Source organism: Hemitrygon akajei, chromosome 10 (assembly GCF_048418815.1).
Source record: "Hemitrygon akajei chromosome 10, sHemAka1.3, whole genome shotgun sequence".
Lineage (NCBI taxonomy): Eukaryota > Metazoa > Chordata > Chondrichthyes > Myliobatiformes > Dasyatidae > Hemitrygon > Hemitrygon akajei.
The window spans coordinates 79211085-79283173 of record NC_133133.1 but is presented as its reverse complement, the minus strand read 5'-3'; the positions used below and the strand labels follow the sequence as shown (position 1 = coordinate 79283173).

At 41.8% G+C, this 72089-nt stretch overlaps 1 pseudogene; it reads right to left on the bottom strand.

The window, feature by feature from the left end:
- Positions 1-27424: 27424 nt before the first annotated feature.
- Positions 27425-48746, bottom strand: LOC140734090 (interferon-inducible GTPase 5-like; annotated as a pseudogene).
- Positions 48747-72089: the final 23343 nt, after the last annotated feature.

Below are 72089 nucleotides of genomic sequence, written 5' to 3'. Positions count from 1 at the left end.
AACGTTGTGTGCATCTCTTCTGGCTTCTGTACCTCCTCACTGATGGCAGCAATGAGGAGAGGGCATGTCCTGGGTGATGGGTGAGATAGATAGATGGACATGTCCTGGGTGATGGGTGTCCTAGATAGATAGATAGACGGACAGATCCCGAAATAAACTAGTGTCACAGTAACATTACAAGTGCACAGATACACAAATATACAAATACTACAAGAGAAGTATGAAGGAATAAAACAAAGTTACCTCGACCAATCTAACAGGAGGAGTCATCACTTCCCTGGCTTTAGGTTGACTCATCATAGAGCCTAATGACTGTCTGTTCAGTCAAGGTGACGTGCAGAGGCACATGTTAAGGCATTGCCCTTTGAAGATTCTTGTTTGCAACTCCATATTGGAGTTGGCTGGGTTTGCAACCCGCTCCAATTTGTTCTGATCCTGTGTAGTGGCTGCTCCAGACCAGACGGTGATGCAGTCAGTTAGAATGCTCACCATGGTGAATCTGTACAAAATGCAAGTGTCTTTGGTGACATACCAAATCTCAAATTCCTCGCGAAATATAGTCGCTGACGTGTCTTCTTTGTAATTGCATCACCATGTTGAGCCCAGGAATTTGAAACTGCTTGCCCCTTCCACTACTGTTCCCTCGGTTAGGACTGGTGTATGTTCCCTAGATTTCCCCTTCCCAAAGTCCACAATCAATTCCGCAGTCAATCAACTCGGTCAGAACAGAGGGCAGTCAAGGGTTAAAATCGTTGTTCCGAGACTGAAGCCACGGGTAGGATGGGGGTGGGGGTAGCACTCAGTCAGCCTGAGAAAGTTTTACTACATTCCACATTAACACACAAAATGCTGGAGGCACTAAGCAGGTGAGGGACGGCAACAGCAATTCCACACACCCCGTTATTGATTTTCATTGGTTTACTTTCCCAGTTTATTTCATCGTAAGAATTTAAGTTTGTGGTGAACTACATATACCTGTCTGGACATCCCCCCCGCTGACTGCTCCTGTGGCTCCTCCCACAGACCCCGGTATAAAGGTGATTGGAGCCTGAGCCCTGCCCTCAGTCTCCAGGATGTAGTGTGGTGGTCAATTGCTGCTTGTTTTTTCTTCCAGCCAATAAAAGCCTATATCTCACCTCACATCTCGGAGAGTTATTGATGGTGCATCAAAGTTCCAAATTGGACTTGAACCTTTCAAATTAAAAGCCCGGCCCTTCGGAGAGCAGTCAATAGCTTTTTGTCTGCGGCCCTGTTGACGTGGATTGGTTATTTGCACCTGCTGCCACACTGTTTACAGTCCCTCCTGGCGGAGCCACATCCGTACGGAGTTCAGTTCCCTGGACAAGCGGATCATTAACCGTCAACATATCAGAAAGGAAACCTCTCCTGGCGGGTCGACACTCGTCACAGGCTTCTCGTTCTCCGTTCTCTGTGCCCCTATTGTTCGGGAACTGTGAACCACACGCATTTGGACCGATCTCCCAAACTGCATTCAGTCAGAGAGCAAAGGGAATTTAACTTGTCACCGAATCAACCCACAGAACCGAAGCGGTCCGAACTGCGAGGCAGGAGCAGGAGCAGAGACACTCACCTTGTTATCTGGCAACTTCCCAGCTCACAGAATTCCATTCTGTTGGGGTTCCGAAAGGATTTGCACAGGGAATTCTTGTAATTAGGTGTTTTCCTGCCGGATTCATCGCTGCAGGAACGTCCAATGTTACAGCACAACTGAAAGTGAAAATGAAAATGAAAACATTTCAGAGAAGTGGGTGAGGATTGCCGTACACCTCGGGTGTGACTGCAACTGCTAGTTACACCTGTCCTCAAATATAGAAAATATATACAATCAAATATATAATATATAACCAAATATAACATAATACAAATACATAATCAAACAATCCCATGGCAGCAGCAGTAATTCAATGCATAGAGGTCAAGGTATGGTCGAAAGGCTTAGTTGTTGTTCAGACCAGACATCAAAATGGGGAAGAAATGTGATCTCAGTGACTTTAACCACAGAATGATTTTGGTGCCGGACAGGATGGTTTAAATATCTCAGAAACTGATGATCCCCTGGGATTTTCACCTACCAGTCTCTAGAGTTTGCAGAGAATGATGCAAGAAACAAAAATCATCCAGTCAGTGGCAGTTCTGTGGGCAGAAGTGCCTTGTTAATGAGAGAATCTGGGTGAGAGTCGCCAGACTGGTTGAAGTGGGTGGGAACACGACAGTAACTCAAACCACATGTTTCAACACTGATGTGTAAAGGAGCATCTCTGAACGCACAGCGTACTGAACCTCGAAGTGGATGGGCTACAGCAGCAGATGACCACACTGGGCTCCAGTACATACCTAATAAAGTGGCCACTGAGTGTACATCGATACAGGATACAGCAGGGACTGGAAGCCCTGAACACAGGAGTGACCCTAAGCTTCCTATGGCCCAGCAGTTTCAATCCTCATCCTGCCCCCTCTGTGACCTATCATTCTGTTGATGGAAGGAGGCCCAGTACAAACTTGATGAGTAGTATTTTGTCTTCTAGCCCTTTGGACTTAATATTGAATTCTTCAACTTCAGGTAATTCATTCTTTCTGTCTGTATTGAAACTTATTATTTCTGTCTGTCACCATTTGGGCTTCGTTTATCTCTTTCTATTAGTAAATTCTGGGCATGTTGCTCAGCATTTCTATTAGCAAAGCACAAGGAAGGCAAAGATCCATAACAGGCCTCCAACTTCCTCAATCAATTCACTTGATCTCAGCCTATCATTGACATTCCCTTGCAACACACAAGATGCTGGAGGTCAGCAGGCCAGGCAGCATCTATGGAAAGGAGTACACAGTCAATGTTTCAGGCCACGACCCTTCATCAGGACTGGAATGGAAGGGAAGAAATCAGAGTAAGAAGGTGGGAGGACGGGAGGAAGATGTACAAAGTGATAGGTGATAGGTGAAACTGGGAGAGGAGGAGGGGGTGAAGTAAAGAACTGGGAAGTTGATTGGTGAAAGAGATAAAGGACAGGTGGAGGGGTGAATTTGACATGTCTGAATAGGAATGCAAAGTGGAATTGAAGTGGGTGGCTACAGGGAGCTCCTGCTTTTTCTGGCGGGCAGAGCGCAGGTGCTTGGTGAAGTGGTCTCCCAATCTAGCTTGGGTTTTACCAGTATACAGGAGGCTACACTTGGAGCACCGGATATAGTAGTTGACCCCAACAGACTCACAGGTGAAGTGTTGCCTCACCAGAAAGGTCTGTTTGGGGCCCTGAATGGTAGTGAGGGAGGAGGTGTAAGGGCAGGAATGGCACTTGTTCCACTTGCAAGAATCCCATTTAGAGATTACAGAAACTACTGAGAACCATGTGCTGGTTCTTATCCAGTCAGGAGTGTCAGGAGCTGCTCACCGTATTCACCTGCTCTCATAGTCAAATTAACTGCAGTAAATCTCTGTACTCATCAGAAGGGGAGACAGCAATGTTAATGTCATTGAGTGAGAAAGGTGGGTAACTGAACTTTCACTGCTAGATGATATTTTTTCTCAGACACTTGCGTGATATAAAGGTTACCAAGCATCAATATATATTTATTGAACATTATTTTGGTCTTGCTGCAGGCAAACTGCAACATCAACTATTGCTGATAAATTTTGAAGGGCCTTGTGCAATCATCAGCAAATATCCCATACACCTGACTTCATGGTGGCTGGAGGATTGTTAATGAAACAATTGAAAAAGGTAGGGGGAAGCAAAGGTGCTATGCTGGAAAACTCCAACAGTGACATACTGGCTTAACTTCAATCAACCACACCAATCTTCTCAAGATATTTCCCCTTGAGGCCACGTGCACTCAAATTCTGCTTTTATATCTCCAATCTCCTGCATTCCGATACTTCTTTTGCAGTTTGCCTGATCTATGTAGCTCCAAAGACAAATGATGAATTCCAGAGTCACAGTGACAGCCACTGCACTTCGCACCAATTGAATTTGACCAAGCGACTTGGTAAAACAGAAGTCAATTGGACTCAGAGAATGGAATCTAGCTTTGGTCACTGCAGGACAATCACACCATCTCCATTACAGCTCTGTAAGATTGCTCGTGCACAACCTACCACACACAAAGCCATGCTGACTATCCCTAATCGATGCCTGTCTATCCAAATACTCAAAATCTGATCCCTTAGATTATTTTCTAATAACTTTCCCACTACCGTCAGCAGGCTCACCAGTTTATAATTTTCTGGTTTGTTTCTAGACCATTCTTAAACAGTGGAACAATGTTAGTTATTCCCCAATCCTCCAGGACCTCACCTGTCACTAAGGATGATTTAAATTACTCTACTAGGGCCCCTGCAGTTTCTGCACTTAGCTCCTATAGAGCCCAAGGGAACACCTTGTCAAGCACTGGGGATTTGTCTACCCTGATTTGCATCAAGACAGTAAACACCTTTTCCTTTGTAATCTCTACAGGGTCCATGACCTCGCTGCTGCTTTGCCTCACTTCCATAGACTCTGTGTCCATCTCCTGAGTAAATACCCAATGCAAAAAAGTCCATTTAAGATCTCGCCAAAAGGTTACCATTCTGATCTTCCAGAGGATCAATTTTGTATGTTGCAATCCTTTGTTCTCAACTTATCTCTAGAAGCCCTTATGATTCTCCTTCATCTTGTTTGCTAGAGCAACTGCATGCCTTCTTTTAGCCCTTCTGCTTTCTTTCTTAGGTGTTCTCTTGCAATTCATATACTCCTCAAGTACCTGCCTATACCTGCCATGCACCTCCTTTTTAACTTAACCAGGACTTCAATATCTGTTGAAAACCAAGGATCCCTAAATTTATTAGCCTTGCCTTTTATTCCGACAGGCACATACAAGCTTTGCACTCTTAAAATTTCACTTTTGATGGCCTCACACCAAATATATCTTTCCTAGAAAGCTGTCTGTCCCAATCCACACCTGCCAGAACTTTGCTGATACCATCAAAATTGGCCTTTCTCCAATTTAGAATCCCAATCCAAGGACTGGAACCATCCTTTACCATAATTACATGGATAGTAATGGAATTATGACCACTAGATGTAATGAGATTCCCGACACAAACTTCTGTCACCTGCGCTTTCTCATTCCCTAATAGCAGATCAAATATTGCACACTTACTTATTGGGAATTCTATAGATTAATGAAGGAAACTTTCCTGAACACATCTGACGAACTCTATCCCATCTAGTCCTTTTACAGTTTGGGAGTCCCAGTCAACATGTGGAAAGTTAAATTTGACTACAATCGCAACCTTATGTTTCTAGCAACAGTTTGTGATCTCTCTACAACCTTGTTCCTCTAAATCCTGCGGACTGTTGGGTAGCGTCTCATACAGCCACATTAATGTGGTCATACCTTTCTTATTCCTCAGTTCCACCCATAAAGCCTCATAGACAAGTTCTGTAGTCTGTCTTGACTGAGCACTGCCGTGGCATTTTCACTGACTAGCAAAGCCACCACTCCCCCTTTATATCCTCTCGCTTTATTGTGTCTAAAGTTAAGGAACGCCAGAATATTGAGCTGCCATTCCCGCAACTAAATCTAACTGACAGCTACAATGTCATAATTCCATGTATTGATCCATGCCCTGAGCTCATCCGCCTTTCTTACAATACTTCTTGCATTGAAATATACGGAGCTCAGAACATTAGTCCTACTGTGCTCAACCTTTTGATTTCAGACCTTGTCTGATGTCTTAACAACATCTGTTTCCACAACCTCTCCACTATCTGTTCTAGCACATTGATTTCCATCCCCCTGCAACTCTAGTTTAAACTGCTATACTACCTTCCCTCCCCCCACCCCACAGTGCACTACCAGCAAATCTTCCTGCTGGAGTATTAGTCCCCCTCCTGTTTAGGTGTAAACCATCTCTTCTGTACAGGCCCCATATTCCCTGGAAGAGAAACCAATTATCCAAAATCCTGACACCCTCCCTCCTACACCAACTCCTTAGCCATGTTTTAAAATGTATGATCTTTCTATTTCTGGCCTCATCCTCAAAGGCCAGGTTAAGGGACTGGAGAAGCATGAAGATGTACTCAGGATCATCCAGAAAGCTGAGGAAGTCATAGTTTGTCTGAGGTGGTCACACCAAAGATACAGACTTCAAAGTGATGGGTGGCCACTGGAGAAGCAAGGGCAGTTGTAGTTTATGCAATGTTGTCCTGTTGCCATTCTCCTCAACAACAGGGATACCTTTGTCAATACTGTGGAAGGGATAGGGCTAATAGGAGTAGTCAGATTCCAGACACTGTGATTGGCTCTGGGGCTGAGATGAAAGTGTAGGCAGACAAGGCAATAGCAATAGGGGATTAGATAGTGAGGGGTCAGACAGGAGATTCTGTGGCACAGAAGAGATGCTGGGATGTTCCTTCCCATATGCCAGGGTCCAGGATGTCTCTGAGTGACTGCAGCAAAATTCTTAAGGGGAAAGGAAAACATTCAGAGATTGAAGTTCACATTGGTACAAACGATATAGGTAGAATGAGGAACGAGGTCCCATCGAATGAGTACAGGAATTAGGTAGAAAATTAAAATGCAAGACCTCGAGGGTAGTGAGGATAGTATCATTCCTGGTGCCATGTTTTGGTGAGTCCAGGAATAGAAAGATGGCCCAGATAAATGTGCAATTGAGGGATGAGTGCAGAGGGAGGGATTCATGTTCTTGGATCAATGGGATCTCTTCTGGAGTAGAGAACACCTGTACAAGAGGATGCTAATATCCTAGCAGATAAATTTGCTTTCCTCATCATAGAGAGATTAATTTAGATTGGCAGTGGTGGTATTCGAGAGGGCAAAGTCAGTAAGATGACACGGGTATGTGCAGTAACCAAAGTGTGAAAGCGTAGTTCTGAGGATGGCTGTGTTTACAGTAAAAGACAGATGGGACCACTGCATAAAATGCATCTATTTCAATACATTTAACTTAACAGGAAACGTGGATGAACTGAGGGTCTGGATTGCCTGTAGAGACTGGGATATTGTGGCCATCACAGAAACATGGCTCAGAGAAAGGACAGGATTAACAACTCCAAGTTCTGGGATACCGATGGTTGAAACATGACAGAGCAACAGGTAGGAGTGGAGGAAACATAGAAAACCTACAGCACAATACAGGCCCTTCAGCCCACAATGCTGTGCTGAACATGTACTTACTTTAGAAATTACCTCGTGTTACCCAGAGCCCTCTATTTTTCTCGGCTCCATGTACCTATCCAGGAGTATCTTAAAGACCCCATTGTATCTGACTCCACTACTATCGCTGGCAGCTCATTCCACGCACTCACCAATCGCAGCATAAAAAATGTACCCCTGACATCTCCTCTGTACCTACTTCCAAACATCTTAAAACTGTGTCCTCTCATGTTAGCCATTTCAGCCCTGGGAAAAAGCCGCTGACTATCCACATGATCAATGCCTCCCATCATCTTATATGCATCTATCAGGTCACCTTTCATCCTCCATTCCTCCAAGCAGAATAGGCTGAGTTCACTCAACCTGTTCTCATAAGGCATGCTCCCCAATCCAGGTAACATCTTTGTAAATATCCTCTGCACCCTTTCTATGGCTTCCACATCCTTCCTGTAGTGAGACGACCAGAACTGAGCACAGTACTCCAAGTGGGGTCTGACCAGGGTCCTATATAGCTGCAGCATTACCTCTCGGCTCCTAAACTCAATCCCACGATTGATGAAGGCCAAAGTACCGTATACCTTCAGCGCACAGTCAACCTATGCAGCAGCTGTGTGTCCCATGGCCTCAGATTCCAAGATCTTTCTGATCCTACACACTGCCAAAAGTCTTACCATTAACACTATATTCTGCCATATTTGACCTACCAAAATGACCACCTCACACTTATCTGGGTTGAAATCCATCTGCCACTTCTCAGCCCAGTTTGGCATTCTATCGATGTCCCGCTGTAACCTCTGACAGCCCTCCACACTAAACATAACACCCTTAACCTTTGTGTCATCACAAATTTACTAACCCATCCCTCCGCCTCTTCATCTGGGACATTTATAAAAATCATAAAGAGAAGGGGTCCCAAAACAGATCCCTGAGGCACACCACTGGTCACCGACCTCCATGCAGAATATCACCCATCTACAACCACACTTTGCTGTCTGTGAGCAAGCCAGTTCTGAATCCACAAAGCAATGTCCCCTTGGATCCCATGCCTCCTTACTTTCTCAATAAACCTTGCATGGGGTACCTTGTCAAATGCCTTGCTGAAATCCATATACATTACATGTGCTGCTCTACCTTCATCAATCTGTTCAGTCACACCTTCAAAAATTTCAATAAGACCCATAAGGCATGATCTCCCTTTGATAAGGCCATGCTCCATGCTGACTATTCCTAATGATATTATGCCTCTCCAAATGTTCATGAATCTTGCCTCTTGGGATCTTCTCCATCAACTTACCAACCACTGAAGTAAGACTTAATGGTCTATATTTTTCTGGACCATACCTACTCCCTTTCTTGAATAAGGGAACAACAACTGCAACCTTCCAATATTCTAGAACCTCTCCCATCCCCATTGATGATGCAAAGATCATCGCCAGAGTCTCCAGGACAACCCACATCAGAACACCGGCCTAACAGACATACTTCCTATTCCTTTTTGATAAAGGGGGCTTACAGCAGTTCTTAGAAAGAATATTCTAAAGATATATCTAACAAGGCCATTTGGGTAGTACTTAGAATTAAAAAGAGAATAGTCACCTCGGTGGGGCTATATTATAGACCCCCAATAGCCAGTGTAACCTTGAGCAGATGTGTCGAGAAATTGCATGTAGTTGTGAGAATAATAGGGTGGTGCCAGTGGGAGGTTCTGATTTTCTCCATATGGACTCGGCCTCCCAGAGTGCCAAGGGCCTGAATGGGGCAGAATTTGTGCTGTGACTCCAAGACATTTGTATCATGCAGTGTAAAAATGAAGCTATTTGGCAATTCTCAACCTCCTCTTATGGAATGAGATAAATAACCAGTGAGGCAGTTGGGGAGCACTTGGGGTTCAGTGACCACATTCCTATTCATTTTAAATTAGTTATGAAAAATATCGGAACAGGACAACAGATTAAAGTTCTGAACTGGACCAGGGCCAACTTTAGAGATCAACAGGTCAACTCTATGCAAATCAGTATTCAAAGTGAGTATTCAAAACAGTCAGCAAGTGGGAGGATGTTGAACGGGTCATATCAATGGCAGTATGTTCCTGTTATCATGAATCGTGGCTGATGTGAGATATTGATGTTATATCAATGTTTTTTTCAGGGGAAAAGAAGGAAGTGAACATCATTGTTTGGAATCTGGGTATGAATGAATCCCTTGTAAATATAAAAAGCTTTCGTGCAGCTTTCAGAGGAAATCAAGAGAGCAAAGAGGGTCTGAGATGGATCTGTCAGGCAGGGTTAAAGTTGTTCTTCAGTAAACTGGTAACTAGGGAGAGACTAGGTCCCCTTAAGCACCATCAGGGCAACCTACACTCAGTGCCACTTCATTAAGGACCTCGTGTAACTAACAAAGTGGCCACTGACTGTACTTCCCTGATCTTCTGCCACTTTAATCCATCCACTTTAAAGTTTGATGTGTGGTGCCTTCAGAGATGCTCTTCTGCACAGCACTGTTGTAACACCTGGTTATTTGAGTTACTTTCCTGTTAGCTTGAACCAGTCTGGCCATTCTCCTCTGACTTCTCTCATTAACAAGGCATTTTTGCCCACAAAACAGGCGCTCACTGGATCTTTTATTTTTTTAATTTTTCACATTATGCTCTGTTGTGTGTGTAAAAACTACAGGAGATCAGCAATTTCTGAGATACCCAAAGCACCCCAACTAGCACTAGCAATCTTTCCATGATCAAACTCATTTCTTCCCCATTCTGATGTTTGCTCTGAACATCAACTGAACCTCTTGACCATGTCTGCATGCTTTTATGTATTGAGTTATGGTCACATGATTGGCTAATTTGATACTTACATTAACTACCAGGTGTTCAGGTGTACCTAAAAAAAGTGGCCACTGAGTATATGTGTGGAGAGGAGATGTCTGAGGTCTATTTCACCTCAGAATACCCTGGATGCCAAAGAAATTAGAGTATTAAGTTGTAAAACCTTGGAACATATACATGTTATGCAGAAGGGGGTATTTGCAGCATGCAGTGTATTAAGATGATCAGATCCCCAGTGTCTGACTAACAGCACTCCCTGCACAATAATGGAGCCGAGGAAATTAACTCCAGAGTTCATTCTCTATATATTTGTTTCTCTACCAGCCTCTAACAAAATTCCAGAAGACAGTTGAGTGTCCAATGTGGTTCCATTCTTCAATAAGTGTAGCAAGGAACTACAGGCCTGACTTCAATTATAGGAAAGTTACTAGAGGGAACTCAGGATTGGCTTGATGTTGGGAAGCAGAGGTGACGGCTATAATTCAATACTCCAACAGGGTCCTGTCACCAGTGGTGTGTCCCAGGAGTTGTTATTAGGAACTCTGTTGCTCATTATTTATGTAAATAATGAATGCATTTGGGCATTTGAACAGTGGCCAATCAGAGATCAGGAGCAAGAGAAGAATTGGCTCACTCAGGTCAGTGAGTGTGCACTAAAAAGCAGTGCTTCATGGGAGTTTTAGCATTTGAACAACAGCCAATCAGAGTTTGGAATCCATTAGCAGGTGCAAAGTAAAATATGATAGCAGCAAGTGGTGTGGCCTTTGTTGGAGTGGGCAGTGTTAAAGTGGAATTTTTGAGGCTTTAGCTCTTCGAGGTTTCAGTGAGTAGAGGCTAGAGTGAGAGAAGGTGAAAAGCTGTAGGTGGATTTTGTTTAGTTTATTTATTGTTTCCTTCTGTATATTTGCACAGTTAGAGCAATAGGAATGCCAGGCAGAATAGTTTAATGAGCAAACACGAGGAAATCTGCAGATGCTGGAAATTCAAACAACACACACAAAATGCTGGTGGAACATAGCAGGATGCTGCCTGGCCTGCTGTGTTCCACCAGCATTTTGTGTGTGTTGTCAGAATAGTTTAATGCTCCTTTTGCGGGATGTGAGAAGGCAGGGAGATCGTCAGTGTCCCTGAAAACTACATAAGTGAGAAGTGCATCCAGCTGCAGCTTCTAACACTCTGCTTTAAGAAGCTGAAGCTGGAACTGGATGAACTCTGGGTTATTCAGGAGGCAGAGGAGGTAATAGACAGGAAAAATAGAGACATAGCTACACCCAAGGTGCAGGACACTGGAAACTAGGTGACAGTCAGGAAGGGGAAAAGGGGAACTGTAGCTGGATGCAAATACAGTCATCAGGGCTACACTGACTTCCCACATCTTGCAGGTGGAGCAATTCACTGCTGTAACTACCATCCTGACGACACTTCATCATAAGCTAAGGATCAACAACAAAATAATACTTTAACTATTCTCATCTGTGCCTTCTCAATGAAGCATCTTCAGCCATAACAGCAGATTACTACAATAATGGCCTTCTCCAACACTCCACAATGATAGGTCTGCATCATTCCAATTGTTTTTATTAACTGCACTTAGTCTGTGAAAAGAGCAAAACAACAATTAATTAACAATTACTAATTTGCCTCTGTTATTCTCCTGTTCAGTGAAACTCACCAGGGTGTCCTGAGACAAATCTCTTTTAAACTGTTGCACTTTTCGATCCAAGTGCAGTGCAAGAGAGAGGCAGACAGAGAGAGACAAACCTGGTCACTGTCAATGTGAGAACACACAGGAAATCAAAGAGCTTTATAGTCTTGTGAACAATCCCAGAGGACAGCACAAGCTGATCAGAATGATCTAGAAACAGAATTCCTGTGAAAGGAACAATCTGATCAATGTAAAGAGCATAAATAGCAAAGGTAATTAAATAACCGATGGTTGAGGTAATTGTGGAATAACCTCAGCAGGGATTTTGATGGAGTTACAGAAACACATTCTTGTATGGGTAAGGATGGGATTTACAGGCCCATAGTCAACTATAAAGATGATGCAGTGTCAGAAGTGTCATACAAAGAAATATGCAGATATTTCTGTAAGAACTACCTCCTGGGACATCAGTGACTACCAGGAAGAGTCTGGTTGACAGCCTGGAAAGACAGCAGGGTGGGTTAGCAGCCCTAACAGCAGCTTCTATAAAGGAGTACCCAAGAAGGCTATGGATCAAAGAATGGAAAGACACTCCCAGGGAAGACCGAGAGGGTGGACAGAAGAGCTGGGTTTACCAAGGAACATCAGCAGCATCGCTCTGTGGGGGAATAACTGCAAACTGAGGCTCCCCCTGAAATCCATCGAGGAGGAGTTCAAGGTTTTGCGAATAAGAGAGGTGCTGCAGTTCCGGGCATCTTTAGATCCAAAGGTTGCCGGAGCTAGAGTGGCAGTGAGAACTGGAAGGAAGTGGAAAGCAGAAGCTGAAGTGGAAGAAGCTGAGGCACGACTGCACCACAAAGTGCCGGTGGGGGCAGTCACCAAGGGAAGAGTTGGACTTGGAAGCCTTGAAGTCCCCCATTTTGACAAAGTACAAGGGAAAGAGCAATGAGAACTGGTCCAGAATGAAGTAAGGGCAGCTGTCAAGGAGGAGAGGACCAGCAGAGCAGTAGTAATGAAAGAGCAAGGATTCTGAACCAAATGGGAGCAGGTGATCGAGCGAAAGATCACGTGGAATGATCTCTGGAAGGTGGATCCACACCACATCAAGTTCCTTATCCAGACTGTTTATGACGTCCCTCCTAGCCCATCCAATCTGCACTGCTGGGGCTTTTGCAGAATGACCAGCTTGCCCCCTCTGTGAGAAGACCGGTACACTAGAGCGTATTCTGAGCTGCTGCCCCAGAGCTCTTGCCAATGGCCGTTATTGGTGGCGGCACGACCAGGTCCTCTGGACAATTGCTGAGACAATCTGCAGCACGCTTAACACCTGCCGGAAAACAAGTCCCGTCAAGAATACCATCTGCTTTGTCAAAGAGGGGGAAAGACCAACAGAACACCAGAAAGCAACTGGGTTGCTCTTCACTGCGCAGGACTGGAAGCTAAAAGCAGACCTGGGAAAGCAGCTGCAGTTCCCTCCCCACATCTCAGAGATTACTTTGCAGCCCGATATTGTGTTGTGGTCTGACTCATCGAAGCACGTTCTTATGCTTGAGCTTACCGTGTCGTGGAAAGAACGCATGGAGGAGGCCTACGAACAGAAAAGAGCCAGGTATGAGAATCTGAGGAACAACTGCCAAAGAAGAGGCTGGAGAGCAAAGTGTTGGCCCGTGGAGATCGGGTGTCGTGGCTTTGCAGGCCAGTCACTCTGCAAAGTATACACTGCACTTGGAATCACGGGAGAGAGAAGAAGAGCCATTTCTTCCACCACAGATGCAGCAAAGAAAGCATCAATATGGCTCTGGATAAAGAGGGCAGATTAATGGGTTGCTGCTAGGGCACAGGCCGGGGTCTGATCAACCCTGGGTGAAGGTGTATGATGTTGAAAGACCCAAAACACCTGACGACCCCAGGTAACATCACTGATGATGTGCCCTAGCTTAGCATCATGCAGATGTTTCTGTAAGAAGAATATACAAAAAGTGGCCTGAGAGATAACAAACAGCACCAACGACTGTGACCATTTGAGACACTGAGACAGGAACTCAGTGAAGAACTCACCAAGTCAAACCACAGGTGGGTTCACCAAGAGCAGGTAATATCTAAATGAGGAGTGAGTTTTTGAAGTTGTGAAAGGAGTTGATTAACTAAAGGGTTAATTAATTTAAATACAGTGTATTGCGAAACCAAGGAACTAAGCAATTATCTGAGCTATTTACTGAATCTTCAAGTTGTTTGAACTCATTGCATTTAATAAAAAAGTGCAGTTGTTAGGCAAAGCCAACAGAATCAAATTGACAACAGCTATTCAGTTTGTAATCCTGGTTCACTGAAGTTGGAGACTCCATGAGTAAAGCAACACTGGGATCAGCACTCTAAACATCTGAGTGAAATCTGTGACACACGTCCAATGCTGGAAGAACTTGATGGGGCAAACCTCCTATGTGGAAAAAGCTGTGGACAACATTAGGGTACTTTCAATCCTTTGGAACAATGCCAGCTTCCAGAGGAGCAATACTCTATCCATACCTCTCATCATTTTATACATTCTATCAGTTCCTCTCTCAGTTGCTCCAGAGAAAGCAACACTAGTTGCTGTGTTATGGTGGGGTCTGAAGTCCGCATTCCGGTTCTTGATCCGGTCCGCAGACTCTGGATCCTTCCGGGTCCTTCAACTGCCCCTCGTTTCACCTTGAACTCAAATAGTCACACCTGAGGATCACCTTAGCTTGGTTGGGCTCAAGGAGGCGCACCTGATGCCTATCGGTTGGATGTGAATATAAGGGGCTCTGGGATGGAGTACCACTGTTACTGACTAGTTCTGGAGTGAGTGATGGACTGGGCTGCTCCATAGCCCACCTGAGTCTTCCGGCCACAGTGAGTCTTGAAGTCACCCTGGACCAAGCTCCCTTCTTACCCCCTGCCTCTGTCAGGTAAGCCAGGCCAGATTGCCGTTGCCCAGCAGAGGGCTCTGCACCTTCCTATCCTCATCTCCGACCGGTTGTGCCCTGTGACCTACCCAGGAGACCCACGACCTGCCCAGGCCCCTGTGTCCTGCCTGGGAGGTCTGGGCCCTGCCCAGGAGTTCTGCAGCCTGCCTGGGGGGCTATCCTCCCAGCATTCCTAGTCCCAAGAACCCATCCTCAAGCCAAGACTCTAGACCTCAGCCTCTAGCCAAGCCACAAGACCTCAGCCTCAAGCAAGCCTGTAGCCAAGCCTCGAGACCCCAGCCTGCAGCCAAGACTCGAGAGCATCTCTGAACTCCAGGATCCACTCTGAACTCCAGGGTCATCTCTGAACGCCATGGTGTCCACAAACACCACGGTCTCCACACCTTGTCCTATCCTTTAGCTTGTCCCGTCCTGCCCCCAGTACTTCAGTGCCTGCGTCCTGCATTTGGGTCCAGTCTCACGTCCCCTTATGACATGCTGAGCCTCTCCTTTTAGTAGAAGCACTCTCAGCCTTTGGCTAAGATGTTGGTGTGCTGAGTTGTAGTGGCCTCTCTGGGTCCAACAAACACGTCTTCAACCACCTCCTCTGGCAGCTCATTCCATAAACAGACCATTCTCTGGGTGAAAATGATGCCCTCTGACTCCTATAAAACTCTCCACTCTCACCTTAAACATCGGCCCTCTAATTCTTGATTCACAATCCCAGGGATAGAACTGCACATTTTCCCTCATTTATGCACTTTTATAAGATTACCCCTCATTCTCCTACTCTGCTATAAATATTGACTGCTATGAATATGACTGTTCAGCCACTCTCTGAAACTGAGTTCCTTCCAAACCAGAAATACCCTCATCAATTTTTCCTGCCTACTGGCATTTTTCCAACAGCATGGTGACCAAAACTCACCAATGTCTTCTACAAGTGCAACATAACAACTCAACAAATGATTGCAGGTGTGCCAAAAGCCTTCTTCAACACTCTGCTTATCCACAATGCCACTTTCAGGAAACCATATACCTTCACTTCCATGTTCCTCTGTTCTACAATGCTCTCCAGGGCACTGTTGTTCTCTATGAAAGTTCTACCTCATTTGCTTTCCAAAAGTGCAAAATCTCACACTTATCTGAATTAATCCCCATTCAGTGCATTCATTCATTAGCTAATTAAGTTAATATTAAATACTTAGGAAATTAATTAATTAACTGAGTCATTAATTAACAAAAGGCATCAGGTAAAAGACCTGACGAAAGTTTTCAGTACCGGACAGCTCACTGTTCCTCCCACCAGCCTCCTGATACTGACAACAATCCTTATGGTAGCTAGTGAATGAATTTCCTTGATCTTCTTTCACTTTGGTGGAATAAGGGCAATGGTGTCTTACGAAGTGATTTTAGTGAGAATGAAATTTGTTAAGACATAACATGCCCCGCACAAAGCCATGTGGGCTCTCCCTAATTAGGCCGTGGGTTTCTAAATGCTAATATATAAGACCATAAGATATAGGAGCAGAATTAGGCCATTTGTCCTTTCGAGCCTGCTCCACCATTTCAACATGGCTGATCCACTGCCCTCTCCACCATCTCCCCGTATCCCTTCATGCCCTGACCAATCAAGAATCTATCAACCTCTGGATTAAACGTACATAAAGTCTTGGTTTCCACTGGCACTTGTGGCAATGAATTACACAGATTCGCCACTCCTTGGCTAAAGAGATTCCTCCTTATCTCTGTTCTAAAAGGAGGCCCCTCTATTCTGACACTCTGTCCTCTGGTCTTAGACCCTTCTACCATTGGAAACATCTTCTCCACATCTACTCTATCAAGGCCTTACAACGTTTGATAGGTTTCAATTAGATCACAACTCATTCTTCTTAGTTTTGGTGAATAAAGGCCCAGAGTCATTAAACGCTCTTCACATGACAAGCTGTTCATCCTGGAATCATTTTGTGAAACTCCTTTGAACCTTCTTCGGTGTCAGCACATCCTTTCTAAGACAATGGTTCCCAAAGCTGGTCACAATGCTCCAAGTGGGCCTCACCAGTGCTTTATAAAGCATCAAAATTATATCCATGCTTTTATATTCTAGTCCTCTTGAAATGAATGCTATCATCACATTTAGCTTCCTCACCAGTAACTCAACCTGTAAATTAATCTTTAGAAAATCCTGCACAAGAATTCCCAGGTCTATTTGCACCTCAGTTTTTTGAAATTTCTCTCCATTTAGAAAATAGTCTATCCTTTTATTTCATCAACCAAAGTGCATGAACATACGCAACCTGGCACTGTATTCCATCTGCCACTTCTTTGCCCATTCTCCTAATCTTTCTGTCCTTCCATAGCTGCTCTACTTCTTCAAAATTACTTGCCACTCCATCTATCTTTGTATCATCCACAAATTTTGCAGCAAAGCCATCCATTCCATCATCCAAGTCATTAACATATAATGTAAAAAGAAGCAATCAATTATTTTATGTCTTACATTTGTAATTAATTTAGATCACCTAGCAGAGATCTGTTTTCACTTTGACACGAAAGAGTATTTTCTGTGGATCAATGTCAAAAAAAGCCAAATTAAATCCACTGTAAAACAATAAAACATGAAAACTTCTGGGGGGTATATATTTTATAGGCACTGTATGTACTTGGATAATAAATATATTTTGAACTTTGTTGAGATTTCTTTTCCCGGATCCCGGCTCTGATCATTACAACATTCAGTCTTCATCCCACACTTCTGTTGTCACACATTTTACAAACATCCAGAACAAGGAGAGGGTTTTCTTGTCTTCAATGTCCATTTCACCAGCATCCACATTCAGATCACACCAATGCAAAGCAGCTCATGTGCAGGAATTGGTACTGTACTTTAAACAATTAAAAATAACAATATATTTTTAAAAAAGAAAAAAAGCCCTGATATCAAGGGATACCTTTTAAATAGTTTCAGCAATAAGTCCCAAATAAATGTTAACAAGACCATCTAGAAACACTTCTACATGCATTACTAATTCAGTGTTTTTGGGCTGTCCATCGGGTGATTGCAATGTTTGCAGACACTGCCTAGCAGATAATTTTGTCAACAGAGGTACCCTTCTTGTGGAATCTGATTTAATGATGTTGGATTCTTTTCTACACTATGGTCTATATAGATTTACATTGTACAGAGGCACAAGTAACTGTTGCATGTTTAACTAACACAGGTCATCTGCAGTGCTGGTACTTACATGGCAGAATAAACTGAAGGGAGAGAGACCAGTAATCTGTCTTAACACCAAGTTTTCAACGGATGCTGCCCAACCTGCTGAGTTCATCTAGCGTGATTGTATTTGTTGATTTGACCACAGCATCTGCAGTGTACTTTGTGTTAACACAAAGTTTGATTGTTGAAATACTTTCTGAAATCTTTAATTAATTATAGATCTATCTATATTTACATAAATTGTTCAGTTTATTTAGCCCACACACAATAAGTCAAAGCACAGATTATCCATTTGACCACAAGACATAGAAGCAGAATTAGGCCATTGAGCCCATCAAGTCTTCTGCTATTCAATCATGGCTGATCTATTTTCCTTCTCATTCCCATTCTCCTGCCTGTTCTCTATAACCTTTGACATCCTTACTAATCAAGAACCTATCAGCCTCTGTATTAAATATATCCAATGACTTGGTCTTCATCTGCGGCAATAAATTAGTGATATAGTGTATCATATCATGAGTATAAATCTTGTTTAGAGATGTTCAAACAGCAGTTCTGGTGAGCTGGAGTACAACACTCTACATCATTCTTCCCAGTGTAACTAGTCTTCTCCAAGCCCTTTTTCAGTTTATTCTCCTCTCCCTCCCCTCAGTCCCAAGGATTTCACATCACTGCTCCCTGATGACTGTCACTTTTGCAAATACAGAGTAATATTTACCATCACTGAACATTGATTCAATGTGCAACCAACAGAGTGCATTATGTCTGCAGTTACTGACTTATTTGGGAAAATGGTAATTCTATTGGATTTTGATTAATGCCATTCCTGACGCTGCTGGTCCAAACATGTTGTGAAGGAGGCAATGTTCTCATGATCAATGAAATTTTGTCAGTTTGCTGACAATAACACTGTTAAATCTATACACAGATCCATCATCAACTACCCTTACTATCTAATCATGCTCTTTTTTCACTGCTGAATTTGGAAAGGAGGTACAGAAGCCTTAGGTCCCAGTCCTCCAGGTTTAGGAACAGTTATTACCCTTCAGTTATCAGGCTCCTGAATCATCGTGGATAACTTACTCACCTTAACACTGAACTGATCACTCAACACAACCTATAGACTTTCAGGGACTACGACTCATGTTCTCAGCTTTCTTCCTTCCTTCCTTTCTTTATCTGTCTGCCTGTGTTTGTTTATGTATATATTTATTTATTTGTGTTTTTTGTTTGTTTATTTGTATTTAAGCAGTTTGTCTTCTTTTGTACAGTATTCTTGTCTGTCTTTGTGTGTATTTTTTCACAGATACGATGGCATTTCTTTGTTCTACTGTGAATAACGGCAAGTAAATGAATTTCAGGGTAGTACCGTGGTGTCATATACATACATTGATAACAAGTTTACTTTGAACTTTGAATTTGAGGCAATTTACACTGCCAGGAGTAGTGATACCATTTATTTTCTATAAGGGAAATGGTAAGATGTTAGTAAGACCTCAGCCAAAGTCAGGGAACAAACGACTGAGGCTAGTGAGTCTAGTGCCATGCAGTTCAATGTAGTTCAGCACAAGAAGTATTGTAGGAAAGGCAGAAAAGCTCAGGGCATGGATCAACACCTGGAATTATGATTTTGCAGATATCAGTGAGACTTCATTGCAGGAGGGTCAAGACTGGAAGCTCAATATTCCAGGGTTCCATTGTTTTAGATGTGAGAGAACAGGAGGGATTACAGGAGGAGAGGTGGTGTTACTAGTCAGGGAAAATGACAAGGCAGTGCTCCATCAGGACAGTCTGGAGAACTTGAGGTGTTATGGGTGGAACTGACAAATAAGAAAGGTTTGATCAAGTTAATGGGGTTATATTACAGTCCACAGGATTTGGAGGAACAATTTGAAAAGAGATCTCAGACTGTTGCAAGAAACATAAGGTTGTTAATGTAGGTGATGTTAACTTTTCAAATATTGACTGGGACTTCCATACTGTGAAACAACTAGATAGGAAAGAATTTGTTAAATGTGTTCAGGAATGTTTACGCTTCAATGATACTTGATCTTCTATTACAGAACTAGACGGGGCAAGTGACAGAAGTTTGTGTAGGGGAACACTACATCTAGTGATCACAATGTCATTGCAAACATGGAACATATGGAAAAAGATAGGTCTGGTCCATGAGTTGAGATTTTAAATTGGGGAAAAGCCAGTTTAAATGGAATTAGAAGTGATCTGGCCAGTGTGAATTTGGACCAGCTGCTTCTGGCAAAGGTGTACTCGGTAAGTGGGAGGCCTTCAAATTGAAATTTTGGGATGACAGTATTTGTAAGTGCCTGTCAGAATAAAAGGTAAAGATAACAGATGCAGGCAACATTGGTTTTCAAGAGATATTGAGGCTCTGGTAAAGAGTAAAAAGAGGTGCATTGCAGGTATAGGCAGGAAGGAACAAATGAGGTGCTTATAGGTTTTCGGAAATGTCAGAGAACACATAAGAAAGAAATTAGGAGGGCTAAAAAGGCATGAGTTTATCCTAGCAGACAAACTGAAGGAGTATCCAAAGGGATTGTACAGATATGTTAAGAGCAAAAGCATTCCAAGGGACAAAATTGGTCCACTGGAAGATCAGAATGGTAATCCATGTGTAGAGCCAAAACAGATGGGGAAGAACTTAAATAAATGACTTGCATCTGTATTTAATCAGGAATCAATCCTGAGAAGTGAGACAAAGTGGCACCAACTTCATGGACCCTTTTATAGAATACAGAGAAGGAAGTTTTTGCTGTCCTGATGCAAGTCAGGGGGCTTAAATCCCCAGGGCCTGACAAGAATTTCCCTCAGACCCTATGGGAGGCAAGTGCAGAAATTCTGGGACCCTAGCAGAGATATTCAAAGCATCCTTAGTGGCAGGAGAGGTACCCGATGTTTGGAGGGTAGCTATTGTTGCTCTACTGTTTAAGAAAGGCTCTAAACATAAACCAGGAAAATATAGGGTAGTGAATCTGACATCAGTTGTGGGAGGGTGTTTCAAAGAACCGCATATATAAGTGTTTGGACAGACATGAACTGATTAGGAATAGTCGGCATGGCTTTGTGCGTGGTAGATTATGTCTAGTCAATCTTATAGAATTTATTGAGAAAGTTCCCAGTAAAGTTGATGGAAGCAAGGATGTTGTCTACATGGACTATAGCAAGACATTTGACAAAGTCCCACATGGGAGGTTGGTCAAGAAGTTTCAATCACTTGGCATTCAAGGTGAAGTAGTAAATTGGATGAGACATTGACTTTATGGGAGAAGCCAAAGAGTGGTAATACATGGTTGCCTATTCTAACAGGATGCTGTGACCAGTAGTGTGCCGCAGGATTGATGTAGGGCCCATTGCCGTTTATCATCTATATCAGTGATCCAGAAGATAATATGGTTAACTGGATCAGCACGTTTGTGGATAACACCACAATTAGGAATGTAGTCGATAGAAGGCTTGCAGAGGGACGTGGATCAGCTGGAAAAATGGCCTGAACAAATGGCAGATGGAAGTTAATGCAGACAAGTGTCAGGGGTCACACTTCGATAGAACCAACCAGAGTAGGTCTTACACAGTGAACGATAGGGTACTGAAGAGTATGGTAGAATAAAGAGATCTTGAGATACAGGTTTTAATTCATTAAAATTAGCATGACAGGTAGATAGGATCATAACAGGATCATAAAGAAAGCTTTTGGCATATTTGTCTTCATAAATCAAAGTATTGAGTACAGGAGACGGGATGTTACATTGAAGTTGTATACAGCATTGAAGCTTGGTCTGGAGTACTGTGTGCAGTTTCAATCACCTACCTACAGGAAAGATGTAAATAAGGTTGAAAGAGTACCGAGAAAATTTACAAGGATGTTGCTGCATTTCGAGGATTTGAGTTAAAGGAAAGGTTAAGACTTTATTCCTTAGAACGTAAAAGATTGAGAGGAGATTTGATAGAGGTATATTAAACTATGAAGGGTAAAGATAGGGTAAATGGAAGCAGGCTAACTCCACAGAGGTTGGTAGGACTACAACCAGAGTTCATTTGTTAAGGATGAAAGGTGAAACATTTTAAGCAGAACATAAGAGGAAACTTCTTCACTCAAAGGATCCTGAAAGTGCCAAATGTGCTGCCAGTACTAGTGATGTGTGTGTGTGTGGCCTCTGTCGGTCGTGGTCAACTATGGGTACTGTGCTTCTCGCAGTCACTGGTTTGTCAGGCAACATAGACTGTGGCTCTGGAGGCCAATCCTGGAACAGCAGGCTCTGCCACAGTTGCTGCATGTGTAGGGCATCGTGGAATTGTTGTCCGCTCTCTGCTGTGTTCTCCGCTCCTCAAATTGACTCAGGATCACTCTTACACCTTGCTCTAGGAACTGCTGAAGAGTACCTCTCAATCTGTTGCAGTCATCTGCTGTATTTCAACATACAAGTGAAGTTTGTGTAAGTACATGGATGGTAAGGGTATGGAGGGCTATAGTCCCAGTGCAGGGTGAAAGGAATAGGCAATTTAAATGGTTTCAGCATGGACTAGGTGGGCCAAAGGGCCTGGTTCTGTGCTGTACTATTTTATGACTCTGTAATTCTAAATGGATGTTAAAGAGTACAGTGAATTTAATGTAATTTTAATTTTTATTTGGTGATTTTACTTCAGGACCTTGGTAAGTTATTTAAGTATTTTCTCTCCTATACAATTTTAACAGTTTTCTGATTTTTAATAATTCTAGGATGTTGGGCAGCATAGTAGCATAATGATTTACACCGCCAGTGATCAGTAGGTTGGTGTTCAATTCCCATTACTGTCTATAAGGAGTTTGAACGTACTCCCCATAATTGTGTGCATTTCCTCTGGATTCCCTGGTTTCCTCCCATATGTACAGGTTAGGGTTAGTAAGTTGTGGCCATGCAATATTGGCACCAGAATCATGATGACAATTGTGGGCTGTCCCCAGAACATCCTCGGACTGTGTTAGACATTGATATGAGCGATGCATTTCACTGTAAGATTCAGTGTTTCAGTGCACAGCTGATCTTAAATCAAACTTTAAAAAAAATATTTCCAAATGCATCCTCAGATTTGAAAGCTGAGACAGCCTGCAAAAAGTTGTGATTTAGCAATCTGCAAGCTGTTTCAACATTTCCGTGAGCATTGCTTCTTTACCCCTACTGTGTGAAAGTGTTACAATGTGGAAATCACTCATCGACCCAGAAACTCACCAATGAAAGGATTCAGAAAAACTTGTGTGAAGATGCTTCACAAGTGAACATAGATATTGTAGATCAGTGACCAACTCTGTGAAAACAGCCCATTGTAAATCTCAATGGTTACTGTGATTCACTGGATTGTGGAGTTGTCCTTTTCTTTATTCCACTTGTCATTAAGGATGACCCGTATCTAATGGAAGAGGGTAATTCTACCAAATAACTGATCAACCATTGTAATGAAAAGATGTTTGTGACTGAGTGGTCTGGAAGATATCAGCTGTGTCCGTTACTCTGCATTCTACAGGTGAGGTGTTTACATCTGGCAGGTACCTTTACACATTTATATTCTCATTGAACTGCACACCCCAGCAGTATGAAGTACAGAGAGTATCATTGCCCATTATTTCAACAAGATTATTCATTGTCACATTGGTACTACACCCCTCTCCTTTCCTCACATTGTGTCACCCAAAACCTGTTTCTCCACAGGCAACACTAACGATCCTTTATCAATGTCAATTGGAAGCAAGAAGTGCTGATGGAAACAATATAATTTCTGGACTGCGAGTAATCAGTTGGTTGTCTGACGGTCAACATGGACATGGAAGGCCAAAGAGCCTGTTTACACTTTGGATCTCTCTGTGACTCTTGATGTGTTCCTGTTAATGGATAAGCTGCAATCTGTGAACCAGAAGTGAAATGTACAAAAATATTAAAATACAATTGGTATTTAGTGGTGCACGGCAACAGTGTTTTTGCTCCTGACTTCCTCCACCGATCTCCTCCTCATTTCTCTCATGTTTCTGCGTAGTGCTTCTACTTCTTCCAAATGTGCCAGCAATGCCTGGAATTATTTTTCTGGCTCATTCTTATTTGTGCAGTTCTGGTTCTCCCAGCTCTTCCTCCTGTATCACACAATTTCTCTTACAGTAACAACAGTTCAATTCCTGGTTCAATACAACATTCAATTGATCCATCAGACATCTGCCCATGGGTCACATTCTGGTCCCCTGCATTGAGGTAGCTTTCCTCATGACACAAATACTCAGAATTCTTTGGTTCAGTTCCTTCCTATCTTCATCTGCGACACCTCACATGCTCTCAAACACCACAATCATTAAGCTCCCTGGCCTTGATCACCTGGTATTCACTATGAACGTCCAGTCCCTATACAGTTCTCTCCCTCATCAGGAAGGATGTAAACCTCTCTGCTTCTTTCTGAACAACAGACCTGAACAGTTCTGCTCCACCACCACCCTCCTGTCTTTGGCAGAACTGGTTCTCCTTCGGCTTCTCCCACTTTCTCCATCCCAAGGTGTTCCCATGGGCCCCTGTGATGACTACAACTGTACCTGACTTTTTGTTGGCTACAAACCTGCACTGGTAGCCCTTCCCAACTCTGTGCTACATCAATGACTGCATTGGTGTGGCTTCCTCCACCCCTGCTGAGCACATCTGTTTCATCAACTTTGCCCATAAATTCCACCCTGCTTGGTCCTTCCTTGACTCCTCTTTCCTCCTCGGTTTCTCTGTCTCCATCTTTGGAGACTGACAATCTACAGATATATTTCATAAACCTAGTGACTCTCCCAGCTATTTTGCCTATACTGCTCTTTTCCCATTGGGTTCCCCTTGTCCTTACCTATCACCCCACAAGTCTCTGTATCATTCTCTGTAACATTCACCATTTCCAATGGGTTCCTACTACAAAGCACATCTTTCTATTCCACTAAATCCCACCCCATCCATAGAGATTGGTCTCTACATGACTCCCTTGTCCATTCAACCCTCTTCACTGATCTCCCTGCTAAAACTTATCCCCTGCAATAGGTGTGCTAAACCTGCCCCTACACCTCCTCCCTCATCACCATTCAGGGAGAAGCAGTCCTTCCAGGTGATGCAACACTTCACCTGCGAGTCTGTCGGTGTCATCTACTGTATCCAGTGATCACAGTGTGGCCTCTTGTACATCGGAGAGACGTCATGTGGAATGGGAACTGCTTCATCAAGGACCTTCTCTCTGTCTATCACTAAAGGTGGGATTTATCCATGACCACCTGTTTCAATTCAATTTTCCATTCCCATTTCCAAATTCCTGTCCATGGCCTCCTCTAGTGCCATGATGAGGCCACACTCAAGTTGGAGGAACAACACTATTATGGCTTGTAACTCAAAATTGTAAAACTAATCAAAAAACAAACACAGGGAGACTGGGACAAACATGTACTCTTCGTTTTTACAATTACCGAGGCATGCACTTATGACGTAGTGATGTGATGACGTATGACATTCACGCACTATTTCATATAATCTGTAATTTATCATTAAATAAAACAAAGAATGCTTAATCAAACAATATATTTGCAACATCACCCACTCTGCTACTCAGCCACTCACATAATACACACATCGATGTACCATTTACTATATAATACAACTGCTATATAGACATCCACAGAATAACTGGTGAGTTGATGGTTGTGGAGTGTGTTGCATTATGACATGCAAGGAGGAAATTGGTGAGTTTCTGATTCAAGTTTCAAAATGCATTTATTATTAAAAAAAGAATGCAATTTTGATATTTGTTTGCTTACAGGCAACTACAAAGCAGAAAACCCAAAGGAACCCAATGAAAAGAAAAGAAAATGAAGACCAACAGCTGATGCACAGAGAGAGGGAGAAAGAAACACAAATCATGTGAACATTAGAACTGAGCAACAACATTCTGAACTGAAGTGAGTCCTTCACTCCAAACCCCAGAGCAGCCCGCAGTAGGCCCAAAGCCTCAGTATCAGTTCACTATATTAGCAGGTACGGAGCACAGCAGCTGGTGCAGTCTTCATAGCCCCAGCACCATGGAGAGGAGTGGACATCACAGGAGAGCGAGTGATATCGGCTCTTGCCTCTAATCCTGACACTCTGTCTTTCTAGTAGGACCCAGGCAAAGCAGCAGCGAAAGGCTCCAGGCCTAGACCATGCTGCCTAGCAACTAGCTCCATGCCCAGATTTCACTGCCCCGCCTAAAGCCACTCTCGATTTATCCAAATTGGCTTGGTGCCCAGAGCGATCTAACCCGCACGTCGGCCAGTTGCATGGGTGTCAAAACTCCTCTGCCTTGATTTCTCCTCTCCAAATGCCTCACTACCTAAATTCTGCCATGTACCATTATGGTTTATCCCATGAATTTGCTTTGCCTTGCACGCCTTTTCACTGTTTGCACTGGAAATTTACCACAGATTGCTTCAGAAAAGGGGTAATTAGCTATGTTTTTGGTCAAATTCCTTGCCTTCTGACCAACCAGTGAGCTGCCACACATTTTGTTAGCAGATTCAGAATAGTGTGTTCTGCTGACATTGATTGCAGTGCTGTCTTTAGACTCAGGACAAACCTCTCCACCAAACCATTTGTAGCTGGGTGGTGCAGTGCAGATGTGCTTTGTCTTAATCAAGAGGAAGTTCAAAATCTTTTGTAAATTTTTTAGGTTGTTTCTTTTCCAGGTGTAAATAGGAGAATCCATCAGCATTTCCATGATTTGTCATCTTCTTGAATTCAATCTTGTAATTGAGTCCTCCAAGAATCAGAGCCCATTTTTGTATTTGTGCTGCTGATAGTGGGATATCCTCCTGTGGATTGAAAATGGACACCAGTGGTTGATAATCAGTAACGATGGTAAACTCTCTGCCTTACAGGTAGCGGTTGTATCATTTTACTCCCCAAATAAGAGTCAAGGCCTCTCTGTCTATCTGCGCATTATTTTTCTCTGCACTGGCCAGGGAACATGATGCAAAGGCTACGGAGTGTTCACTTCCATCACTGATAACAGTTGACATGAATGCATCTGCACCACTAGACAAGGCATCACAAGCAAGCTTCACTGGACGAGGTGGATCATAATGTGTGAGTACAGTGTCTGAGCTCACAATCTGTTGGTCAGCCTCTGCGAAGCCCAAAGCTGAAATACTTCCCTCCAGAAAGGATTACAAACATATCCTCTATCCTGTGCAGAGGGCATTGATCTACTTTCAGGACTGGGTTGGTGGTGACCTTAACATCACCACAGATCCTATCAGACCCATTTTTCTTGGCTGCTGGAACTACTGCTGTTACCCATGGGCTCCACACAACCTTGAAAATACTGATATAGTCTCCAGCCAATCTAGCTTTCTGGATTTTTTTTGCAGACAGTATAAGGAACTGGATGGGCTTTGTAACACTTTGGTGTGGCATAACAGTATTTTACTGTTGCTATATCTGAGTTTTCCAATGCCATCTTTGAACACTGCTGTGGTTTTATCCAGAATCATTCTCAATTCATTTTCTGTTGTCTCTATGGCAGAGGATGTGGCATGCAAATGGAGGATATATCTCCAGTCAAGTTGTAGTTGTCTCAGCCACTCACATCCCCATAATGCTGGTCCTGCTGTTTTCACCACATACAAACTCAATGTGTCCTGTTGGTTGTTGTATCTCATTATTACAAATGTCACTCTCACTGGAGTGATCTTTCTACAATATACGTTCTTAGTTGGATGTCTGCAGGCTTCAGTTCAGAGATGACTTTCAATCTGATTTTGTGCAATTCATTTTAATTAATTTTCTGAATCATTTCTGCTTCATACTGCTTTTCTCTGGTCAGTTTTCACGACGTAAATCCTGTCCATCTAGTCCTGTGTCACTCTCATTACTGTCAGAATTTTCATGCAAAACATGTAGATTAGTGCTCTTTGCGAAACTGCAACAACTTTTTAATCACTTTGTCTTCCCTGTGCAGTCTATTTAGTTTTGTCTGCCAGACATGCTTTGTGACCTACTTTGTTTCATTTTCTGTAAGTTTCACCTTTAAACCTGCAATTGTCTGATGTATGTGAGTCATTGCCACAACAGTCACAGAATTTGATTGGTCAGGCTGGTTCCTGTTCAGACACTGCAATTTTGTTCATGCTCACTTTCATTCCTGACTGAAACTCAATTGTCTCTGTCTGTTGTTGTGTCTCAGGCTGCTGTTTTGTTTTGATTTAGTGATTTCAACAGCTCTTTTAAATGTGAGTTGTGCTTCAGTTAGGAGTAATGCTTTAATGATTTCCTGAAATGCCTTTCCACTACATTTTTAATGATGTCACAATCAGATCTTTACAGATATTGAAGGGAAAACACAGCCACTAGTTTGTACAAAGCAATATTGCACACACTGTGACCTTATAATGTCCACACAGTCTGACACAGGCTATTGATTGACAGGTGATCATCATTCAGACACCTGGAGATAACTTCTCGGCTCCACTTCAAATTAAGATCACGTCATTTATGTCCACCTGTTTCGTGTCTTTAACGGAGTTTCAGTCCCTCGGTCAGGCACAAGTGTTCCTCAGAAATGGATAAGCAATATTTCGGAAAGGAAAGCAACAAAGGGGAAAGTTGTCATGTAGAATTACGGCAGGGTTTAGAGACAGGCCTCAAATATTTTAACCACAGCAGACCATGAGCTTATTGTATTGATGTTGGTGCTGACCAGTTAATTGTTGCCAAATGCAAACTTCATCACCCTCTCTGCGTCCTCCGTAAGGCCCTTCAGTGCATCGGTCAATATTGTATAGATCATGAGAAATGATGATCCTGCTCCAAAAATGGAACCAATGACAGGGATGAAGTCAAGAGCAAATTCCACAGCTGAAATGGCAACAACTGTAGTACGCCAACCTAACCTTACAATTGTATCTTTATTTATTTCCCCCAGCAGGGGAGTTTTAATTACAGCCTTAAGCTCTTTCACAGGTTTATTTGTGATGCTGGCCAGTCTTTGAAGCGAGGAATCATCCAGACACAAACACTTACGGAAATAGATTATTGCCGCAATCAGTATGACTATATCACAAGCAAAGGAGAGACCAGGAACGGGGACTGCTCCCACAGATCCTGAAAGCGTTGCCAACATCCAGATATGTTTCCGCAGTATTTTCTCTTTCTTTTGAATAATCTCTACACTTCGGTTTGGATAGGCCAGGACAAAGATACTTTTCATTATAATTGGCAGATCATCTTCAAGTGCTTCCTTTAACCGATTGAAATCATATCGATCCTGTTCAAAACTGGATATCAGGAACACAGATGGGGTTTGAAACCCAGCTTTTCTCAAATTATTGCAGCAGTTATTCCGAATACGTTCCAGTTCTATTTCTTCATTAATTGCCAACCCCCTTTTTGTCATTGAATCAAAATCAGCATCAATCTTAGTGCGGACAAAATAGAATTTTCTCCCGAGCCGTTTAATTTCTTTCGCAAGTTTTGCCTCATTTTCTTTGAAACGACAAGCTGATATTATGATGAAGAAATCATATTTTTCAAATTTCATTTTCTTGAGATACTTGTCAGCGGGGAAGACCTGGCAGGTCCCAGTAGCAGACGTTGTTGAAATTGGGATGTGGAAATCCAGCTGGTTCCATTGTAGCTTCAGTGAGCCCAACTTCAGCTCCATCACCACTCTCCTGAAGTTCTGTCATGGCATTGATGAAGGTGGGTTTTCCTGTACCTGTTTCTCCTGTCACTGCGATGTTAAGCTCTGGCTTGTCCAGTTCTGATAGCTTCTGTTCTATTAGAGACGTAACTTTTTCCACCCCACCGGTTTTAAAGTCAGCCTTCAGTTTGTTGAGCTCTTCCTTTGTGAAGAATGTGGCATTCTCAGCCTCAGCCACCTGTTGTCTGAAAGGAAACATGATCATTATCATTTCAAATTATTAAAAACTTCTATTTCTTCAGATCCCCATTCTCTTGTCATCCATCTCATTTGGGACAACTTGTAGTGACCAATTAACTCAAAAATCAGCAGCTCGTTCTGACATGGGTGATAATTGCAACATACAGGCAAACCTACAGGGCTACAAACAATGTTTGTAAATTTCATGTGGATAACACCATAGGTCAGGCTGCAACCTGGCTCTCTAGAACTATGAGTATTGGAAATCTATCCATACAATCTCTTAATATCAATGCAGAAGTCCTTACATGAGAGCTGCCAGTTCAACCAGTATCAACTTCATCATAAATGACCTCCCTTTCTCTACAAAGTCAGATGACATAGGTTTGCTGATATACAAGATTCAATTTATTTCATCATGAAAACTAAACAATTCATGCCTGCTGTAACAAAGTGACCCAGGGGGGCGCAGTGGCACTGTACTGCAATTGGTGCAGCAGACTGACACCACCAGTGACCTGGCTTCACTCCTGGTCTCTGGTGCTGTCTGTGTGGAGTCTGCATGCTCTCCCATGACCAAGTCAATTTCCCATGGGTGATCCTGCCACACTGTGTTAGTTGTTAGGTTAATGTGCCCCTGTAAATTGCTTGTCCTGCAGGTGGGGGTGGGGAAGTTGGAAACTTGATGTGTATGTGGGAGAGAATTTGTTAGATGGAAATAAGCAGGTGCATGGGAAAGGTGGGAATGCTCAGTGGGGGGTGGAGGGTGGCAACAGAGGTGAGTCTGGGTATCATAAAGAAAAAGAAAAATATACAAGTGATTTGGCAATATGATAAAGATGGAAAACATTCATGTTTGGGATAAACAAAGACTAGTAACATGTTTGTAACAAATGTACCAGGCTGTCACCATCTCCAAACAAGGAGAGTCTCACCACCTACTCTTGACACCAATACCACACAGACTTGTCACTGTGTGCCACATACACGTCCCCTACACTGTTTCTTCTTGGCTACTCTGACAGCAACCCACAACCCCCTGATCTCCACTAACAAAACAGGGCATTACTGATCAGGGACAATATCACAGCTGCTCTCAGAGGGAGTGGATAATGGGCGGCATATCCACTGAGCCCATAAGGGTAAAACTCAAGGTGCAATTACTCTGAACAGATTACATTATGGAGACCCCAGTAGTAACCAAGATACTGAGGAACAAACATGCAGGCAGATTGGGAAGATTGTCCAAAACAACAGGATTCCTTTATTGGGAAACTGCAATTTCACCAAATTAGACTGGGGCCTTCTTTGTGCAAGAGATTTGGACAGGGCAGAATTTGTCAGGTTCGTCGAAGACAGTTTCTTAAAATGATATGTGGATAGTCCAACTGGAACAAGGGCCACTCCAGACCTATTATTGGGAAATGTGACTGGTCAGCTGACTGCCCATTAAGTGAGGAAACAGTGATTAAAATACCTTAAATTCTGATAGCTTTGAGTAAGTATAGATATCACAGGAAAGCATTAAATTCTCAGAGTTTTAAGCAGCAACCAGGTAGAGTTAATCAGGAATAGCTGTAGTTAGGCAAATCTGTTCTTTGTCGGGTGTTTAATGGCCAACTTTACAGAATATGGAACTGATTTGTTCTAAACAGATGGAAGGACAATTGTGGAAGATTAGGGGAGCATTGGAAAGAGATTATTAATTCAGTCAAGAGGGGAAAGGAACTGTATGTACAGTTTAGGAAGTTAAAATAATCGAACAGAGTCCTTCAGGGATGTAAAGAAGCCAGAGAAGAACTCAAAAAGGGAATTAGGTGAGCCAGGAGGGGCAATGAAAAGTTCTTCCATGTTAGATTGAAGGGAATCCCAGGGCATTCTATACATACATCAAATGTAAGAGAATAACAGCTCAATCTCATCCTCACCGCAGAAATCCACACCAGGCTTACTTCCCTCACAGGAAAATAGCCACTCACAGGAGACCTTGCCCACGCCCAGGATTACGGCTGCACAGGTGGAAGGTCAACTGAGGAAGATCTGTACCAGCAAGGCGGCTGGACCGGATGGAGTTTCCCCACGATTACTGAGGGCCTGTGCGACTGAGCTGGGAGAACCACTACAGCGCATCTTCAACATGAGCCTGGAGCAGAGAAGAGTACCCAGACAGTGGAAAACATCCTGTATTGTCCCGGTACCGAAGAAACCACAACCAAAGGAGTTGAATGACTTCAGACCTGTTGCCTTGACGTCGCACGTTATGAAGACCATGGAGCGGCTGATAATACAGAATCTGAGGCCACAAACCAGGCACGCCCAGGATCCTCTTCAGTTTGCGTATAAGGAGAAGGTGGGAGTGGAGGATGCTATCACGTATTTGCTGCACAAATCACTCTCTCACCTAGAGGGGGTCAGTTGTGCTGTGAGGATTACATTCCTTGACTTCTCTAGTGCCTTTAACACCATCCAGCCCAAGATCTTAAGGCACAAACTAACGGAGATGGGAGTAGACTCTCACATGGTGGATTGGATAGTGGACTACTTGACAGATAGACCTCAGTATGTGCGGTTGGGAGACTGTAGGTCTGACACGGTGGTCAGCAGCACAGGGGCGCTGCAGGGAACCGTACTCTCTACGGTCCTGTTCACCCTGTACACATCAGACTTCCAATATAACTCGGAGTCCTGCCATGTGCAGAAGTTCGCTGATGACACGGCCATAGTGGGATGTGTCAGGAATGGACAGGAGGAGGAGTATAGGAAACTGATACAGGACTTTGTGATATGGTGCAACTCAAACTACCTGTGTCTCAATATCACCAAGACCAAGGAGATGGTGGTGGACTTTAGGAGATCTAGGTCTCATATGGAGCCAGTGATCATTAATGGAGAATGTGTGGAGCAGGTTAAGACCTACAAGTATCTGGGAGTACAGTTAAACGAGAAGCTAGACTGGACTGCCAACACAGATGCCTTGTGCAGGAAGGCACAGAGTCGACTGTACTTCCTAAGAAGGTTGGCGTCATTCAATGTCTGTAGTGAGATGCTGAAGATGTTCTATAGGTCAGTTGTGGAGAGCGCCCTCTTCTTTGTGGTGGCGTGTTGGGGAGGAAGCATTAAGAAGAGGGATGCCTCACGTCTTAATAAGCTGGTAAGGAAGGCGGGCTCTGTCGTGGGCAAAGTACTCGAGAGTTTAACATCGGTAGCTGAGCGAAGGGCGCTGAGTAGGCTACGGTCAATTATGGATAACTCTGAACATCCTCTACATAGCACCATCCAGAGACAGAGAAGCAGTTTCAGCGACAGGTTACTATCGATGCAATGCTCCTCAGACAGGATGAAGAGGTCAATACTCCCCAATGCCATTAGGCTTTACAATTCTACCGCCAGGACTTAAGAACTTTTTAAAAGCTATTATTAATGCTTTTTGAGATAGTGATTTAGATGCATATCATATTTTTTACTGAGTTAAGTATTGTATGTAATTAGTTTTGCTACAACAAGTGTATGGGACATTGGAAAAAAAGTTGAATTTCCCCATGGGGATGAATAAAGTATCTATCTATCTATCTATCTATCTAACCAGGGATAGAGTAGGACCACTCAACAATAGAGGATTAAACGTACATTTGGAGGTGGAAGATGTGGAGAAGTCCTACTGAGTACCAGACAAAATACTGGGCAAATTCAGCAGATCATCTAGCATCTGTGCCTGACGGACTTAGATACTACAGGATTTTGTGTATTGATCCAACAAGGGGAAAGTCAAGGAGAACAGTGTGAACAATATGGAGCATGCTAATATGCTGGGGCATTTGAAAATAAAGGAAAAGGTGATGTTGGATCTGTTGAAGGTTACGGTGAAAGGGGTGGTGGTGGCAATAGATATGATTGAGGAGTTCAAGAGGTTCTTTGTATGTGTAATTGCAGAGAATGGAGAGATACGGACCATGTGCAGGCAGAGTAACTAGTTCAGTGAAGCATCGTTAGCTTAAATGGTGTGGCATAACATCATGAGCAGAGTCCCATGTTGAGACATTCTGTGTTCTGTGACAAGGAATTTGATGGAAGGGAACACCACCACCTACAGCTTCCCCTCCATCATACACTGATATCATTGCTCCACACGGTCACTGGGTCCACACTCAGGAATTCCAGACCCAACCCCACAATGGGATCAGATTTATCAGGATGGCAGCTGATCAACAAAGCAGATCCCATGCACCAATGAGAATGCTGAGCACTCAGTGTGCAGTGCACTGGCAGGAGTTGCTGAGGTGGGGTTCATTGTAGAGACACACAGTGTGGCATGTTCTGACCTACCTGGAACTTGCGCTTCCCATTCTTGATGGCTGTTTTTGGCAGTGTGGCTTATGTGATAATACAGTAATCTCAGGTCTCCTCTTTGTCTTTGTGTAGGTTATCTCCTTGAAGGAAGTAAAAGGATGGACTGATGGTTATTTGTCTATCAAGATTATTTAAAGATGCTCATCAAATCACTTTTAATCACTGGAGAATAATGCAAGAAACCAGTGCATAGAACAGTACAGCATAGAAACAGGGTTCTTGGCTCATATTGTTCCTGCTGACCATGATGACAAAATGAACTCATCCCATCAGCCTGCACAAGTGACATATCTCTTCATTCCCTGCATGTTCACATTTGTCTAAATGTCTCTTAAATGTTACTGTTGTGTCTGCTTCCACCACCATCTGTGGCAGAAAGCTCCAGCCACTACTAGTCATTGAGTAAAACCATTACCTTTAAACATGCCCTCTCACCTCATCTGTGCTTTCTAGTATTTGTTATTTCTGGTAAAAAAAAAACTCCTTCCTTGCCTCTCATAATTTTCTATACTTCCAAAACTTCTCCCATTTCTCTCCAAGCCCACCACTACCCCCTCCGCCAGGCCCAGCCTTCAACACTCCAGAGAAAAAAACCCAGGTTTGTCCAAACTTGCCTCACAGTACATGGCAACATCCTAGATTGTTTTTGTGATTTTTTTTTGTGGGTGGTGGTGAGGGAGGTTGATGTTTGATGTTTTTTCTTTGAACAGGTTAGTTCTATGGTTCTTCTTTGTTTTGTGACTGCACATGGGGAAGACGAATCTCAGGGTTGTATACTGCATACACAGTTTGATAATAAATATACTTTGAACTTTGATAATACAGTGTGATTAAATTATAAACATATTCCCACTACCAAGAGATTCCAATCTTGGCAAATGTGAGATGATGCTCTTATGATTACATAAAAAGATAAGAACATTAGAAATAGGAGCAGGAGTAGGCCATCGTGTCTGCTACGCAAGTCAATAAGTTCATGGCTGGTTTGACAATTGACTCATCTCCACCTACATGCCTTTTCCACATAACTTTTACTTCCCCTACTATGCAAAAATCTATCCAACCTTGTCTTAAATATGTTTACTGAGGTAGCCTCCACTGCTTCATTGGGCAGAGAATTCCACAGATCCACCACTCTTTGGGAAAAAGTGGCGAAGCCTCCTCATCTCTGACCTCAACTTACTGCCCTGAATCTTGAGGCTATGCCCCCTAGATCTATTCTCACCTACCAGTTGAAACAACTTCCCTGCCTCTATCTTAGTTATCCCTCTCATAATTTTATATGTTTCCAGAAGATCTCCTACTGAATTCCAGCAAGTACAGTCACAGGTGACTCCATCTCTCCTCATAGTCTAACCCCCTCATTTCTGGAATCATCCTGGTGAGCCTCTTCTGCGCCACCTCCAAAACCAGATTATCCTTCCTCAAGTAAGGAGACCAGAACTGCATGCAGTACTCCAGATGCAGCCTCACCAGTACCCTAGAAGTTGCAGCATAACCTCCCTGCTCTGCTCTTAAGTTCAATCCCTCTAGAAAGGAAGGCCAACATTTTGTTTGCCTTCTTGATAGCCTGCTGCACCTGCAAACCAACCTTTTGCAATTCATGCACAAGCACTCCCAAGTCCTTCTGCACAGCAGCATGCTACAATCTTTTACTATTTAAATAGTGATCTGATCTTCTACTTTTCCTTCCAAAGTGGATGACCTCACATTTACCAACATTTTACTCCATCTACCAGACCCTTGCTCACTCACTTAACCTACCTACAGTATATCTCTCTGGAGACTCTCCATATCGTCTGCACAAATCACTTTTCCACTCAATTTATTGTCATCAGCAAACATAGATACATTACACTCAGTCCCCTCTTCCAGATCATTAATGTATATCATGAACATTTGTGGGCCCAGTACCAACACCTGCGGCACACGGCTCACCACTGATTGCCAACCAGAGTAACACTCATGTATCACAACTCTCTGCTTTCTATTGGTTAACCGATTCTCCACCATGCTAACACATCACCCCCAACTCTATGCATCCTTATCTTATGGATGTCTTTTATGTGGCATCTTATTGAAAGCCTCCTGGAAATCCAAGTAAATAATGTCCATCTGTTCTCTTTTATCCACTGTGCTTATTATATCCTCTAAGAACTCCAGTAAGTTTGTCAAACAGGACCTGCCTTTGCTGAATCCATGCTGCATCTGCCGGATGGGTCCATTTCTTTCAAGATGCCTCGCTATTTCTTCTTTAATGATAGGTACAAGCATTGAATTGAACTAAATTGAATTGAAATTAATTCAATACAGTAACTGCATTTTTCCAACTGCTGATGTTAAACTAACTGGCCTATAGTTACCTGCCTTTTGCCCACATCCTTTTGTGAACAGTGGTGTAACATTTACCTTCTTCTAATCTGCTGGGATCTGCCCAGAGTCCAGAGAATTTTGGTAAATTATCACCAAAGCCTCTACTATAACCTCTGCCACTTCTTTCAGACCAGGGGACTTGTCTCTCTTTCGGCCCACAAGTTTCTCAGCACTACCTCTTTAGTGATAGCTTTTGTATCGAGGTCCTTACCTCCCTTCGCATCCACATCATTACTCTTTGGCATGTTAGACATGTCCTCTACCATGAAAACTGATAGAAACTAGTCATTCAAAGCCTCAATCACCTCCTCAATAGCCAGTATCAATAACCCTTCTCATCCTCCAAAGGACCTATATTCATTTTGGCCACCCATTTATGCTTTATATAATTAAAACCTTTTACTATCCATTTTTATATTTTGTTTTCATAATCAATCTTTCCTTTCCTTACTCTCAAACAAGAGAAAATCTGCAGATGCTAGAAATCCAAGCAACATACACAAAATGCCGGTGGAACTCAGCAGGCCAGGCAGCATCTATGGAAAGGGGTACAGTCGACATTTCTTTATTGTTCGCTTTGTTGCTTTTTAAGTTTTTTCAATCTTCCAGTTTTTTGGGGACTTTGTATGCATGAGCTTTTAGGTTGATGCCTTCTTTTATTTCCATAGTTATCCGAGCCTGGGTCTCCCCACCCTTACTGTCCTTGCTTTTAACTGGAAAATACTTTTGTTGAGTACCATGAAAAAATTCTTTGACAGGCTTCCACTGTTTCTCAACCGTTCCACCATATAGCCTGTGTTCCCAATCTAACCTATTCAACTCCTCCCTCATCTTGCTGTAGTCTCACTTGTTCAGGCATAATACACTGGTTTTCAATCAAACTATTGCACCCTCCATTTGGATGAGAAACTCAATCATACTGTTATCACTCATACCAAGAGGATCCCTAATGACAAAATTGCTAATTTTACCTGTCTCATTGCACAGGACCAGGTCTAAGGTAACACGTTCCCTTGTAGGTTCAGTACCATGCTGTTCAAGAAAGGTATCATGTATGCATTCTATTAAGTCCTCCTCAAGAGTGCCTTGACCAACTTGATTCACCCAATCTATGTGCAAGTTAAATGTCCTCATGATAACTGCTGTTCCATTCTTGCATGCTTCAAATATTTCTGTTTATTGTCTGTGCCATTGTAATGTTATTAATCAGTGGCTGATAGACAACTCCCACCAGTGATTTTTTTTCCCTTTTCTATTCCTAATCTCTACCCAGATGGATTCAACATTCTGCTCCTTAGATCTTATATCGTCTTTCACTATCACCCTGATCTCATCCTTAATTAAGATTTCTACCCCACCTCCCTTAGCTTCCTGACTATCCTTCTGTATTACATGATATCTTTGGATATTCAATTCCCAATCCTCTCCACCGCCACATTTCTGTAATGGGCACTAAATCATACCCCTTTATACTGATTTGTGCCACAAGTTCACTGACCTACAAACAATCAAATAAAGTGCACTTACATTCACTGTGCCATTAAAATCTAGTAATGTTTGTCTTTTATGAGCTTGACTTTTCTGCACTCCACCCCTACTTTTCTCTTTTTTAACTTTTGCCTTTACTTTATCTTTGTCCACACTTTTCTTTTTTACTGTATTTATCCAATCTACTGAACCCACCCACCCCCCTACTATTTAGTTTAAAGCCAGTTTGAACCCAAACAGCCAATTTGAGGCAGATGTCATGCATCTTAATCTTCTGAATTAGTCTTCTATGAGGGATTTTGTCAAATGCCTTACTAAAATCCGCACAGACAACATCCACTGCCCTACTCTCATCAATCTCTCTCATCAGCTTGTCAAAAAACTCAGTCAAATTGCTAAGACATGACCTGTCATGCATAAAACCATGCTGGCTCTCCCTAATTGGGCCATGGGTTTCCAAATGCTCGTAAGTTCCATTCCTATGAATTTTCTCCTGCAATTTCTCTACAACTGATGTGAGACGCACTAGTCTATAGTTCCCAGGATCTTCTCTTCTTCCCTTCTTAAATCGAGGTACAACATTAGCCACTCACGAATACTCTGAGACCTCACCTGCACCAGAGAGGACATAAAGATATTGGTCAAGATCCCGGCAATCTCGTCTCTTGACTCCTTCAATAACCTGAAGTAAATCCCATCAGGCTCTGGGGACTTATCCACCTTAGGAGACACAACACTTTCTCCTCCTTGATCTCTAAATGTCCTAATGTATTTATGCACTCAGCACTGATCTCCTGATCCTCCATACCCTTTTCATTGGTAAATACTGAAGCAAAGTACTCACTCACATTTTCCACATCCGAGTAAGTGGATCCCCCCCTCAACCCCGCCGCCACATATCCTTGAATGGTCCCACCCTCTCCCTAGTTATCTGTCCTCTTTGTCTTGATGCATTGGTCTTAGTCTTACTGTATTGGATGCCTTGGGATTCACCTTAATCCTACTTGCCAAGCACTTTTCAAGGCCCATCCTGACTTTACTTACTCCCTTCTTTAGTTCTTTTTTGGCTTCTTTATACTTTTTATGTGGTTCATTTGATGCTAACTTCTGAAGCTTTAAATACTTTTCCTTTTTCTTCTTGTCTAAGTTCATCACATCTCTGGACATCCATGTTTCTCTTATCATTCCATCCCCGCCCTTCCTTCTAACAGGAACACACCTTTCCTGTATTCTGTGCCATTGAACCTTAAACACCTTCTACGTGTCTGATGTGGACTTGCCAGAAAAAAAAGGTGTTTCCAATCAACTCTTCTTAGTTAAAGTCTAATACTATTGTAATTTGCCCTCCCCCAATTTAAAACACTCCAGCAAGGACCATAATTATTCTTATCGCTAGCTATCTTGAAAGTTAAGGAGTTGTGGTCACTGTTCCCTAACTGTTCACCCACTGAAAGGACAGTCACCTGGAGGGTCTCATTACCCATTGCCAGGAGGGTCCAGCTCAGACCCTCCTCCCATTGGTTGATTTAAGAAACTTTCCGGGATACACTTAATAAATTCTACCCCAACTGAACCCCTTGTACTACAAAAGTTACAGCTTCTATTGGGGCAGTTGATATCCCCATGCCAAGAACATAGAACATAGAATAGTACAGCACATTACAGGCCCTTCAGCCCACAATGTTGTGCCGACCCTTAAACCCTGCCTCCCATATATCCCCCCACCTTAAATTCCATATACCTTTATCTAGTAGTCTCTTAAATTTCACTAGTGTATCTGCCTCCACCACAGACCCAGGCAGTGCATTCCACGCACCAACTACTCTCTGAGTGAAAACCCTCCTCTAATATCCCCCTTGAACTTCCCACCCCTTACCTTAAAGCCATGTCCTCTTGTATTGAGCAGTGGTGCCCTGGGGAACAGGCTCTGGTTGTCCACTCTATCTATTCCTCTTAGTATCTTGTATACCTCTATCATGTCTCCCCTCATCCTCCTTCTCCCCAAAGAGTAAAGCCCTAGCTCCCTTAATCTCTGATCATAATCCATACTCTCTAAACCAGGCAGCATCCTGGTAAATCTCCTCTGTACCCTTTCCAATGCTTCCACATCCTTCCTATAGTGAGGCGACCAGAACTGGACACAGTACTCCAAGTGTGCCCTAACTAGAGTTTTATAGAGCTACATCATTACCTCGCAACTCTTAAACTCCATCCCTCGACTTACGAAAGCTAACACTCCATAAACTTTCTTAACTACCCTATCTACCAGTGAGGCAACTTTCAGGGATCTGTGGACATGTACCCCCGGATCCCTCTGCTCCTCCACACTTCCAAGTATCTTGCCATTTACTTTGTACTCTGCCTTGGAGTTTGACCTTCCAAAGTGTACCACCTCACACTTCTCTGGGTTGAACTCCATCTGCCACTTCTCAGCCCACTTCTGCATCCTATCAATGTCTCTCTGCAATCTTTGACAATCCTCTACACTATCCACAACACCACCAACCTTTGTGTCATCTTCAAACTTGCCAACCCACCCTTCTACCCCCACATCAAGGTCATTAATAAAAATCATGAAAAGTAGGGGTCTCAGTACCGATCCTTGTGGGACACCACTAGTCACAACCCTCCAATCCGAATGTACTCCTTCCACCACAACCCTCTGCTTTCTGCAGGCAAGCCAATTCTGAATCTACCTGGCCAAACATCCCTGGATCCCATGCCTTCTGACTTTCTGAATAATCCTACCATGTGGAACCTTATCAAATGCCTTACTAAAATCCATATAGATCACATCCACTGCACTACCCTCATCTATATGCCTGGTCACCTCCACAAAGAACTCTAACAGGTTTGTTAGACACGATCTGCCCTTCACAAAGCCATGCTGACTGTCCCTGATCAGACCATGATTCTCTAAATGCCCATAGACCCTATCTCTAAGAATTTTTTCCAACAGTTTTACCACCATAGACACAAGGCTCACTGGTCTATAATTACCTGAACTATCCCTACTACCTTTTTTGAATGAGGGGACAACATTCGCCTCCCTCCAATCCATCGGTACTATTCCCGTGGACAACGAGCACATAAAGATCCTAACCAGAGGCTCAGCAATCTCTTCCCTCACCTCGTGGAGCAGCCTGGGGAATATTCCGTCAGGCCCCGGGACCTTTGTATTTTAACAACTCCAACACCTCCTCTCCCTTAATATCAACATGCTCCAGAACATCAACCTCACTCATATTGTCCTCACCGTCATCAAGTTCCCTCTCATTGGTGAATACTGAAGAGAAGTATTTATTGAGGGCCTCGCTCACTTCCACAGCCTCCAGGCACATCTTCCCACTTTTATCTCTAATCGGTCCTACCTTCACTCCTGTCATCCTTTTGTTCTTCACATAATTGAAGAATGCCTTGGGGTTTTCCATTACCCTACTCACCAAGGCTTTCTCATACCCCCTTCTTGCTCTCCTCAGACCCTTCTTAAGCTCCTTTCTTGCTACCCTATTTTCCTCAATAGACCCATCTGATCCTTGCTTCCTAAACCTCATGTATGCTGCCTTCTTCTGCCTGACTAGATTTTCCTCACTTATCACCCATGGTTCCTTCACCCTACCATTCTTTACCTTCCTCACCGGGTCAAACTTATCCCTAACATCCTGCAAGAGATCCCTAAACATCAACCACATGTTCATAGTACATTTCCCTGCAAAAACATCATCCCAATTCGCACCCACAAGTTCTAGCCTTATAGCCTCATAATTTGCCCTTCCCCAATTAAAAATTTTCCTGTCCTCTCTGATTCTGTCCTTTTCTATGATAATGTTAAAGGCCAGGGAGCGGTGGTCACTGTTCCCCAGATGCTCACCCACTAAGAGATCTGTGACCTGACCTGGTTTGTTACCTAATACTAGATCTAGTATGGCATTCCCCCAGTCGGCCTGTCAACATACTGTGACAGGAATCCGTACTGGACGCACTTAACAACTCTGACCCGTCTAAACCATTGGAACTAATCAGGTGCCAATCAGTATTAAGGAAGTTAAAGTCACCCATGATAACAACCCTGTTATTTTCACACCTTTCCAAAATCTGCCTCCCAATCTGCTCCTCGGTAGCTCTGCTGCTACCGGGGGCCTATAGAATATTCCCAATAGAGTATCATCTCCCTTCCTGTTCCTGACTTCCACCCATACTGACTCAAAAGAGGATCCTGCTACATTACCCACTCTTTCTGTAGCTGTAATAGTATCCCTGACCAGTAGTGTAACCCCTCCTCCCCTCCCCCCCCCCCCCCCCACCGTCCCTTTTAAAACACTGAAATCCAGGAATATTGAGAATCCATTCCTGCCCTGGTGCCACCCAAGTCTGTAATGGCCACTATCTCATAATTCCATGTATGTATCCAAGCTCTCGGTTCAAAGGTGATAAACTGTGATGAAGAACCCTGTTAAGTTTTACAAATTTTCTTTTTTTTTAATTATTTATTTTTTTTAATTGATTTTTTTAATGCATTTTCTACAACACTACAAAAAAAAAACCCAAGAACAAAATAGGAAATTAATACAGTGCAAGATAAACATACAATTGTAATATAATACAGAATATAATAATTGAAAAAGCACCCAAATTGATGTTGTGTGAAGTTAGTGTCTACCACCACACTCGCAAGAAAAAAAAACTCCAGACCAACCAGAGCAAAATGTAGGAAATATAAATCAGAACATTCAAACCCACAAAACTGTAAATACAATTAAAAACAGAAGATAATAATGCCTACTACCAAAAAAAAAGCTGAAAGCAAGGGACTGAAAAAGAAACTTAGTCAAAAGGAAAGTTATGAAAATACTCAATAAAAGGTCCCCAGACCTTATGAAATTTTATGTCCAAATTAAAAATTGAGTAATGAACTTTTTCAAGATCTAAACAGGACATAATATCATTAAGCCATTGAGCGTGCGTGGGTGGGGCAACATCTGTCCATCTAAGAAGAATTAGATGTCTAGCCAGGAGAGAAGCAAAAGATAATATTTGACGTTTAGTCAAACTCAAACATATATCTGTCTCAGCCAAGAAAACAAAAAGAGCAATTAAAGGGTTAGGTTCTAAGTGGCGATTCAGAATACAGGATAAAGTTAAGGAAACATCCCTCCAAAATTTCTCTAGACTAGGACAGGTCCAGTACATATGAATGAGAGAAACCTCGCCACTTTTGCATTTATCACAAAGAGGACTAATATTAGGATAAAATCGAGATAATTTAGATTTGGACATATGAGCCCTATGAACAATCTTAAACTGTAAAAGACAGTGGTGAGCACAAAGAGAAGTTGAGTTAACCGATTTGAGAATCGAGTCCCAAACCTCATCAGATAAAGGGATATTTACATCATGCTCCTAAACCATTCTGATTTTCTCCAAAGGATACTAATTTATCACGAATAAAAGATATTAAACCTTTACCCAATGGATTAATAGAAAGAAACAAGTCCATAGCATTTTTCTCAGGCATCTCAGGGAAGTTGGGTAATAAAGGATTAATGAAGTGTCTAATTTGGAGATATCTAAAGAAATGGGCATTAGGTAGATTAAACTTAGCAGAGAACTGTTGAAAAGATGCGAAGCGATTATCAATGAAAAGATCTTCAAAATACCTAATGCCCTTTCTATACCAATCATAAAATGTTGAATCATGCATAGAAGGTAGAAAAAGATGATTATGTAAAATAGGACTAGAAAGGGAAAAACCATAGAAACCATAAAATTTCCTAAACTGGGCCCATGTTCGCAGAGTATGTCTAACAAGAGGATTAACAATTAGTCTAGGCAAACTACTAGGGAGTGCAGATCCAAGAAGTGCAGAGATAGCTGGATCCTTAGTGGAATTCAGCTCCATTGCTACCCATTTAGGGCGGTCAGACTGGCTATGGAAAAAAGACCAGAAGATAAGACAACGAATGTTAGCTACCCAGTAGTATAGACGAAAATCAGGTAAGGCCATGCCGCCCTCCTTTTTAGATTTTTGAAGGTAAGTTTTGTTAATTCTGGAACGCTTACCCTTCCACAGATAGGACAAAATAATAGAGTCTAAGGAATCAAAAAATGTTTTAGAAATAAGAATTGGAATAGATTGAAATAAGTATAAAAATTTAGGGAGAACATACATTTTAATAACATTAACACGACCTACCAAGGACATAGATAAAGGTGACCATTGTGACAAACTCTGTTTTGTAGAGTACAAAAGATTGGCAAAATTTTCACGAAACAGATCCTTAAAATTCCTTGTAACTGTAATACCAAGATAGGTAAATTGATTATCAACTACTTTAAAGGGGAGGTCGTAAAATACTAATGCTTGAGCTTCTTTATTAATTGGAAAAAGTTCAAAAGTAAATTAAGTTTATAGCCAGAGAACTGGCTAAATTGATTAAGAAGTGAAAACATTGGAGGTAAGGATGTGGATGGATTTGGAAGAAAAAGTAATAGATCATCAGCATAAAGAGAAACTTTATGCTCAACACCCCCCCTCCAGGTCCCCGTCAATTCAGGACAACTTCGAAATGCAATCGCCAGAGGCTCTACAGCCAAATCAAAAAGAAAGGGACTTAAGGGGCATCCTTGACGGGTGCCACGTTTAAGGTTAAACAACTGGGATTGCTGAGAATTAGTCAAAACAGAAGCGGTAGGACACAGATATAGTAATTTGATCCAAGAGATAAAACTTTGACCAAGGTCAAATTTTTCTAAAACCGCAAAGAGTTAGTTCCACTCTATACGATCAAACGCTTTCTCCACATCGAGAGAGATAACGCATTCAGGAGTCCCAGTTGAAGGTGAGTATAAAATATTAAATAAATGCCGTATGTTAAAAAAAGGGAAGATGATTTTTAATAAAACCAGTTTGATCATCAGAAATAATAGAGGGTACAACAGTTTCTAATCTATGAGCCAAAACTTTGGCCAAAATTTTAACATCAACATTAAGCAAAGAAATCGGCCTGTAAGAGGAGCACCCTGTTGGATCTTTGCCCTTTTTAAATAAAAGAATAATACATGCCTCATTAAATGAGGGTGGCAATTTACCATAATTAAATGAAACAGATAGTACTGAGAGTAACTGTGATAAAAGAAGTGAAGAGAATGATTTATAAAATTCTATGGAGATTTGCCTGATGACAGTGCAGGTAAAAGATACTTCTTCTAATGATATAGGCTCATTAAGTTTTGCTTTAGAATCAGATGAAATCAAAGGGATATTCAAGTTATTTAAAAAAAGGTCAACAGAAATATTCTCATTCAGGGATTCAGAGGAATAAAGCCGAGAATAAAAATTCTTAAATAAGTCATTAATTTCTGAGTGATTTGATGTAATATCCCTGTTCTCCTTCTGGATCTTTGTAATATGTTGTTTAGCTTTAGAACGTCTCAACTGATTAACTAGAAACTTGCCAGATTTGTCACCATGAATATAAAAGCGACTCTTACTTTCAAGAAGTTGACGTTCAACTGGTTGGATAGAGAGAAGGTCATATTTAGTTTGGAGTTCTACACGCTTCTTATATAATTCGGGGTTTTTAGTCTGAGCATATAATTGATCTAATTCTTTAATCTGATTAATCAGGTCTAATCGCGCTGAACGGGACTTTCTATTAAGATTCGCTGTATATGAAATTATTTGACCCCTCAAATATACTTTCATAGCATCCCAGACAATCTGGGATGAAATTTCAGATGACGTATTAGTGTTTAGGAAAAAAGTTATCTGATCCTTAATAAATTTTACAAAATCATCATCCGATAATAAAGTCAGGTTAAAGCACCAATGTTTATTCCTTTGAGGGAGACCAGGAAAATTTAGAGACAAAGTGACTGGGGCATGATCAGAGATCAGTATACTCTGATAGTCACAAGAATGAACAAATGAAATAAGTTGATTACCAATTAAGAAATAGTCCATTCCAGTAAAGGTATGATGAACATGTGAAAAAAAGGAATAATCTCTCTCAGTAGGATGAAGGAAACGCCATATATCAGAGATACCATAGTTAGAAAAAGAGAGAATAGCTAAAGCAGATTTAGTAGGTAATCTAGTAACAGGGGACGATCGATCCAAAGTTGGGTCTAACCAGCAGTTAAAGTCGCCACCCAATATAAGAGAAAATAGGTTCAGATCTGGTAATGAGGGAAAAAAAAAACGTTCAAAAAATTAACATAGTCAGAATTGGGAGCATACAGGTTAGCTAGTACTACCTTAGTATTATATAATTTGCCAGAGACAATAATAAAACGGCCATTTGTGTCAGATATCTTACTATGGAGTTCAAAAGGAACATTTGAGTTGATAAGAATGGAACCCCCCCCCCCCCCCCGAGCTTTGGCTGGGAAGGATGAATGAAAATGCTGACCCGCCCACTTTGACATAAGCCGAGAATTATCAAAACTACGAATGAGTTTCTTGGAGGAAAGCAATGTCAGCTTTAAGTTGGTTAATATGGGAGAAGACCTTTCTTCTTTTAACGGGATGATTCAATCCCTTTACATTCCAGCTCACAAATTTCAATGGACTAACCATTATCAATTGTTAAGACGTAAAAGGCAGTAGGCATATATAAGATCAAACATTGCAATAACAGTTTGGAAGCAAAAATATAAACATAAATCAATAAAATCAGGACATAGACATGTCCTGGATAACAAGGAAAAACAAAAAAAAACAATAGATAGTGTTGGTACTGGAGAATCCACCCCACCCTCACAACCCAAAACTAGATGACTACCCAAAAAAGCAGTGAGCTCTACAAAAAATAGGACACCCCAAAAACCAACCTCCAGTTCCGTAACATTAACATAAGCTCCCTGTAAATAATATAGCAGATACTAACTAATTTTTGCTCTACAAATCAAAATTACAAATAGGAACAACTTCATCAGAAAGAATATAAAACTTAATACAAAATAATAATCAAGAACTAATCTACCTGCGAGAAACTATGAAAAATTGGAAAAAAAAGGGTAAAAGGGGGAAAAAGGGGGAAATTCTATATTTAAAGAGAGTACATATCAGCCGTTTTAAAAAAAGGCAGGTCTTATACAGTAAATTGACAGGGAGATCTTCAATAAAAAAAAACTCTAAGCCTCCCAAATAAAGTTGTAGTTCTCTATAGTTAAAGTTATTCAAAAGTAAACTAAATTACACAAATGAAATCTAAGTCCACAGCAAAGCATTAAATTTAAATCATCTATTTAAGAAAACCACACCAAGTCCAAGGAGAGACCAACTAAAACCCTTAGTTTCTCAGTAGTTAAGGACTAAATTATTCAAATAGAATCTGAGTTCGGAAAAAAGACTTTAATTCAAGAAATACTCATCAGCCATTTTAGAAAGTCAAACCGGGTCCAAAGAAGTCAAGATGGCTGGAAGATTTCCAACAAACATCCCAGCCTCCCTAACTGACTTAAACCACTTATAATCTCCAGTAGTAAGCGTAATTCGAAGATCGGCAGGATTGAGAAGGGAGGGTTTGAATCCACGATTAAAGAGCTCTTTCATAACGCCTTTGAACTCGGCACGCATCTTCAGAACCTGGGGAGCATAGTCTTCCACGATACCAATGGTACTATTTCGGAAAGTCAGCGTGCCTCCATAATCAAACGGTTTTTCACCTGATAACGATGGAAACACAGGATAACTGGTCGTGCTCTGGAACCCAAAACAGCTCGAGGGACATAAATTCTGTGAGCTCTTTCTAGCTCAGGTGGAGTCGGGAGAAATTATTTCCTGAAAATCTCACAGAGAAAAGAAGAGAAAAATTCAATGGGGGAACCCGTTTCAGTGGCCTCTGGCAAACGAGAATTCGCAGATTGTAGCGCCAGCTCCGATTTTCGAGATTGTCCATTTTGGAAATAAATTTGCTGTTTTGCTCCATTACGTTGGAACAGAGAGTTTCCAAATGCTGAACACGGTGTTTTAAATCTTCAGAGGTTAGGTCGATGCGAGATAAATGTTCGGCTTGATCATCCACTCTGGCGCTAATCTGATCCAATTTTGACTCCAGCTGACTGATAGAGGCTCTAAATTCAGTATTGATATCAGTTAGAATGTCTTGTCGATTCTGTTCCAGGATAGAGAGAATCTCGGCAGACAGGGACGTGGAAGCTACTTTTTTCCCGGATTTAGATTTTTTTGTAGCCATTGTAAGATAGACGTATTCGCAGGCAGATAAGAAAAAAAAAACCAGATAGAATAGCGAACTAAGGTTTAAAAAGGGAGACACATAGTGCGAAGATAAGAAATGTAACGGAGCAAAAGTTTGAAGCAACTAAACAATCGCCATCTTACCAGAAGTCCCCAAATTTTCTTAATTTGATTTCATATCTGTTCCTCAATGTCTCGGTGGGAGTGGGGGTGGGCGGTCTGTCGTACGATCTGTTCTATGATCAGGTCAGTGTGACTGCACCCTTTCTATTCCTGATTCTACCCAAATGGGCTCAATGTCTGAACAATCCATTTTATCTCCCCTGAGAGTGGCTGTGATAATGTCCATGATTGGCAATGCAACTCTTTTACCCCCTCCTCTATCTTTTCTAAAACTTTAAAAACCTAATACATTAATCACACATTCCAGCCCCCCTCTCAACCAAGTTTCAGTAATGACCATGTTCTGATCCATAATCTAAGTTCATCACCCTTATCCAGAATACTCCTAGCATTAAAATATACACATTTCAAATATCCGACCCATCATACCTGTTATTTCGATTTTGCCTTTCTATGCGTCTGTGCTCAGACGGTTGGGTTATGTGCAAGCTGTTGTCGTTCTGTTGTATTGGCTTCGATCTCAGCTCTGGTAATAAAATATTCCATTCCTCGTCCCACCCCGTTCTCGGAAAGGGTTCAGTTTCACTTTCAATAGAGCATTTTCGCTAAAGGTCCCTCTCTGAGTCACTCTGATCACGCGGATTCGCCTTCAAACCCTCCCAGATCCAATGAAACAGAGTGAGCTGGGCAATGTAGCGTTAATGTGACTCGGACACCGCAGTATTAAACATACACGTTTATTCACCAGACTTCCATTTTACAAAACCCCGCACTCTGACCTACGAATACTCACATAATATATTACATCCCCCTTCTCAAGTTTTTTTTACGATACTGTGAATTACCAAAACAATGCCTCTAGGTATGACTTTCTAACATTACAACAGCCATGACATAAACTAATAAAAATCTTAACTTCTTATACTTTATTCTACATTGTATCTTACAATACTAACAGCAGTATATTTTCTTTTACTAACATAGACTAATAAACCTTTTATTTCACACCTTGGAACTTATAACATGTGTGATTTTGTCTCAAACTGTGCGAGACTGTAGATAGATCTAGTCTCTGTATCTAGCTGGAAGTTTGACTTGTCTCCCAGACCTTGTGCGATAGAACTGTGACTGTGCTTGTCCTTCAGAGTCAGTCTCTCGAGTAACCTCTGTGTCTGCATTTCCACCTCGGTCTGTCTGCGCCGAACTTTCACCGTCATTGCGTCGTGGGGTTTCGTCACACCCCTCACTCTTGGTGTCGTTTGTTTCCATGTCTGTATCCGTGGAAATGTCCTGTGTATCTGTACGTGGAAACACCCTCTCACCTGTCTTCAGCAGATGCTTCCTGTTCCTCCTGTAGACTCTTCCATCCGGCGTGCAAACTATGAAGGATCTTGGTTGCTGATGTCTGTTCACAACCACAGCTGGCTGCCAAGTGTCTCCTCTCTGTATTCTGACATTTTCACCTACATGCAGATCTGGTAAGTGTCTTGTATGTCTGTCATAGTAGCTCTTTTGCTTTATTTGCTTGTACTTTTGCTTGTCATGTACTTGAGCATTACCTTCAGGAGTCAGTAGAGTTGTGGATGTTGGCAGTTTGGACTTCAGACAATGTCCCATCATCAGCTGTGCAGGAGAGAACCCCACACCTTCAATCGGTGTGTTGCGGTATTCAAGCAGAGCAATGTACAGGTCACTGTTGCTGCTTTGTGCCTTCTTGATCATGTTCTTCACAGTTTGTACCGTCCTCTCTGCTTGTCCATTAGACTGAGCGTGCCCAGGATGTAACATGTTGAAATTCCCAGCTTTCTGAAAACTCTCTAAACTCACCACTGGCATATTGTGGCCCATTGTCACTGATGACAATATCTGGAATACCATGTCTTGTAAATGTCAACTTCATTGCGGTAATGACACCTTGACTGGACGTGTCACTTAACTTGGTGATTTCCGGATATTTTGAATAGTAGTCCACACAAAGCAGATATTCTGCACCATTGTAGCGAAAGAGATCTGTGCCAAGCTTCTCGCATGGTCTTCCTGGTAGTGGATGGGGAAGCAAAGGCTCTCTTGGATTGCTGTTTTTATTTTCATTACAAACAGCACACTGAGACACAATGTCCTCTATCTGAGTTGACATACCTGGCCAATAGAGAATGTCCCTTGCTCTTTCTTTACATTTCACTATCCCCAGGTGTGACTCATGAATTCTGTTGAGCATTTCCTGTCTCATTTGATTTGGTACTATGAGTTTTGCCGCTTTGAACATTAGTCCTGATGCATAGCTAATTTCCTCTTTAAATGTCCAGTACTTCTGTATTTCTTTTGGAACATCTTTTCTTTCTGTTGGCCATCCATTCATTGTAATGTCTCTTAGCATTTGCATTTCAGGATCTTCTGCAGTCGCTTTCCTGAACATGTTCAACTTCTCCTCGGAGATGGGTAGCTGAGGTGTAACCCAGTTGACCTCCAGCTCTCTTCCTAGCAACTCTTCCTTTTGCTCTTTGAGGTAAACACATCTCAAAGCATCAGCGATGTGCAGTTCTTTTCCTGGCTTATAGGTAACTGTGAGAGTGTACCTCTGTAGCCTGAGAAGCATCCTTTGCAGCCTCATAGGAGCTTGATGAAGTGGCTTTTTGAAGATGCTCTCAAGTGGTTTGTGATCACTCTCAACCTGGATTTCTTTGCCATATACATACTGGTGGAACTTCTCACACCCATAAACTATGGCAAGTAATTCCTTCTCGATTTGAGCATATCGGCGTTGACAGTCTGTAAGTGCTGGTGATCCATACGCCACAGGCCTCCCATCCTGCAGTATAACAGCTTCTATTCCTTCCGAACTGGCATCCACAGACATTGTCACCGGTTTATTGACATCATAGAACTTGAGTGCTGGTGCATTGGTAACCAACTGCTTCAATGCGTCAAAAATTTTCTTTTGTTCATCATCCCAATGCCATTCAGTTTTGCTCTCTAGTAGCTTTCAAAGTGGAACACTGACCTCTGATAAGTTGGGAATGAACTTGGCAAGATACTGTATCATGCCCATGAACCTCAAAAGTCCTTGCTTGTCTTCAGGTGGTGGTAGCTGTACCACAGCCCTGACCTTTTCATTATCTGGTTTTAGCCCATCAGCGCTGAGTATGTGACCTATGTATTTGATCTCTGTAGTTCTGATCCTGACTCAGGACCCAAGAAGGATCAAGAAGTTCCACACAATAACGTGAGTGTCTCAGTCTTCCCACCCACTTCACTGGTCGGACCAGTTCTCTGGGTTCACAGCCCGAGTGTTGTTGAATTCTGGTTGCTCAGTGATAATGTGATGATGTTTAGAGTAGCTCAGTGTGTGCGTGGTTCACAGTCCGTGAACAGCAGCGACCCGAAGGGAGATTGAGCAGCTTGGGACGAGTGATGACCTGAAATGAGCTTCCTGGTTTTCAGATGCTGGTGGTATTCATGTCCAGTTAGTATAGGGAATGAAAGCCATTAGTTCAGCTTTGAAATGTGACCCGCCCCCCACCCCCAGGAAGTAGTGTAAGCTGTAGAGCAACAAGAGCACATCACCAAGGGACGTCAACAGTTACAGAGAATGCCACCTCAGAGAACAGGGGTGACAGGCATAAAGTTATTGGCTGCTCTCCGGAGATCTGAGTGGTTAATCTGGGGGACGCATTTTCAAATCCAACGCCATTTTAGGGAAATTTAAATCCGTCAAAATAAATAAATCAAGCAGCGTTAGCAGCGTGGTCAGTGGAACTGCTGGATGGTGTAAAACCCCTCGAGCTCACTGAGGCCACTGCCGTCCTCTCTCCACAAGCGCTTCCCTCCAGTCTCGGAGCAATGTGGTTAACTTTTGACTGACCTTCGCTCTGACCCAGCAAGACGCACAGAACAGTCGGCAAGTAGAGAGAGACACCGGGTTACGGTTAGGGTTCAGTGTTTGCGAGTAGACTGAGGCAAAGAATGGATTCGCTCTGCGGTGAAGCGAGTCACTAATTTAAGATCTTTACTGAATGGGGAAAATGGGAGACCCCCGCTTCAGGGCTCCATGAGAATGAAATTCACAAAGTGGGATAAAGGGAGCCAAAGAGGCAAACTGGGTGGGGTTTGTGTGGTAACGCGGAATTGACGGGTTGAGTTAACATGTAGGTTAAACACAACCTTGGGGAAAGCAGCCCAAGAAAACAGATGACTAAGGAAACTCCCAAGGACAGAGACAGTAGCCTGTGAGAGAGTGGCTGGGGGTGGATGAGCTTCACACCACGTGATCCAAGCGATTAGAGACTACACCAAATTAAATCACACTCCCTGACGTTAGTTAATATTGCCCTGTTCAAACTGTTCAAGCTCTGGAGGGGTCTGGGGAGGTCGCCTGGCAAATACTCCCGTTATTCAAGGGGAGTGTGGGTGGCAAAAGTCAGTGAGAGCCCGCTCGCGGGATGGGTGGGAAGAGGCGTGTGGTTTAGCGACTCTTGTTCCCAGACATCAGGGTCAGTGCGGATCGCAACACCACAAATGATATTTAAATTTCTGCTTATTGTTCATTGTAGATTTGAGATCAGTAAGAGGGTTATTAACTGGAAGAAATAGGAAGAGACGGCAATCAGCTTACAGTCCAGTCGTGGATTCTTTCACAAAACATGGGAGTATTGTCTGGTCTCTAATTTAACATACTTTCTCTTAAAGTTGAAACCTCTGACAATCCGGCACTCAGTAGCACCAGTCTATATCTTAGTATAGCAATCTGTGTGGGACACAGCTGGAACTTTCAGGGATGGTGGTTAGGGAGCTAAGCCCATTGGTCAGGCCCTCACCTACTCTCCAGTTGCTCGCACACACTCACAGACTCCCTCACTCGTGTATTTTCTCTTTTATTTCTCTGTCGGCCTGGTCTTCATGGATTTCAACGTTGTGGAACTTGTTGTCTTTGCCATTACCTCAGATCCATTCTCATTTATATCTTTTGCAAATTCTGATCTATATTACTAAACATCTACCTCCCAGAGCAGGCCTTCATTACAAAGTACAATTACATATTTTAACACTTTCATTGTGGCTTGCTGATCTGCACTCTTGTGTTTCTGTATTTTCAATCCCATTCCCTTTCATTGGTCGTTCTACTTCCATCAGGAGAGGTCAGATGTGAAGCAGAGGCTGGTGTTCATTGTTTTCATTCCCTGCGATGACATTGTGATTGGGTCGACTTGATCTCTTGGTTTGCCTTGAGTATTAACACTTAACATGATCCATTGTTTCCACTGGCTGCCTCGCAGAGATGCACAAAGACATTGATATCATTTGTCAGCAGAGCCAAACTGTGGTCCTTTGGGAAGCTTTTAAAAAACAACAACAAGCAACTAAAAAGTCATTAAGAAGGAAAAGGTGGAATACCAAAAGTAAGAGAACCAATGATATTTAAGAGTAGATACCAAAAGTTTCTTCTGATACATGGAGTGTAAAAGAGAGGTGAGCATAGATATGGACTGCTGGAAATGATGCTGGAGAGGTAGTAATGGGGGACAAGGAAATGGCAGATGAATTGAATAAGAATTTTGCATCAATCTTCACTGTGGAAGCCACTAGCAGCATGCTGTAAGTTTGAGAGTGTCAGAGATCAGAAGTGTGTGAAGTTGCCACTATCAGGGAGAAGGTCCTTAGGAAACTGAAAGGTCAAAAGGTAGATAAGTCACCTGCACCAGATGTTGTACACCCTAAGGTTCTGAAAGAGTTAGCTGAGGAGATTCTGGAGGCATTAGTAGTGATCTCTTGATTCTGGAATGGTTTTGAAATACTAGAAAATTGCAAATGTCACCAAAAAGGGAGAGACACAGAAGAAAGGAAATTATAGGCAAGTTAGTCTGACCTCAGTGGGTGGGGATATTTTGGAGTTGATTGTTAAGCATATGGTTTTGGGGAATTTGCAGGCACATAATAAAATAGGCTGTAGTCAGCATGGTTTCCTCGAGGGAAAATCTTGCCTGGGAAAACTTTTAGAATTCTTTGAAGCAGGATAGACGAAGGAGAATCAGTGGATGTTGTGTACTTGGATTTTCAGAAGTCCTTTGACAAGGTGCCACACATGAAGCTGCCTTAACAAGTTAAAGAGCTCATCGTATTACAGGAAATATTCTAACATGGATAAAACATTTGCTGATTAGCAAGTGGCAAAGAGTGTGAATAAAGGGAACCTTTACTGGTCGGCTGCCAGTGACTTCTGGTGTTCCGCAGGTTCTGGTGTTGGGACTGCTTCTTTTTATGTTATATGTCAATGACTTGGCTGATGGAATTGATGGCTTTATGGCCAAGTTTGCAGATTATATGAGGACAGGTGGAAGTAAAATTAGTGTTGATGGAGCAGAGAGGCTACAGAAGAACTAAGATTATGAGAATGGGCAGAGAAGTGGCAGATGAACTACAGTGTTGGGAAGTGTATGGTCATTCACTTTGGTAGAAGAAATAAAACGGTAGACTATTTTACAAATGGAGAGAAAATTCAAAAATCTGAGGTGGAAAGATACTTGGGAGTCATTGTGCAGGATTCCCTCCAATTTACTTTGCAGGTTGAGTCAGTGGTGAGGAAACTAAATGTGCTTTTAGCAGTCATTTCAAGAGGACTATAATTTAAAAGCAAGTTGAGGTTTTGTAAAGTACTGGTGAGTCCTCACTTTGAGTACTGTGAGCAGTTTTGTGCCCATTATCTTAGAAAAATTTGGTGATACTGGAGAGGGTCAAAGGAGGTTCATGGAAATGATTCCAGGATTGAATGGCTTGTCACATGAGAAGCGTTTGATGGCTCTGGGTCTGTATTCACGCAAATTCATAACATTGAGGGGCGAACTAGTTGAAAACTATTGGATGTTGTAAGGCCTCAATGGAGTGGATGTGTGGAGAATGTTGTTTATGGTGGGAGAGTTGAGGACTGGAGGACACAGGCTCATAATAGAGGCACATCCTTTTAGAACAGAGGTGAGATGTAATTTCTTCAGTCAGAGAGCAGTGAATCTATGGAATTCTTTGCAACAAGTGGCTGTGGAGGCCAAGTAAATGGATATATTTAAAGCAGTGGTTGATAGATTCTTGATTGGTCAGGGCATGAAGGGATACAGGGAGAAGGCACGAGACTGGGGCTGATAGTGAAAATAGAATAGCCATGATGAAATTGTGGAGCAGACTCAATGCGCCAAATGACCTAATTCTGTTCCTATATCTTATTGTCACATGCTTTTATCCCTCTTGTATAGTTTGTGTCTTCTCCAGAAGAGATCCCATTGATCCAAAAATCTGAATCCCTGCCCCCTGCATGCACCCTTCGGTTAGACATCTATCTGGCCTATCCTTCTATTCCTGGACTCGCTAACACATCGCACCAGGAGTAATCCAGAGGTCACTACCCTTGAAGTATTGCATTTTAATTTTCTACCCAACTCCCTGTACGCATTCTGTGGAGCTTCATTCCTTATTCTGCCTATATCATTTGTACCAATGTGTACTTCAATCTTTAGCTGTTTTCCCTCCCCCTCAAGAATTTCCTGCAGCCACTCAGAGACATCCTAGACACCAGCACTTGGGAGACAACACATGATCCCAGCATCTCTTCTCTGCCACAGAAGCTCCTCTCTGACCCCTCACTATCTAATCTCCTATTGCTATTGCCTTGTATGCCTACACTTTCATCTCAGCCCTGGAGCCCATTACAGTGCCTGGAATCTGACTCCTGCTGTTAGCCCCTGAAAGAATATCCCCCTCCAGAGTATAGAAAAATGTTTTCCTGGTGCTGAGGAGATTGACAACAGGACAACAACTACAACTGCTTTTGCTTCTCCTGTGGTCATCCATCGATTTGAAGCCTGTATCCTTGGTGTGACCACCTCACAAAAACTATGACCTCCTGAGAACTGCGGATGATCCTGAGTTTATCTTCCGGCTTCTGCAGTCATCAGGTGCACACTGACTTCCCATATCTTGCAGTTGGAGTGTTGCATTTCCGTAACTAATATCCTGGCTACACTTAATCAAAGGCTGAGGATCAACAACAAAACAATACTTTAACCATTCTGACCCGTGCCTTCTTAATGAAGCATCTTCAGCCATAACCTCAGCTTTCCACTCCGATACTGGCCTTCTCCAACACGCCACAATGACAGGTCTGTTTGTTCACAATTTTGTTTATCAACTGCAGATAATCAGATAAATTCTCACCAGGAACTCCTGAGACATGCCTGTGTTTTTTCTGAAGGGGAGGGGGAGAGAATTGTTGCTATTATCCTGTTCATTTTTTACTGCAGGAGAAGGGGTAAGGTATTTGTTGTTATTGTCACTGCTTTTTTTCTAAGGGGGAAGGGGTGGGGGAATTTGGGGTTTGCAAGTTGTGTTTCTTTTTATCTTTTGTGCTGGGTTGGGGTGGGAAGATTTAGAACAAGAGGGCACTTCCACAGAATAGACAAATGTCCCATTAGTACAGAGATGAGGAGGACATCTATTGAAAATTAATTCCCACCTTTGGTCACTTGTAAACTTCATGGCCAAAACATCACACCATTTCTTTCTGTGTCTGCATTGAATTCCCATACCTGCTGTCCATTCAATCTCTGCCTCTTATCATCTTATACATCTCATGTCACAGTGGCATAGAAAAGTACAGCATAGGAACAGGCTCTTCAGCCCACTTTGTAAATGCTGAACTATTTAATCTACCTATTCCCATCAACGGAAATCTGTATCCCTTTAGCCAATCACCTTTCCAGCAATTAGCTTCATCCCACCCCCTCTGGTCTTCTCCTATCACTTTGCACTTCCCCCTCCTACTTTCAAATCTCCTAGTACCTCTCCTTTCAGTTAGTCCTGATGAAGGGTCTCAGCCCGAAACGTCGACAGCACTTCTCCCTATAGATGCTGCCTGGCCTGCTGTGTTCCACCAGCATTTTGTGTATGTTGCTTGAATTTCCAGCATCTGCAGATTTCCTCGTGTTTCTCTCTCGCAGCTTGTTTGGGTTATAATTACTGATAATGAGAATTGTACTAATTTGCTAACCAATTGGGATAGATGTTATTCTTTCTTGTGGGTCTGTAAGCTATTGTTTTCGCGGACTTTGGGGAGAAGGTGCGATGGGGACAGAGAGAGGAGGCGCAATGCTGTAAGCTGGGCAATGGGACGGACCCTGAGCTGGAGTCCGAGGCCCAGGGTCTTCGACAAGGAGAGGACAGACTCGTGTGGAGCATCTGGTCGACCACTGTGGTTGGTCCCAGGCGGTGGGTCGAGGAGGTCAGATGGGATCGAATGGTGGAAAGAAGACTGCGTGAACTGAGCTCCAACTGTTGTGCACAAAGAGGTTGAGCTTTGATAAGTTTGGCGCCTTTTACTTTTTCCCTTTATATTGTATCTCTATTAAGTACATAGTTCCAGTAAGATCTATATAGTGTAATCATTTAATCACATATGGTGTACTGTCTGTTATTTAGCATGGTGGGGTACATCACACAGCATCTACACAAACTGATTACCCAGTTTGGCGGGGCCGAAGGCTGCTCCCCTTAGATGAAAGTGAGCTGAGCGAGCCTGAGGCTTACCAGGGGGCTACATGTAAATGGACTACATGCAATCGATATTGTCAAATGTGTTCAGGATACTTTTCTTAATCAGCTCACAAACGAGAGAGTGTGCGATATTTGTTCTATTCTCCTATGAGGGAATGAGACAGAGCAGGTGAGAGAAGTTTGTGTTGGGGAACATTTTGCATCTAGTGATCATAATGCCATTAGTTTCAAAGTAGATATGGAAAAAGATAGGTCTGGTCTAATCTGGGGTAAGGGCAATTTTAATGAATTGTGGATATGGAAGGTGTTTTCTGCCAAAGCATACTTGGTAAGTGGGTGACATTCAAATGTGAAATTTTGAGAGTACTAAGGTTGTATGTAACTGTCAGAGTAAAGGATAATTATAACAGATTTAGAGAAACTTGGTTTTCAGGAGATATTGAAGAAATCCAAAGGGACTCTACAGATACGTTAAGAGAAAAAGGATTGCACGGACAAAATTGGTCACCTGGAAGTTATGCATGGAGCCAAAAAAGATGGGTGAGATCTTAACTGGATTTTTTTTACGTCTGGATAGGTGTATGGATGGCAGGGGTATGGAGAGCTATAGTCCATGTACAAGTCATTGGGACTCAGTGGATTAAATGATTCAGCAGGTACAAAGCGGGCTGAAGGGCCTATTTCTCTGCTGTGTGCTATGCCACTGTGACACGAGATGTACAAGATGATAAGAGGCAGAGATTGAGTGTCCAACAGGTGTGGAAATTCAACGCAGACATAAAAGAAAATGGTGTGATGCTTTGGCCATGCAGTTTCCAAGTGACCAAGGTTGGGAATTAACTCACAAAAAACGAAATCCCACACATCCTCCACTACAGAAAAAAACAGTGACAATAACATTAAGTCCCTCATCCCCTCCTCAACAGAAAAAACTGCGACAACAGCAACAAATCTCTTTACAACCCCCACAATAAAAAGTCGCAGTAACAATCCCCTACTCCCTCACTCACAAAAAAGAACAGCAACAGCAGCATCAAAACTTTCTCTCCCCCTCCCTTCCCCTCCTCCCCACCTCCCCCCCCCCCCCCCGACAGTCTAGCTGGAGGAACAGGTGGATGTAATCTGGATCATCCACAAGGCTGAGAAGGACATAGTTTGTGTGGGGTGGTTTCACCGATGATACAGGCTTCAGGACTCAGGAAAAGCAAGGGCAGTTTTAGTTAATGCAATGTTGTCCTGTTGCCATTGCCCTCAACAACAGGTGGAGGGGGATGTTGTTTCAGGTTTCAGAAAACAGAGATTGATGTACACACTGGTACAAACACAAAAGGTAGAATGAGGAATGAGGCCCCACAGAGCGAGTATGGGAATTAGGCAGGAAATTAAAATGTAAGATATCAAGGGAAGTGACCCCTGAATTATTCCAGTGTCATGTGTTAGTGAGTCCAGGAATAGAAGGATCAACGAGATGAATGTGACTGAAGGGATGTGGTAGGGGGTGTTTTCTGCAGGGATTCAGGTTCTCAGATCAATGGGATCTCTCTGAGGGAAAAGACAAATTGTAGAAGAGGGATGGATTGCATTATACTATACAAGAAGGTACTAATGTCCCATCAGCAAGGGTTCAAACTAGATTGATGAGGGGACAGGTTTTACTAGAGAGGGTAAAATCAGTAAGATGACTTGGGTATGTGCAGCAATTAAATTCTGAAAGGTACCAAGGAAAACATCAGCCACATATTTCTGATCACAAAAGTCAGGCAGGTAATCCTTCCACAGCTGGATGACCAAGTCATGTTAATAGAGCTGCCAGAAAAGGCAGGATTAGCTCCCAAGCCTATAGGACCACAGCTGGCCTTGCTGACAAATGATATCCGTGTCTTTGCGTAGTCTCTGCGAGGCAGCCAGGTAATGGCAAAGGCAATGAGTTCCACAAGGTTGAAAGCCAGGAAGACCAGGCCGAGAGAGAACCAGACACTATGTAGAGTGAGAAGGTCACAAAACACAGTCCCGTTGGATCTCATGTCTCCTTACTTTCTGAATAAACCTTGCATGGGGTACCTTATCAAATGTCTTGCTGAAATCCATATACACTACATCTACTGCTCTATCTTCATCAATGTGCTTAATCACATCCTCTAAAAATTCAGTCAGGCTCGTAAGGCACAATCTGCCTTTGACAAAGCCATGCTGACTATACCTAATCATATTATGTTTCTCCAAATGTTCATAAATCCTGCCTCTCCGGATCTTCTCTATCAGCTTACCAACCACTGAAGTAAGACTCACTGGTCTATAATTTCATGGGCTATCTCTACTCCCTTTCTTGAATAAGGGAACAACATCTGCAACCCTCCAATCCTTCAGAACCTCTCCCATCCTCATTAATGATGCAAAGATCATCCCCAGAGGCTCAGCAATCTCCTCCCTCACCTCCTACAGTAGCCTGGGGTACAGCTTGTCCAGTCCCGGTGACTTATCCAACTTGACGTCTTTCAAAAGCTCCAGAACGTCCTCTTTCCTAATATCTACATGCTCAAGCTTTTCAGCCTGCTGTAACTCATCCCAACAATCGCCAAGATCCTTTTCCATAGTGAATACTGAAGCAATGTATTCATTAAGTACCCCTGCTATCTCCTCCAGTTCCATACACACTTTTCCACTGGTACATTTGATTGGTCCTATTCTCTCACGTCTCATCCTCTTGCTCTTCACATACTTGTAGAATGCCTTGGGATTTTCTTTAATTCTGCCTGCCAAGGTCTTCTCATTGCCCCTTCTGGCTCTCCTAATTTCCTTCTTAAGCTCTTTCCTGCTAGCCTTATATTCTTCTATATCTCCATCATTACCTAGTTTTTGAACCTTTCGTAAGCTCTTCTTCTTGACTAGATTTACAACAGCCTTTGTACACCACTGTTCCTGTACCCTACCATCCTTTCCCTGTCTCATTGGAACATACCTGTGCAAAAGTCCACACAAGTAACCCCGGAACATTTGCCGCATTTCTTCCATACATTTCCCTGAGAACATCTGTTTACAATTTATGCTTCCAAGTTCCTGCCTGATAGCTTCATATTTCATCTGACATCTGTGAGCAACAGCACGTGTTCAAACCGTTCATCATTCTCCGTGCAAAGCTCTTGAAATAGTTGAGAGTTGAGAGCATGGGATTTGATTTTATTTACCACTGGTTTAATAGTATTTAATGATCTTTGCAGCCAGTCATTGAATTTTCTATGACAAGATGTAGACCAGAAGGAGCAGACTTAGGCCATTCGGCCCCATCGTCTACCACCATTTCATCATGGTAGATCAATTTCCCCCTTAAACCTATTCTTTTGCCTTCTCACCATAATCTTTCAGACCCTGATTAATCGAGAAATTAGCAACCTCTGTCTTAAATGCACCCAGTGATCTGTCCTCCACAGCTGCCTGTGGCAATGAATTCCACAGACTTGCCACCCTCTGGCTAAAGAAATTCTCCTCATCTCTGCTGTAAGTAGACATCTCTCTATTTTAGGGCTATGACCTTTGATCCTAGACTCCCCAACCAAAGGAAACTTTCTCTTTATGTCCACTCTATCTAGGCCTATTAACATCTGATGGGTTTCAATAAGATCCCATCTCAAGAGGAAGAAGTAATCTAAAGGAAAGGAAACACAACCATAGTTACCAAGAGATGTGAAAGCCATCATAAAAGCCAAAGAAGTGGCATATGGAGCAAACCCGAGGTAATTTCTAAAGTAAGTACATGTTTGGCACAGCACTGTGGGCCGAAGGGCCTGTATTGTGCTGTTGGTTTTCTGTTTTTCTGTGTTTTTCGTGCTACTAAATTCCTGTGCGTACAAGCCCAGAGCCTCCAGCCGCTGCTCATATAATAACCCTTTCATTGATGGAAACTTTCTTGTGAACCTCCTGTGAACCATCTCCAATGTCAGCATATCCTTCCTTAAATAAGGGGCCTAAAACTGCTCACAATACCAAGTGATGCCTCAACATTGCCTTATACAGTCTCAGCATTACATCCTTACCTTGATAGTCTAGTCCTCTTGAAATGAATATTAACTTTCCATTGGCCTTCTTCTCCATTGAATCCTGCACAGAGACTCCCAAATCACATTGCACCTTAGACTTTTAAATTTTCTCTCTATTTAGAAAATAGAACGTAGAACATAGAATAGTGATTCTCCACTAAGTGTTCATGGAGTGAGGTTGGATCCGGCTTCTCTCCATTACCGTTATTTTTTTTAACCCAGGATCACCCTTATTTAACCTACTTTTATCTACACTAGAAGACTCTTATTTTTGAACTTTTTCCAGGGCTTTGGTTGTGAACTTTTGCGAACTTTTGATGAAACGTGCACAGAAACAAGTATGATGACCACAAGAGCCAAAGGGACCGATTCAAAAAACGGGAAAGATACCGATGGCAACGGTAAGAAGAAAAGAGGTGAACCCAAGTAAACGGAATTAATTTATGAGACAATGTTGGATCTTTTGAAGGCACAATCTATTGAACTACGCCAAAATATTAAAGAAGGTTTTAAGGTACTTCAGGACTCTTTGGCTGCGCTCTATCATGAAGGTAAACAACACAATCTGAAATCACAGAACTAAAGGACGATGCTCGGAAGAAAGATCAGAAAATTGATCGTTTGCAACAAACTCTGTCTTCGACAGTTAAGCAGTTGGAGGGCTGCAAATCCAAGATCATCGATCTTGAAGATCCAGAAGACAGAATCTATGTATAATCGGGCTCCCCGAGGATATTGAGAAAGGGACCTGGTAAAAATTTTTTCTCATCTTTTAAAGGATGTGTTTATCTCTGTATTTCCAAATGAGCCTCCATTGCTTGAACGCGCTCATTGTTCTTTTCCCCAATATTTGAGCCCTGGGCCCAAACTGAGAGCAGTGATTGTCCGGTTCCACTGTGTGCATGTTAAAGAACATCTTATCCATGTCGCTGATCAATGAGGTATGATTCATCATCAGAACTACCAATTCCGTCTTGTGGAGGATTATAGCCCAGAAGTAATGAAGGCACGATTGGCTTTTAAACATTTGATGTTGGAATGTTATGAAAAGGGTCTCAAACCAGCGTTACTTTATCAGGCATGTCTCAGAATTACAACTCTCGATGGGCAATGCCATGTTTTTCTTACTACAACTGTCGCTCGATGTTTTTTGGATGAACACTATCCACCTGCTTCAGACACTCATTTTTAATTAATCTATGGTTTTGTAGTCCTGGTTCTGTGCTATAGCACCTTTTCTTTTAAAGCCTATAATTTTCCTATGAAGCTCGATCTTTATAAGCTAGTGTAGTGATATTATACATTTAAATTATAGTTTTTTTTACTTGAAATACTTGTTCTTTTTTTCTCTCCTTTTAATTTTCTTAATCTTTTTTTAAAAAATTTAAATTTTTGACATTTTTATTACTGATTGATGGGATATTTTTATTTTTTATGGAGGAATATCTTGGTTCTCTTTTAGTTTCATAGAATTAAGATGGTGGTTCATTGTTCTGATTTCATATTTCCTCTTGTTCTTTCATTCCGCCATTTTTTTCTTCTTGCATTGCCTTCCCATAATGCCTTTGTTTTTTTTTGAAATGTTATTTTTAATTACTTATGTCTTTGTTTTTGATTTATAATATATGCTGATGTTTACTTTTTCTTCTTGTTGTCAGAAATTACTTTATGAAGATTGTTAGATTATAATCCTTTTTTTGATTTTGGGTGGTCTTTATTTTAACATATATTTTTGGAGTCGCCTTCTGGAGAAACGGGGATAGATTTAGTGTTATTTCTTTTTCTGGCCTTCTTTAGGCTCAGTCTGGGGGCTTTGTGGATAGAGGGTGGGGGCTCTTTCTATTTTTTCAGTTTTCTTATTTGGGCTGATTTAGAACTACAAAGATGTCTGTGGCGTCATCACCTCCAGTTCCTCCCTGAGCTTTTGTTCCTCTTCTGGATTCATGAACTCACATTATGCTTAACTCTTTACATACCAAAGCATAGATTTTATGCATTATGGCTCAGATTATTAATTTTGTCTCTTGGAATACAAATGGTTTAAACCATCCACTTAAATGGAAGAAGACTTTTAAAGTATTCCAAAGACTAAATGCTCGTATTACTTTAATACAAGAAGCTCATGTGAGGAAAGAGGATAATCAGTGTTTTTTCAGGTTTTCATCAGTTTCACTCAAATTTGCATGCTAAAATAAGAGGTGTTTCAATTTTTATTGATCCCTCAATTACATTTGTTCATCATGATACTGTTTCTGAACCGACTGGCAGATTCTTGTTTATTACTGGGTTACTTTTTAATTAAAAAGTGGTTGCAGCTAATGTTTATGCTCCGAATATGGATTATCCTGATTTTTTAAAGAATTTATTTACTGCTTTCCCTGATCTAAATGAATATATGCTGATAATGGGTGGTGATTTTAATTGTTGTTTGAACCCTTCGATGGATAGATCCATATCTACTCAAGCCTTACCAAACAAGTCGGCTACTCTTATCAATTCTTTCATGAATGATTCTGGAATTTTGGATATTTGGAGATTTCTACACCCCAAGGACAAAGTGTTTTCATTTTTTTCACGTGTATCATTCTTAATCTAGAATTGATTACTTTTTTATTGATTCTCGTCTCATCCCATCTGTGATTGAGTGTAACTATGACATTATTGCCATTTCCGATCATGCTCCAATGATACTTTCTATCAAATTGATGGATACAGTTCCTAGTATTAGACAATGATGATTTAACTCCAATTTGCTTCAAGGCTCGGATTTTGTTGAGTTTATGAAGGAACAGATTGATTTCTTGTTTTCAACTAATTTTACAGAAGAGATTTCCAGCGGGACACTATGGGACACTTTTACGGCATATATCTGAGGTCAGGTTATTTCCTATTCTGTTGGTATGAGGAAACGTATTAAGAATGAAGCATTATTATTGGTTGATAACATTAAAGAATTTGTTAAGAAATATTCCATTGTTCCTAGTGAGGAGCTTTATAAATAGAGAGTCAAGCTTCAAATGGAATATAATTTATTACTTACATCCTCGATTGAAAACAAATTAATGAAAACTAGAAGTGAGTTTCACATACATAGTGATAAATCGGGTAAATTATTAGCTAATCAATTGAAAACTGCCTTGGTGAAATGCCAAATCATTAAGATTGTAAACAAGATGATAATTTGACAGTTCATCATGATGAAATAAACAAATCTTTTCAAAATTTTTATACCTCTTCATATAATTCTGATTTTCCCAATGATCCTAATACTATGTATGACTTCTTAAGGAAATTGAATTTTCCAAAATTATCACCTGAAGAATGTTTAATGTTAGAAACTCCCATTACAGATGAAGAAATAAAAGGTGTCATTCATTCAATGAATTCTGTTAAAGCACCAGGTCCAGACGGTTATACAGTAGAATTTTTTAAATGCTTTTCTTCTATTCTCTCTCCTTGGCTAGGTAGAGTTTTTAAAGAAGCAATTAGATTGGGTAAATTACCACAATCATTTTATAGGGCTTCTATTTCCTTCATATTAAAAAAAGAATAAAGATCCCACTGAGTGTGCATCATATCAACCGATATCTTTGTTGAATGTAGTGTTACAAATGTGCCACAACTCTGAGGGGCCGAAGGGTACAAAGTCGCCCCCTCCTTTTTGAGAATTGCAAGATCGCTATTAATTCGGGTCTGGGACCCAGGAAATGAGAGAAAATCCTGAGGAAATGAGAGAAAAGGTTTTGGAATGTGTCCTGGCCTCAGCAAGACAAAGCCACGGATAACGGACATTGTTTCTTGGAGATGGAATTGTGTATTGAGTACTGTACTATTCATTGAAGCCCTCAGGGGACAAACAGAGTGGGCTGGTTGAGGGATTGCATCATCCCAACCTGATTGACATCTGAGACCCCGTGAGTAAGGATAAAAGAGGGTCTGGGGAACAACCCCTTTAGATGCACCAGGAGAAATGCTAGAAATCCCGCGACAGCGTTTAATAGCGACAGCCGGTGGGGGGCTCACGTGCGTCCTTTTCCTTTGCCTGGGAATTGGCAGGCTCGCCACGGAAGAACGGCTTTAGCACAAGTGACCGGCCACACCAACGGAACTCTGGAAGGATCGAAATCATAAAAAGGAAAAGCTGGCAAGTTCCTAAAAATCTCTCTCTTGACTCCAACCAAAGGCTGCAGCCTGAATGAACTGAGTGACTTTTATATTTCCATCGGACAATACATTATCCCCTAGACAACGATAGAGCTATTTCTTATTGATTATTATTATACCCGCACTTTTAGATTTAGTATTGATGACGTATATTATCTGTATGTTTGCATTGATATTATTTTTGTGTATTTTTACTAATAAATACTGTTAAAAATAGTACCATCAGACTTCAATGGACCTCTCTATCTTTGCTGGTAAGTGACCCAGTTACGGGGTTCATAACAGTAGATCCCAAGATTTTTTCTAAAATATTGATGATTAGATTGGAGAAGGTGTTACCTCGAACTATTTCTGTGGATCAAACTGGATTTATTAAAAACCGATACTCTTCTTTTAACATTAGGAGATGAATGAATATTGTTTACACTCCAGAATGTGTCATTTCATTGGATGCTGAGAAAGCATTTGACAGAGTTGAATGGCCATATTTATTTACTGTATTTGAGAAATTTAATTTTAGTTCGACATTTATATCTTGGGATAAATTGATATATCATACCCCAGTAGCTTCGGTTAACACTAATAATCAAAGATCTCCCTTCTTTTGTTTATTTCGGGGCACCAGGCAAGGTTGTCCTCTTAGCCCATTACTATTTGATATTGCTCTGGAATTTTTAGCAATTGCTATTCGGGAATCATCTAATATTTTTGGTATTACTTGAGGGAATGAGATACATAAACTATCATTATATGCAGATGATTTATTATTGTATATCTCTAATCCCAAGGAATCCAATCTCGCAGTTTTATCTTTGTTAGCTCAGTTTAGTAATTTTTTGGGTTACAAACTGAACCTTAATAAGAGCAAACTATTTCATCTAAATATGCACGTCCCATATATGGACATTTACCTTTTAAATTGTTTACCGACTATTTTATATATTTAGGGGTCAAAATGACCAAAAAACATAAAGATTTATTTAAGGCCAACTTTCTACCTTTAATTGATGAGAGTAAACAGTTATTTGCTAATTGGTCGCCAATGTTTTTGTCATTGATAGGCTAGATCAATGCTATCAAGATGATTATATTACCTAAATTTTTATATTTATTTCAAGCGGTACCAATTTTTATTCCAAAATCTTTTTTTGTTAGTGTTGATTCTAAAATCTCTTCTTATATTTGGCAGAATAAAACTCCGAGGCTAGGCAAAAAATACTCACCGAAGTCTAAAAAGGAGGGTGGTCTGGCGCTGCCAAATTTTAGATTTTATTATTGGGCAATTAATATTCACTATTTGAAATTTTAGTTATGGGACTTGGATATAACTTTAAGCCCTCATTGGGTAAATCTCAAATGTAAATCGGTACAAGGGTTTTCACTGGGTTCTGTTCTAGGGATTTCACTTCCCTTTGCTCTTTCTAAATTGCATAAACAATTAGATAACCAAATAGTTAAATATACTTTACGAATATGGTTTCAATTTTGGAAATTTTTTGGGTTAAATCAATTTATTCTAGCAAGTCCTATTATATCTAACTATTTTTTCTATCCCTCTATTATGGATCAAGCCTATTTGATTTGGAAAACTAAAGGTATTTCACGATTTTGTGATTTATTTTTGGATTATTGTTGCATGTCATTTTAGCAATTATCTAACAAATATAATTTACCTAGATCTCATTTCTTTAGCTATTTACAGGTTAGAAACTTTTTAAATACCGTCCTTCCTACTTTCCCGAACTTATATTCTACGGATAGTTTGGAAAAAGTTTAGATTTAAATCCTTCTCAGAAAGGTGCAATAGCATCTACCTACAACATAATTATGAAAATTCGTTCAGATGCATCTAATAAAATTAAAAACGATTGGGAAAAGGAACAAGCTTACCTTACCTATGGAAAAATGGCAATTTTTTTTTCAATTAGTTAACTCATCCTCTATATGCGCTAAAGATTTGTTGATACAGTTCAAAGTAGTTCATAGGGCCCATACGTCCAAGGATAAATTAGCTCGTTATTATTCTCATATAAGTCCAGTATGTGACAGATGTCATTCTGAGACTGCTTTAACTCATATGTTTTGCTCATGTTCTGCTCTGAAAAATTATTGGGAAGATATCTTTGATATTATCTCAACTGTTTTGAATATTGATTTACAACTTCATCCTATGATGGCAGTTTTTGGTTTACCAATGATAGAGCCACACCATTTAACCTCTTCAGCGTGTCGGATGATTGCATTTCGCACATTAATGGCTAAAAGATCGATTTTGCTGAATTGGAAGAAGATTAATCGTCCCACCACATTTCATTGGTTCTCTCAAACTATGTTATGTTTAACTTAGAAAGAATCAGAAGTGTTATATATTCTTGTGTTAATATATGTAGGGAGGTTCAGAGCTGGTGACACTAATGGCCCTGTTTTTTTTTTTGATGCTGTAAACAGCTCATTTTCTTTTCTTTTCTTAGTTTTTTTTTCTGCTAGGTTAGTATTGGTTAGGTTAGTTATTTTAGTGGGTATAAATATTTTTTGATTTCTTTCCTCTTATTTAGTCTTTTTGGATATGTTCATCCTTTTTTTGGTGAACTCTACATTTGTATTTGAACATCTTTGGGAGGTTTATTACCGTTGTACTAACTGATTATATATGTTCTCTATTAACAATGTAATCCCAACAATTGTGTAGCAATACTATGTATATCCACTATTTTGATATTAATAAAAAGATTTTAAAAAAAGAACATAGAGTAGTACAGCACAGTACAGCCCTTCAGCCCACAATGTTGTGCCGACCCTTAAACCCTACCTCCCATATAACCCCCCACCTTAAATTCCTCCATATGCTTGTCTAGCAGTCTCTTAAATTTCACTAGTGTATCTGCTTCAACCACTGACTCAGGCAGTGCATTCCATGTACCAAGCATTCTATGAGTAAAAAACCTTCCTCTAATAACCCCCTTGAACTTCCCGCCCCTTACCTTAAAGCCATGTCCTCTTGTACTGAGCAGTGGTGCCCTAGGGAAGAGGCACTGGCTTTCCACTCTATCTATCCTCTTAATATTTTGTATACCTCTATCATGTCTACACTCATCCTCCTTCTCTCCAAGGAGTAAAGCCCTAGCTCCCTTAATCTCTGATCATAATCCATACTCTCTAAACCAGGCAGCATCCTGGTAAATCTCCTCTGTACCCTTTCCAATGCTTCCACATCCTTCCTATAGTGAGGCAACCAGAACTGGACACAGTACTCCATGTGTGGCCCTACCAGAGTTTTATAAAGCTGCATCATTGCCTCATGACTCTTAAACTCTATCCCTCAACTTATGAAAGCTAACACCCCATAAGCTTTCTTAACTACCCTATCTACTATGAGGCAACTTTCAGAGATCTGTGGACATGTACCCCCAGATCACTCTGCTCCTCCACATTACCAAGTATCCTGCCATTTACTTTGTACTCTGCCTTGGAATTTGTCCTTCCAAAACGTACCACCTCACACTTCTCTGGGTTGAACTCCATCTGCCACTTCTCAGCCCACTTCTGCATCCTATCAATGTCTCTCTGCAATCTTCAACAATCCTCTACACTATCCACAACACCACCAACCTTTGTGTCATCTGCAAACTTGCCAACCCACCCTTCTACCCCCACATCCAGGCCATTAATAAAAATCATGAAAAGCAGAGGTCCCAGAACCAATCCTTGTGGGACACCACTAGTCACAACCCTCCAATCCGAATGTACTCCCTCCATCACGACCCTCTGCTTTCTGCAGGTGAGCCAATTCTGAATACACCTGGCCAAACGTCCCTGGATCCCATGCCTTCTGACTTTCTGAATAAGCCTACCATGTGGAACCTTGTCAAATGCCTTACTAAAATCCATGTAGATCACATCCACTGCACTACCCTCATCTATATGACTGGTCACCTCCTCAAAGAACTCTATCAGGTTTGTTAGACACGTTATGCCATTCACAAAGCCATGCTGACCATCCCTGATCAGACCATGATTCTTTAAATGTCCATCGATCCTATCTCTAAGAATATTTTCCAACAGCTTTTCCACCACAGACATAAGGCTCACTGGTCTATAATTATCTGGACTATCCCTACTAACTTTTTTTGAACAAGGGGACAACATTTGCCTCCCTCCAGTCCTCCAGTACCAGTCCCGTAGACAACAAGGACATAAAGATCCTAGCCAGAGGCTCAGCAATCTCTTCCCTCACCTCGTGGAGCAGCCTGGGGAATATTCCATCAGGCCCCGGGGACTTATCCATCCTAATGTATTTTAACAACTCCAACACCTCCTCTCCCTTAATATCAACATGCTTCAGAACATCAACCTCACTCATATTGTCTGCACCTTCATCAAGTTCCCTCTCAGTGGTGAATATGAAGAGAAGTATTCATTAAGGGCCTTGCTCACTTCCACAGCCTCTAGGCACATCTTCCCATCTTTATCTCCAATCGGTCCTATCTTCACTCCTGTCAACCTTTTATTCTTCACATAATTGAAGAATGCCTTGGGGTTTTCCTATACCCTACTCACCAAGGCCTTCTCATGCCCCCTTCTTGCTCTCCTCAGCCCCTTCTTAAGCTCCTTTCTTGCTACCCTATATTCCTCAATAAACTCATTTGATGCTTGCTTCCAAAACCTCACCTATGCTGCCTTCTTCCATCTGACTAGATTCTCCACCTCACTTGTGAGGGTGAAGGGTTCCTTCACCCTATCATTATTTATTTCCTCACTGGGTCAAATTTATCCCTAACATCCAGCAAGAGATTCCTAAAATTCTAGCCTTATAGCCTCATAATTTTCCCTTCCCCAATTAAAAATTTTCCTGTCCTCTCTGGTTCTGTCCTTTTCCATGATAATGCTAAAGGTCGGGGAGCGGTGGTCAGTCCCCCAGATGCTCACCCACTGAGAGATCTGTGACCTGACCTGGTTCGTTACCTAATACTAGATCTAGTCTGGCATTCCCCCTAGTCGGCCTGTCAACATACTGTGACAGGAATCCATCCTGGACACACTTAAACTCTGCCACATCTAAACCATTGGAACTAATCAGGTGCCAATCAATATTAGGGAAGTTAAAGTCACCGATGATAACAACCCTGTTATTTTTGCACCTTTCCAAAATCTGCCTTCCAATTTGCTCCTTGGTATCTCTGCTGCTACCAGGGGACCTAGAGAATACTCCCAATAGAGTAACTGCTCCCTTCCTGTTCCTGACTTTTACCCATACTGTCTCAAAAGAGGATCATGCTACATTACACACCCTTTCTGTAGCTGTAATATTATCCCTGACCAGAAATGCGACCCCTCCTCCCTTTCTTCCCCTCTCTCTATCCCTTTTAAAGCACTAAAATCCAGGAATATTGAGAATCCAGTCCTGCCCTGCTGCCAGCCAAGTCTCTGTTTATTTAGTCTACTTTTATATAGACTATTATAAATAGTCTACTATTTTATTACGTCTAACTATGTGTATGACTGTACAGTTCCCAGCAGTCTATTCCATATGCCACCTCTTTGCCCATTCTCTTCATCTAAGTCCTTTGCAGACTCTTGGCTTTCCCAACACAACCTGTCCCTGCACCTTTCTTTTGTATCATCCACAATCTTGGACAGAAAGTCATCAATTTCATCATCCAGATCATACACACACAATGCAAATAGAAGTAGTTCCAACACAGACTCCTGTGCAACACCAGTGGTCACCAGCAGCCAATCCATAAAGGATCCCTTTATTCCCATTCCCTGCCTCCTGCCAATCAGCCAATGCTCTATCCATGCCAGTACCTTTCCTGTGCTACCTTGGACTCTTAACTTGTTAAACAGTCTCATGTGTGGTACCTTATCAAAGGCCTTCTGAAAATCCAAGTACACAAAATCCACCAATTCTCTTTTGTCTAGCCTACTTACTACTTTTGCAAAAAACTTGAACTGATTTGCCTGACAAGATTTTCCCTTAAAGGAAACTATATTGACTTTAGACAAAGTATCCTGAAACCAGACCCTTAAAAAGGACTCCCAAAATTTTCCAAACACAGAGGTCAGGCTAACTATAATTTCCTTTCTTCCGCCTCCCTCCCTTGAAATATAGATTGATATTTGCAATCTCCAGTC